Here is a 58654-nt window from a genome sequence, read left to right as displayed (position 1 = left end):
GACAGGGAATGGCCTGTGCTGCCTTTTTTGTCCCTTTACAGAAACAGCGAAACAAAAATCAGCAACTCGTTTGTAAAATCTAACTCAGGCAGCAAAAATCTAGATTTGTGACCGACATTACTGCTGAACTATTTACCCATCCTTTAATTTCTTGTTCTTTTCCTTTTGGGTTATGAGGCAGTCAGTGATACATTTTCAGGTTTTATAGTCATCAAGGCATTACAGCTTTGGTTTTTACTTTTGTGGTAGATTCACCACTGCACAGCTTGTGGTGATGAGAGGGGGGAGGTTGGCGATAGGCAGAGAAAGGTGGCAAAAGGCATGTTGTGGTAGATAGGTCACAGCTGCACACGAATGAGGTCACAGCTGCACACGATAGTCAAGTTCTTTATGAATTCTTTTGAGATCTACCACTTAGAAGTGTGTGGCTATCTAATAATTATCTTTGTGTTTTGAAGAAGGCATTCTTTTCACATACCAAGGAGCAACGTGACATTACTAGCAAATTATTTAAGTGTGAAAATGTCAGCAAGCTAAATGTTTATGTGGTGCATACCATGGGAGTCATTTTTTGGTTTGATTCAAATTTGTGCAAGGTGAATATCTTGTGCCTGCAGCATGGCCTACTCTACATTTGCTTGTTTTTACTCAATTTCTTCCTAGCAAAATTTTAGAATCTCAATAGGAAGAATGGAAATACCTCCCAGTAAATTGTAAATTACATAAATCATTGTAAATTACAGCACATGAGGGGTAATCTGTATTGCTGCTACTCATCCTGGGTATGCCACAGAAATAGCAGCTTTCTCTTACTAGCATTAAACAAATATGTAAACAGTCTTAGCGGCAGTTGTGCAGTAGACCAGTAGAACACCATAAAACAGGGAGAATTAAACAGCGGAATGCAACAGTATAGGTAGAGGCTGTTTCTCATTTTATTGAAACTCGTACTGGATAAAGATCATCCTTCCTCCAGTTCTAAGTTCCTCCAGTTCTAAGCAAAAAATACACTCCTGACCAGGATTATCTTGAAACTGCAGTGGGAGTACATGAAGACGGAGTGACCAGCCCAGGTCTACTGTTGTGTTACAGTTATCATCTCCCCACGTAGTCACACTTATATGTTAGCAGCTCGTATCGTTCAAACAGAACAGAGAGTTTGAACAATAATATTTGTTTGAATATCTAGCATTAATTTATAGACACACAGAAGTAATTTAAAGGTGTGATGCTAAACTTAGGCATTAAGGATGGCAGGTCTACAGGCAACATAGTGTAACAGTAACCTCCAGCTTCTTACCTTTTTTTACCACAAGTTTATCCAGTGTGGTTTTCTGCTTTTTTTTTTTTTTTTTTTTCCCAGAGAGGAAGATGGTGATTTCCTGAGCGTTACCCATTTGGGGTTAAGCATGGTATGCAAAAGTAAAAATGATGGTCTAAAATTAGGTAATGTATCTGAGGGATCTTGCTCTCTACAGTTATGAATCTGTGACATGATTTTTAACAAATCAAGCATATGTCAGTCTCCAGATTCTTAAACCAGAAAATAATAAAAAAAATCCTACAATCGGCTGAGCATCCAAACTCAGAGCTCTCTTATCTCAGTAATACAATAGGCAAAGTATGTTCTTTATGCAGATACGTTAATTGTATTGGTAGCTTCCTATAATCTTTTTTTTCCTGGAAGTTTCAAACATGAGATGCTGAAGTTTAAGTGGTTTCATTCAACAATTCAACCCCTACCCCTCAAAAGAATTCCCTCAGATCTTGTTTTCACAAGATATTTTCCCGTTTTCAACTATTATTGCAACTTTTTGCATCTGTGAATAATACCAGGTAGGTAATTACCTTATTCGTACACCAGGAAATAATTATATTTGTTGAAAAATATGAAGTCAGAAATTTTTGTAGCTCTAAACTTGGAGAGAAAAGGTTATCAGAGTAGTTTTTTAGTATATCACTAACAATTCTGTCTCACATAATAAGTATCTGGGGCTGTCAGTCTGTTGCAATGAAAAGAAGCAAGTTCACATTCAGCAAATTGCCTCTGCTATGAAAACTGAGTATTTCAATTGAATTACCACTTCGAAAATATTTTTTTCCATTTCTTTTAAGCTTTCAGGTGGGTCTTACAGGGCTTGGTACTTACAGTGCTTCATGGGCATTTATTTCATAACAAGTTCTTTGCTATTACTCTTCTGGAGACCGCTTACACTTTTCTGGCTGTTGGATTATTAGGCAATCTTGAGTTCTTCCGATTTGCTTTATAGTTAAAATACATTCAACTTTAAATTGGGAAGTATTGTTCCTACCACCATTCTTTGAGCCAAAATGCTGCACTGAGATGACCTGTGTTCTACCCTTTATTTTTTTCTGTAGAACTCTAAGTTCTCTCCAGGTAAGTTATTAGCATCCCTTTTCTTCCTAGAATCATTTTTTTTCCTCATGTGGAAGAAAGAATGGGATGGATAAGTTCAAGCTTTCAGGTGCCTGTAAATAGTAAAAATGATGTTCCTGGGAAAAAAAAAAAAAACAAGACCAGACTCACTGTATGCTATTTGACTATGGTTTGTAACAGAGATGTACTCTGCAACCAGAAATGTAAGTAGCTGCCACTATTAACCTCAGATTGGATACTATGGTCCTTCCAGTACTGATTTTTCCTACAGCTGGTAAAATACAAAGTCTTTTAAATAGATTATTTAATCTTTTCCTCAACTGTTTCATTTTGACTCAAACCATATGAAGCACGCACATAAAGAACTCTACAGGGAGATAACTACACTAGTTCCCAGTGACAAGGTTTATCTGTATTTTAACAGTTAAACCCAATACGTTAATAAAAATTTCTGAACAATAATGCTGCTCAGTTTCAGTATTTTCCCCATTCCTTGTATTTCAGAAGACTGCGAGTAGCTGAGAATTACGAAGTACAGTACTGTCTTTAACAAAGTAGACAATCCAAATGCTGGTTTATGCTGCCTGAAATGAATGGGAGATGCAGTTGCAAGCAGCTACTGCAGTTGTTTCTCTACAACTTTTAATTCATTTCCTGAAAAACACTAGCTTCTCATGCCCGAAGGTGTCTAATGTTTACTTGCAATGAGAAACATTCTACCCCCCTCCATTGCTGGAGAGTAGGACGGGCAGATTTTGCTGAGGTGTGCCCTCACATTGTGGCCTCGGTTCTGCTCTGCCTCCCTGCAAGACTCAGCAACAGGCTGCCTATTTCTGCATAGGAAAGGAGGAAAGATATGATTGGTACTTTTATCATCTGTCATTACTGGGGCTGGATGTGGAGCACCATTTATTTTTTTTTTCCATCTTCACAAGAAATACTGAAAACAATTTAAGTGTTCTGTTACTGACTGAAAATGTGTGTTCAGACAAGCAGCATTAAACTATACAAACAGATATGTATTTCCATCGTACTTATCAAAGTGTTGAATTGTAAACAAGATGCCTGTAAACAGGACAAACAAGTTGCCTCAGAAACCCAGCTGCTCCTACATGTTGATGTAATTTTAGTTTGCCAGGTCAGAAGGTGTTTGTCTACTACTGTCGGAACGGTCACTTCTGAAGTCCCAAGACAACATTATGCAACTACAAAATCCTCATCCCACAAAGTTGTCTGCAAGATTTCTGCTACACGAGGGATTTGGAGATAAACCACTAAGAATGAGAACAGACCACCATTACTTCATTTTCCTAGTCAAAACTCAACTATATTAAATATGAAGCAATGTTCTAGGTAAGACTTTTTAAAGGAATTTGTTCTACAAAGTTTAGATTATATTTCTGTACCAAACATTTAATTCAACAAAGGATTGATTACATCAAAGCTGATCAAATTTGAACAGAAAGTAAACAAAAATGCATATTCAAGATAGTTTAATATGTATTTTCTGAATTAGAAATATCACTTTCTTAAATGAATGAGAAGTTCTAGTGTAATGATCCATTACTCCCCTCCCCCACCACTGAATTACATTATTTGTACATATAATACAGAGCTGATTGCAGTTGGAAACAACAATATTAAAATAAAGGTTTAATAGATACAAAGGATCTTTTCTCCACAACATAGTTTTCCTGGTGTTTGGACACCAGATTTAAAGTAATTTTCTATTAGCATTAAACTATTTAAGTGCAAAACAATTTTGTTTTAAAAATCTAAGATTGCAGCATCCATCTTCCTGAATAACATTTTGAAGCCAGAAAGTAATGACTTTCATTTTCTACGAGTGCATTCCAGGCTGTCTTCTAGCCATCTCTGGTTAAAAAAAATCAGTGCAAAATAAACAATGGTGAAGTACTAATTTAACCATTGAACTTACTTGGATTTAAGAAACATACTTTATTTTACACTATATATATATATCTTTTATTTATATATTTATATATATAGATTAAATTACACTGGACTTTAAAAGTATAAAGAAAACCAAAAATGTTACTATTTTTTTCTGCAGCACCAAAGGAAGCTTTTTTTTTGTTTTGTTTTTAAGTGAAAACTCTTCCTTGGGTGAGCAGCTAGCAGTAGTAGCTGTAATAAGAACTCATTACATTATTCCTTTGCAAATTACTATGTGATTCACATAATTCCATGTTTACACTCTGCCACATTATAATTTGTGATGCTCTTTGCCTGAAGAACAGCTCCTGGTTCCATTGTCATTACTTCTTGTCCTGTGTTCAGAGATTTGCTAGCAGTAGTGTGATGGCTATACTACAGTTCCACTTGGAGAATTGGCCTGGTTTTGGGATGACAATAAACCCTGCAAACAAAGCAGTTTACATTAATCCAGCAAGAGAACCTGACAATAATTTTATAAAATTATTAGCCTGAAGCTAAAGTACAATTTATTTTTACCACCACTTGCTTACTGTAAGTATCAGCACCTCCCCTCCTACGAGAATCTAAGCCACTGTTGTATCAGTCAAGCAGCACACACCAAAGCGTTCAGTAAGGCAGAAAGTGCGTGTGTTCCTGACACACGGTGAATCTGATGCGAGCACTCGATTTCAGTCTACCTTGCACTTTGAGTCATTGTGAGCTGTGCAACTTTAAAAATCATACACCAAAAAAGTGATCATCATTTTATTAGGGTAGCAACAAACAAACCTATTTCAATATCAACAAGTTTGACAACTAACCTGATACAGGGAAATGCTCAATCTCTTATATGCCACTGAATATTACAAGCTTTAAATAGAAAAATAGATTATCTAACCAAATACTTAGTTTGGTAATTGTAAAGGAGAATGAAACACGAAGTAGGAGTTCAGTAGAAGTTTCCCATTACAATTTAAGCTTGCATTCAGGATTTTTTTCTTTAAACTGCATTACCGTTCCAATAAATGGAGATTGACTTTATTTCAAGCATAATGCTGCTACTGTGCGGCACCCCGAGCTAGACGGGTTGCGGTTCCATATTAAGGCAACTATACTGTAGGCGACAGATCCCAGTTTTGATTTATGTATAGTAGCCCGTTTTTAGTTATTCGCATAAAAAATGTATGCCAGACTTATATAGGAAAAGCTTAATATCAAAATGCAATTTCATCTTCTTGCAATGTCATTGTTATAACAACTGCCAGCAGACTTGCACCACCACGGCAGCTAAGCTGGAAGCTTATGAGTATCACCAATGAGTATCACGGAGCAACTCTTACTATGCAGGCATGGCAAATGCACTTTTAGCAATTCCGCTAAATAGCTACCAGCTTAATTTCTTACCTCAAAATTAAGATCCTGTGACTCAGATCCATCAAACCAGACAAGTTCAGGCAGCAACTAACACACAATGCAGAATGCACACAGCTTCGGAATCTACAGGAGCTCTTTCTCGCTTGGATCCCAGAACTGAAAAGTCACTACTGATGGAAGAAAACCCTGACCACAGACAAAGAGGTGGAAGGAGGTCTGGATTGGCTGGATTCAAGTCACCACATTTTGACTAAAATCAAAACTTTTTTTTTTTTTTTTAATTAAAAAAGAAAACCCCACATCTATTCCACCAATTCCGACACACAAATCCAGATACATTTGTAGGATTTATAGCAAAGTGTGTGGGCACGTGTGTATGTATACACTTTTATATACATTTATATATAATAAATGTATGTGGCACTTATGAATATCTTGTGAATATCTGGTTCAAACACTGTTGAGGTAGACTGAAATGGGTTGGTCTTTAAACCTGTGTGTCATTCAGGCTTTGTAAAGATACTGCATACGTAACAAGAAGAAAAGACAGTTTTATTATTAGTTAAGGAGTAGCAAAAAGGCAGAATTTTAGAGAAAACAAGCTACTGAAGCATTTCTGAAAATGTTTATCAAGAAAGCTTTGTTTAAAAGAGATGAAGACAAAACAGAACTCCATAGTTCGCTTATCAAAGCATTCCTCAGAAGTCTATTAAATCCAGCAACAACTGGAAGGTCTTTCTCACAAGAAGACTATGTCCACTAAGCAAGTTTCACACACCCTCGAAAAAGATGTCCCAAAAGTCTTATTTTCAGTCTTTAATAAATCAATAATCCAAACTGTTCATATGTAAACATTCTTTATAAGCACCCACAAAAAAGTACTAGGGATGGTGTAATATGAAGCCTTTTTCAGCAGGATCATAGCCATGCTACATAAGCAGAAGAAATAAGCACTATTCTACCACCACATTTACACTGTAATGCAGCTGATTGTTGGCTAACAAAATCAAGCCACTCATCTTACAGCTGCTCTAGAAACAGGTAGCACATACTGACACGTAGTGTGAAGCCTGATTCCCCAAAAACTACTAGCAACTCTGGAATTTAAGTTCCAAGACTAGGAACAAGGATTTGCTCAGTCCTGGTTGCATCTCCCACCCCATGAATGCCTCCTGGTTTAGAAAGACAAAGCACCGTGTGGGTGGCTCTGAGAGATGCTAGGAAATCAGATTTCAAGCCTTGTTCTAAATGAATTCTGCAAATCTGGGCAGGCAGGGGAGAGGGTCAGTAAAGTGGAAACAATCTCAGGATCAACACATCTGCTACTGCAGGCAGACATTTCAAAAACTTCCATAAACTTAGGAAGCAGCACCTTAAAACTTGGTCAAGCTACAATGAGGAGATGGCCATCCCAGAGGTTTGCTTGTGTGACAGAGGTCAGAAATGCTGCAAGTTCTTCCAAGTACTCAACTTCATAAGATGACATCTGAGACCTCAGATGTTCATATAAGGAAAGCAAGAATAAAAATTTGGCATTTAGGCATAAAAGTTTTACAGAATTGGGTTAAGAGTTCTGGGTGGGTCCTGAGTAACAAGAAAGATCGCATGGAGCTTTGCCATTATGAAGAAGTTAGTTAAGTACAACGTAGGAAGCTCTGGAAAGCCAGTTTTAGAAAAGCATGTGACAGCTGGAAAAAAAGCTAAGTTTTCATACAAAAATTACCATATAAGAGTCTGGTCTGTAATCTGGGTGTGGGCCTAGAACACTTGTAATGACATTCTCTGGGAATAATACAACGAGTAAGGTTATAAAAAAAAAAAAAAGTCTAGAAAGTTCCTGCATGGATACATAAGATAAAGAAGTTAGCCCACGGTGCTTTCTGTGGCTAAACCACGCAGGTGGTGAAGGATGGAACAAAAGCTGCAGTAACTCAGAGCAAAGCTGCACAGTTTAATAGCAGTGACAGAAAACATGAAGGATTAAAACATGAGGAATTGCGATATGACAGCTCCGGATCTGCTGTGCTGTACATTGCATCAGCTTGAAGTTGAAGAACAAACATCACACTGAGCATGCAGCAGAGACACATTAAGAGACTGTTCAAAAACAGTTTTGAAAACAAACATAGCCTTTTATTAGCAATTTTATTTTGGGTCTAGCAGGGGTTGGAAATGGAGCCAAGCCAGGAATTTGATAAGGCAACCTTCATCACAACCTCAGCAAGAGTCCTACAAGTAGGTGTTGCATCATCTGCCATCTCAACAGCATACTCTGCTGTTCGAATTCTGTTCGAACACACTTCTCTGGTGGAGGACTGTCGTTTGCCTTATGACAATTAGCAATGTAAGAGCATTAAACACCCTGTTTCAGCAGTGCTGCTAGGGCAAGCTACTGCACCACATTAATCAATGCATTCTCTCTGACTTCCCAAAACTCACAGGACTTTGCATATTTAGTAAAAACCTTAAGACATATTGGTAGGCAGAAAAAGCCTTAACAAATACGATAGGTAAGATTGCTCCCATCCGAGTTTCAGAGCAGTCACACCCGTGGTCTGTTCAGAAAGACCTGCAGCAGCGTTAGGACCAGCCCTCCTCACAATGCACAAGATTGCAGGGGTTTGTTTTTCAAGAAGTTCCACATATGCACAAAGTTTGTTTGTTTGTTTCCCCAGGCAATAATATGAAACACAAAGTTTCCCAACAGAAACTAAGTGTGTGAGAGATCAGGACACAACTGCTGCATTTAAAAAACGAGCCAGGAAGACACTGCTACTTAGAATAAATGCCATCAGTAACTACAGAGTTCGTATTTTCTTCGTGTAAATTAGAACAGAACTGATTGGAGCCAAAGATTTCACTAGTCCAGATATTAAACTGCAAGTTCGGACACGTGGGCAGGTTACTGTAAAGTTACTGCTTATGTGCTAATTCACAGCTCTCTTGGCACGCACTCGGTGCTCGCCCTGGACAGTAAAACAGAGCAGCTGCCTCAGTAACATGCGGGATGTCAGAACCCTGCCTGTCTTTCCTGCTGTTTTGAAATTGGAAAGTAGAAAGAAAAGCAAACAGTCCGCTGTAACAAATACAACAGGTATTAAAAAAGCCTTTTAGGCAGATACAGGCTAAAAGGTCTCACAGTACACTTCACTAATGCAATTAAACCAGCAACAGCTGACCTAACGAATGCCCATGCAAACATGGCATTGACTTGTTAAGCTATTACTGCTATTCAGATAATAATTGCATTTACTGTTAAGAGTATTCCACATGTAGTTTATTCTTGTTCAAAACAGTGATATTCTTGGAGTCACTTGAAAAAAGGTATCTGGACTGAGACCTTCACTGGACAAAAGAACCCACAGTCCAACACAGAATCTGAGCAATAATATGCTCAAACAGAATGAAACTGTTCACATTTGAAATCCTGCAGTCGAATCAGCTTAATTGGATTAAGATTTGTATGAACAAAATGTCCACATTTCTTACGCAGACAAGTCAGCATTTATTAGCTTAAGTCTTAGAACTACTTACATTGATTAAATCAGATAGTAAATCAGTGAAACTGAGTCAAAATTGAGACCATTCAAGGAAGTGCCTGCTGAACGTTAACAAAACATACTATAGAGGAATATGTATGGATTCAGGGGGAAAGAGCCAAGCCAATACCTATCTCTGCATGGCCTATCCGTTCACTTTATGTAGGTTTAAATGCATTATTTGTCTTTGGTTGGCTTTATTATTTTTAGTAGAGTTACAGAAGTAAATTCTTAAACCATATGACATACCAGATCTTGTAAAAGCACTAGTAGCAACAGGGAGACTGCTCGTGCAACTTCACTTCTGTATACGTAAGGAATTTTTCTTCTAAGAGAGGTGTATCACCTCTCAACAAATCACCCTTTTTGTTGCTCATGGTCAACAGAAAGAAAGTCAAGGCTGCTAGAAAACTAGCAGCCTAGTAAAAAAAAAAAATCTTAACCTATAGTGATAGCAGATAAGATTACTTCAAGACTAGTTTTTCCTTGGCAGTGGAAGATAAGCATCTTCAAGAGGAGAAAAAAATAAGATGCAACTAAGTGCACACTGGGAAAAGCACAAAAAGACTTTACCAACAGAAGCTGGATTTGACTCAGATGATAGGAACTTAAGCTTCATTTAGGTAGTACAGGCTCCAATGGTTAGGAACAGTTTCTCTAGCCTCTTTAAACTATGGTAAGGTTTAAACTTTTCAGATTAGGAAATAATGAAATTGAAATGAACCAGGAGAAGAATTGGGGAAGAAGCAGATGACTTAAGGCAATCCCATTTTGGGTAGTTGTAAAGTAAGCATGATCACAGAATGAGAAGTGATCAAAAATGAATTTAGTAAGTTGATCGGCACCTACCTAAAATCCAACTTGAAATACAAGGTTAATTGTATGTAAGAAAATAAGGTTATCAAACAAGTTATTTCCTTGATAAGTTTGTGCAACATTATAAAACAAAAGCAATAAAAGCAAGAAGACACTTCCATCTTCCGAGAAATCTTTTGTCATCTTCTGTGACTACAGAAGGTGTGGAAGATGGTTAAATTTCATGCTCACACTGACTGTTGAGAAACTGGTTTGTACAAGCAATTCTTGCATCATTTGATGTAATCAGCTGTTCACACAAGCTTTCAGGACAGATTTTATTTTGTTCATCCATCGACTCCTGTATATTCTTAAATATACATATATTACATGTAGACCATCGTAGTGGTCAGTCAGTACCTCCTGAAGTACCAAATATTCTCAAGTTCTTACAAGATAGATAGCTTATTTCCTCAGCTTTAGACTACAGAGGATTTTTTTCCTAAGAGACGAAGAGTCCTACCTCAGTTAGGAAGGACTCAAAGTAACTTTTTCACTGAAATTTCTCAGAAGTGCCTTTGAAACACTGAGGTGTCACTTTTTTGGTTCCTTCAGCACACAGTGCTGCTGCTGCAAGGGCAAAGTTTGCTCAGATACAAATGCACCTTCTTTTTCTTTGCCTAAATTGGTCTCAAGAAGTTTTGTAGCCAAAGGTTTAGACTGGTTTAGTTCTAGTTCAGATGAGTGAAGTTCTAGACTAGCCAAAGCTTTTCTAGACTGAAAACACTTGAATCATCCAAGCGAGCCATATCCTCAGGGCTGTAAATTCAGCATTCTTTAGGTAAATGGCAATGTCTAAAGCTGGAATAAACAACATACCCTGCACCAGAGTCCACAGAGGAAAGAGCTCCTGTAGAGTCCTAGAAGGAAGAGAAAACACTCAGCCCCAGCTCGTATCTGATGGCTAGGCCGAGTGAATCTAGACACATACATGTCTGTGTTTTACTGAATCTGAGTTTAAACAAATTTGATTTTTTTATAAATATTCTATTTCATATTACTCTAAGTCCTAGAAAAATATCAGAAGACATGACCTTATCAGCAAGATTTAAACATCAAAAATGTATGTATTATCTTGAGTTGAAGTGAAACATTTACTCAGAGCAGGTTACAGGATGCAATCAACTTCTTACTTCAAAATATGGCAAGTTAACAGTTTTCATTGTGGCCATTTGTTCAGCACAGTATGATAGCAAAAGACCACCTAAGGACTGCAAGATAAATTAAAACTCAATGTGGAAAAGGACTATTGAAAGTTATCTACATTTACAGTTCAATCACACATTTTTATTTAACATCAGTATACAGAGGACAACCCCAGCAAGTTATTTTGTAATGTCAAGTATTTAGTAAAGTTCTTCAGCTGTAACAGTGACAATAGAACAGCTAAAAATAAGCAGTATGAAACAAACATGATTTTCTTAAAATTATAAATATACCAACAATACTTCTTAAAGCTTAATTATTGCAACAGTTAAATTAACAATAGTTCATGTTAGAAAGGCTCTATGAAATTTATTCAAGTTGTCAAGAAATTAGATGGAAGTGTAAAAAGGAAATACATATGAATTTTACTTTTGATTTTCACTAAAGGTAGTCAATACAATTTTGTACAGTATCACCTAACATGTCAATCTTTAACAAACTCCAGTATACAGAATTCATAAAATGCAGAAAAAAATTGTTTAATTTTTACATGTAAATTGACAGTAAATTAACTGACACAAAATTTATTATCGTAACATAAGCAGGCCAGCATTTTAAATATTAATTTAGAAGCTTTATATTGTTAAAGGGGCAGACATATACAGTCATTCCAAGTACATAACCAAATTGTAAGAGGTGATAATTCAGAACATGGGTTTTCTAAAAAGTGTTTAGTAAAAGTCATGTTATTTCCTAATCCAGACATCCTCATCATAAAGCCTTTACAGGGTTATGATCTTTCCTGGCTTTACTGGAGCCACTAGTCACACCTCCTCACACACGCACACGCGCAAACACACATACCTTGCTATAAATATCACACCAGTGTACTAGGTTTAAATTCACCCTGATAATGCGGGTATGCTATGTGCAACTTTGCTATTATGCACATTACAGAAAGCTTCAAATTTCAGCATGGTAACCTGAAGTCATATAGCTGTGTTTCAGTTTTACTATAATCATCCCTGAAGTTTATACAGATACCGTATCACGTTGAAAGAAATCTATTTGATAGTACTTAAATACCAGCAATTGAACTTCAATTGTAATGATGAAATGCTCCTTTCCATTGAGGAAGAATTAGTATGTATAGCTGCTCATCTCACTCAAATATAGTACATGAATGTTTAAGTACTTTTACTAAAACAGAAATCATACTAAAACATGATACTGTACTACAATTGTAGTTAACTAGAAAATTCAAGGATGTTATAATTTAAGTCTAAATTTTCCTGTACAATAAGTCAAATAAATAAATTCCATGTGCATTTGTTTTACAAAATGGTAACATGTTTGTCTTGCTAGGTTATACACTGCCATTTCACCTGTTCATAGCTCTGTCCAATCTTACCTTGAGCTTTCTGACAAAGGAAGCAACTAATCAGCAGCTTTCATTTAGATAAAATGGAGTCACTGTACAAGATGAAAAATTAATCCCTAAATCAGACACAGTAATCATATAGATTGTTTCTCTGACCATTACGTTCAGAGAAAACCTTCTTTGCATATGCAGGTACCACTTTTTTCTTTCAGTAGTGTTTCTGCTTCTGCAGTTCTTATAATTCAGTTTGAAGTAGCTATAAAGGTAACACATGAAATTTACCTTGGTTCCTTTAAGATGTTTTTCTCTTACATTTTAGGATTAATACAACATTTGTACAATCCTATTTACACTTTCTATTGGGGCTGGGCAAGAAGGGGAAAAGGAGACAGCTAACGGTCACCATGTTGATTAGGAAGTCCATGTTCTTGTTAAGGCAACCTACTTCTCTCACTACCCTGAACCTTCTATCTTACAAACAGGCTAACAAAATGAGAATAATAATAAAAAAAAAAAATAAGGTATTCTAAGCCTCATTCAACTTGGTTCTTACTGAATTTTTCCATTCACTTGGCCTCACTCTGATCAGGAGTTAGTACAACAGTTCTGGAAGTGCAATGTAAGGATAGCATATCCAGTGAGGAAGCTCAAGGTATGATTATGTATACGCTCCAAGTAATAATTGGTAAAGTTTGTAAACAAACTGGCAGGACACTCTGTAAGCACAGTACAGCCTATCAACTATCATAAGGATCTTGGCTGAAGAGACATTTCTGGATTTTTTTCCACTAAGGACAGCACCAGTCCAACCAGAAAAATTCAGAGACCTTGTCATGCACTGTCCAATTATCCGGCATGTCTTTTGATGGCTATTAAAAATGAGGGAAAAGTAGCACTGGCTCAAAGGAAATTACTTTAAACACTGCAAATCTGCTTCAGTTTTCCATCCAATTCTTTCTTTAGGCTGGCAGTGCCGTGAATTTAATGAAGGCCTTTTGAGGCAGCGATGGAAGAAGCAGCAAGATTTAGAGGCTTTCACTCTAGAGTTGGCAGACAAAAAAGTGACGGAGTTTCAAGATCACTTGGGGACCCAATATTTCAAAAGGAAGACTAGAAATAGCAGCTTTAAACCCTAGAGCAATGGGATGGCCTAGGATATAACAGTTGGCAAAACGGAAATGAATGGTATATAACCCAGTAAGAAAGACATTACCATGAGTGTTTTATACTTTGACAATTCTCATTAAATAAAGTTAAGTGCTTTCCTATAAACAAAAAGAATGCTCATAATGTCCTTCTGGCACAAATATTTTCCTATCAAACCCCTGTAAACATGCCATCAAAATTTAGTTTTTACCAGCAGAGTGAGCTCACTAGAAATGCAAGTGATATCAGAAAAACAAATTCATTTGAAAATTTCTAAGTAAATACTTCCTAAACAATATGGCATTTACATCAGTGTGCAATATATTAATTTTGAAAGTGATAACTTTAGCATGAAAGTTACTTACCTGTCATTAAAGTTTTCCATATTGGCCAATACATAAATCCTGATTTTTGGTACTGCATACTTTATCTCTGAAATATTTGAAATGTCATATTCCAAATCAAAGTCAATACACCAAAAAAAGTGTTTAAGTTATAACCAGTCTAACCAAACCCACCTCAGCCACTGAAAATAAATTTAACAGTGTTGCATTTAGTAATACACAGAGGAGTTTTAAAGCAAAAAAGAAAATATAGGTCACAATAGAAATCTGAGGCACTGCTGTACATGTATAAAGTTAATTCTTAAGACTTATGAATTGCACTGAGTCACGGATAACTGCTTTAGTATTTTCATTGAGGACAAACATTAAGTAGTTAAGTTTGGGTTGTTTTTTCTTTTTTCTTTTTTTTTTTTTTTTAAATTAATGCTGGAGCTGTAGTCCTTAGGCAAAAACTATGTTTTTTTTCCTAGGTATTACCTTCTACCCTTCTCCCCAGAAAAGGGTTTACATTTTTTTTTAGCTTTAGATTCAACCTTTAAAAAACATCAAAACGAAGAGTAGATGTAGCTCTGAGTAAGTAAGTTGTGTCAAGTTTGAGAACATCTCAAAGAAACTTACATTATACAAACTTTTAAGGAAAAAAATCTTGACTTTTACTTAGTTTTATAGCAATGAAGATGTGGTGTTTAACTATTTACAGTACCTCCACTTCAAAAGTGAGATTTATGAACCAAATATTTAAAACGTAACAAACGTCAGATGTTCATTTATGCTGCCTACTGTGGCAATACTCAGATATTACCAGATTTATTTTTTTTTTCTTGAAATGATAATCTACATGCCACAAAAACTTGAAAAGTTTTCACAAAAATAATGGTATTTTTTGGTGGACCAAATCCGGTAATGTTTTCATAGCTGTATTCCTTTAAAACATTGCAGGCAAACAAAGCTATTGTAGCACAAAGTACTTTTTAACAAAATATTCACCACTTTTAGCTTCATTCAAAATTTAGCTTGCTATACATTGAACAGAAGAAAAGTTTCATCTGTGTTTAAGTGCATTAACAACAGAAGTTAAAACTAATATTTTAATGAAGGTTCAACTGATAGAACAGGTGCTATCAAAAAGCACAAGCTTGTCAATGACCAAATTTGACTAACAAAAGTGACAGTGACATAAAACTGAAGCTGCTCAGAGAAAGCTTGCACAATTTTCCCTAGCTTGACAAAGAATACATAAGTCAAGACCCAGCTAAAATTAGAGTTCCTTGATAGTACTGATTCACAACTTCAAGAGCATAAACTACAGTCAGTAAAGGGCTCACAAATCTGCTCATAAAATGGCTGACACTTTAATAAGAAGTGGTTTTACATTAATGGCAGACCACCACAGAAAAGTATGGAGGAATAAAACACTTTGGTTTAAATTTTTCAGAGGCTCACATTTCTCGTTAGACTTAGAAGCAGCAGCTTTTATAAGCTACTTTTATTGGGAGTGCAGTATTTTGTAAAAAACATTTGAAAGATTATAATTATTTTAGTGATTGACATGTTTTTACTTCCATTTTTACATAAATAGCTTTCACCATATTGTGGTTATGCTTAAGTATAAGAACACTGATCAATAGTTTAGATGCACAGTATTTATTTCTTCTGCTGGAAGGCAACTATACTTAATTGTATCCAAGACACTTCAAATCATTCAGAAATATGGCATGCAGTATCCAAAAGTATGGCTCTGAGGATTTTTTTTTTTACATTAAGCATAAAGAAATTTTATATTCAACATTCATTTATATCTCAAGAAAACTACCTATTCAGAGTTCTAGTTCTTTGATGCAGCATTAAGGATTAAAACTTACCACTTTACCAGGCCTTGCCCATGTGCAAATAAATCCCTCCTGACAAGCAGTGACTATACAGTCTTCAAGAAAAATTAACACAGTCAGTCTTTCATGTGCTATCTTTTTACAGATAAGAGGCTCTAACAAGGGAACATCTTCCATTCTGGGACAGAGAGGTGTTCCCAAAGTTTTAGCTGGGTCCGTTTTGGTTTTAGTAACTAGGTTCAGTTTGTCACTGCTCTTGCTAGATATATGTCCCATGCTATGGTTTCTCTTGTGATCTTTTTCATGGTGTCTTTCCTTCCGATCATGTAGCGATAAGGTTGCAAATTTACTAACACCAGAAGCAATGGCACCATCCATGACACTGCTTTTACTGCCAGCATTTGAGACTGCAGAATGTGGAAGGCTGTTTGACCGTGGAAGAGGAGGGGGTACAGAGTTTCCAGGTGTTGTGATACTGTTTCCATTACTTCCTGGGTTAGTTCCACCACTTCCAGCGGGTGGACTTGTGGCATTCATGACATTTGTATGTGTCCTTGCTCTTGAGAGAGGTTGGTGGGGGAAGAGGATATCTTCTGTAAGATCCCATAAACAGAGCTGCGTGTCCTGGCCTACCGAACCAAATCTATACGTAACACTTACTGGACGACTGTCTGTAGAGTTCCTTTTGGATAGCCTAGATTGCGTACTATTTGCTCGATCTCTGCCAAAATGAAGGTCTTGGAAATCCTCATCACTGCCGCTAAATTCCATCGGGTCACTCTCTTCTACGCTAGTGGTATACGGATCGAATGCAACAACACTGACCCACGATTTATGTCCATGGCCTCTCGCTATTACTCGACAGTCCACAAAAGACCAAACTGTTACCAAGTCATCCTCTCCACCTGTCACTATGTATTTCCCGTCAGGACTCCAACACACACACAGCAGTCCTCCAAAGTAGCTTTTCATTGTACCATGCAATTCCACCGAATCAAAGTTAAACACACGAAGAAAACCATCCTGGCTCACACAGGCCAAGAACTTCCCATCTGGGGAAAAGGCAAATTCATTCAGGGCACCCTCACCTACTGTCCATTTAAGCAGAGGGTTTCTTGTGGATTTACTCTTGCAAGTGTGAACTGCAAAACTTTCTCCTTGTTTAAGTAGCTGGTAGTGCGGGGCTGTGGTACCACAAGTGTGCTCCACGTTATATAAGTACATATTGCCACTGGAATGAGCTACTAGGAAAAGGCTTTCCGAACCTGGTACCCATTTTACACAGGTTACTCTGGACTTGTCTATTAGTCTCTGTGAAAAACAAAGAAGATACACATCAGAAAGTCTGAAAATTAAAGTTTTAATGATTAACTGTAAATCTGAGCTTTTGGGGGAGAAGGGGAACAAAGCTTAAGCAAAGTGAATTCAACTGTCTGGAAAGGAGCTATGTTACTATTTGCAAACACTCATAATCTCATAAGGCATTTAACAGGAAATTATATTCAGAGAAAGTGCTATCAAAGGTCATTATGGTCCAGTCACATTATCAAGAACATACTTTGATCAAGACGATCTGTTGCTATGAATCTCAACGCAATGCTCTTAAGTTTACATTCTGCTGAGGACGTTAAAGTATGAAAAAAATAATCAAGGCGCACAAACTGAACTAAAGGGAAAAAAGGATGTTACTCATCTGCGTGACAAGTTATAAATCAGCAACAGTTACATTTAAACTGGTTTTATCTGAAATGGCTATAAAAATCAGCATCTGAAGGAAAAAGAGACATCTTAGGAGCCTTTACCAGCTCACTGATTCAGGCAGCAAACGTTATGCTTTGCCCCTGTTAACATGTGAATGGACAGTTAATAGCTAAATACATGTAAATCAGCAAATTTGGAAGGCACCACATCCTCTTCACCTTGGAAACCCCACCCTGCAATTACTTTTCATTCATTACTCTCAGTTACCATCTGATTAAGAAGTTTCCTTTAAATAAAAACAATTTAATGGAGTCCATCATTACCAAACAATGAACACACTTTAAACAAACATCCCTAGTTAAAATGTCTTCAGTACTGTAAAAACTGAGAAGTAGAGATAAAGTCCATGAACTCAAGGGGTCAACTGTTCTTCTGGTGGATTTCTAAATCTACCAACTCAGCCATGGCATCACTCAACTGCAACTTAGAGACAAAAAATTCTTTAAATGCAAATTCAAGATTTGTATTTGGCACAGATTGATTACAGGCTGAAAGTAGAGCTGGGCTATACAAAATGCAAGAATGCAAATACAGCGAGCCTCAGGAAATACCAGAACAAGTTACAGAAGCACATAGAAAAAGCAAAGAAAAAATGCTTTGCTATGCTGTTTTTCACAAAGAAAAAAAAATAGCTGATGGATAACACTGACTCTTACCCATTCTGGGCCTGTAACTATCAAAAGCAGCACCTGGTCATTACTCTTGAACGTATTTTTGCTACTGTGAAATTCAGTATAAGGACCAGGAAACCTCTCTTGTGTAACTTCTTATTTTCAATTTGAGAGTGAACTTTTCCTCTAACAAGGTAGCTTTACAAATAGCATCTTAGCTTCTGTTGTGGCATTTTAAATATTTTGTCACACGTTCATTAATATGTATCATTCATATCTGGTAGAAATGATACCAGAAACGTTAGTCAGAAAGTTACTTCGTACATACCAAGAGAAAAATATAGAGAAGGTCAGACTACCTTTCTTGCTAGAGGCAATGTTCTTGTTACGAAGCCATCACTAATACAGCACAAAGTGAGATTTCTTGCTCTACTGTACCAGAGCAGCTCAACCTGACAAACAACATATTCACAGAAGCAGTAACTCAACTTTTATACTGCCTTTCAAGTCCCTATTCTCTTCTACATCAGAGTTTTAAAAAGTAACAAGTTAAAATGCAATAGCCTTAATTTAGTCAAGCTTCGACACAACCTGTGTCATAAGATGAAGCCATTTCACGTATCACATACAATTAAGTGCTATCCTTATTGCTTTATCACAGGTGATAATCAAAACACACCTTTGGGCTACCTAAATCACTAAATTACTAACAGGACAAGTGGTGAACCCTACCATCTCTACTATTCTAGCACCAGTGCTAAATCTGTCAAAAGATGTAAACACTTATTTAGCCCACCTTTTGCTTATGAAAGTATGTCTATTCTCAAATACTTTCTAAAAATCTAAATATATCCAAAAAACATTTTCTTGAAGCAAATGTACCAACTCATACATCCATAATTACTAATGTTTCTCTTAAATGGGCTTCAGATACAAGCTAATATTTCTAAACATGCCCAGAGTCAATTTCACTATTGTAACTGACAGGCCAAAACCACAGCAGTTTCAGAATTGGTTATAACTGCAGATAAGATCTGTGTAGGAAACAGGGATTTTGTCTTTTAACTTTACCCTACATGTGGGTAAGTTCTGGTAACACCACACAAAGCCATATGCTAGCTTTGTATAAAAGAGCTCATCTCATTTCAATTCCACCAAACAGGAAGAAGATGCATCTCCATCGTAATGAGGCAATACTGGTGGCAAGAGAGGAAAGAGTATTTTTCAATGTCAAGTCGCCTCAGTGCTTCCATCACTTGTGGAATACCACAAGAACTATTCTGCCTGCAATGCAGCTTTATGCTGTAGAAGCTAGACAGTAAACATCATGACACGTAAATAGGCATCGGACCTTTGCGTGAAGTATTTTAGCACAAGTTTTTCTCAAGGCAACTACAGGTCAGCTACCAGAGTGGGAACTGCTCTGCAATAGGAAGTTCTAGCTATTCATAGCTTCCCGCTGCCATTTTTAATACTTATGCTACTACCATACAAGATTAAATCTTGTTTACATGAGTAACTTGTCACATCTGGATTAGCACTCCCAGTGGTGCACCAATGCCAAAATTTGGTTTTCTGGGAAGTTTTTTAATGGATGATGCTAGAAGGAAAATTTTAACTACATATACAGTGGTTTCTACCAAAAAGAGTATTCCATGCAGCATTAGGAGGCTCTCCAGCACTGTTTCCCATTCAACACAAGCAGGGAGACAGAACAGGTGGGAAAAGGCTGGTAACAAAGAAGAACGCCCCTCTTCTGATCTGGTTGTAGCTACTTTTAGAAAGCTGAGGAGGAGTCAGTTCTAATTATAAAACATCCCCATTGAGAACAATACTTCAATACTCTTTGCACAAAGACAGAGCAAGAAAACACATGTCCCTGAGGTGGGAAAGATATGCTTGCTTAGTTTGAAAGCTGAGCAAGGCTTAACTTCATCTGCAAAGCTCTTGTCCAGATTTCAAGTCTTAAAAAAAACCCACAAAACTGCAGAGCTCTTTCTTACCTCATGATTTACCTGCAGTATTAAAACACAAAAAGCAGCAAAAACAAACAAAAAAAACAAGCCAAGTACCTCTGGCTTATCCTCTGCAGAAAATGCTGTCCAAGTTTTATCAGTTACCAGATCTCTTCCACTGTTAATATCCAAACACTTACCTTTCTAAGAATACCAGTATTACCAGATAACCAGAGCCAGTGGTTTTGTAACTTGGCATGAGTCCCCCTCATAGTACTCCCTCTATTTTTTACCTATTGCTTAAAGAGAGAATTCTTTTTCGGGAGTATCACATGGTCGATACTTTGTGAGCCTTTAGCTTTTCTCATGCAGCATTCAGCTTGAGATCCTAGTCTTCCCTGAAAAAGCTTTTAGGAATCCTTGATACAGACCGTTTCTGCTGTAACACCCCAACCATAAAAAAGTGATATTTTTACTGGAATTATTTAATATTTTGATCGTAATATATTAAATAGGGGCTCAAATATTTTCTTCCCTGTTTGGAACCAGAAGCCTCCAAAACAATTGACTGCAGAGAACATGCAGCAGCATTTTGATTTGTAGATGTTTTTTTCTATCTGTTAACTGTAGTTAGTTCTAGTTGCAGTACTACCCAAACTAAGAAGTCCTATTTTTTTTTTTTATTTTACCTTTAACCCCAAAAGCTTCCTTATGAATAAAATTTTTGTGTAAGTATTCTAAACCAATGAAGGAGCTGAAAACAAAAGGTAGTGACTGAACGATGAGCTGTATAGGCAAACAAAGCCATCTACGGAACTTTGAGGATTTTTAGTACCAGAAATACATTGCATGCAACAATGTTAAGATTTCTACTTACTTCCTCATTAAATAATTTGCTAGTTTCTTTTTTAATAGGGTCTATAAGTTGGACCTGGCCTGCTGAGAAGCCCACTAGAAGAGAAACACTTTCTGCTGTGGCTGTTAAGTGATTGAAGTCATGGCATGTAGGTTGTGTTCCTTTGTATATCCTTTTGTCTATTGGTTTACTCAAGTCCGCAGCCTGCAAAAAGAGCAAACAGAATTTAAAAAGTTTATCACAATGTATACACATACAAGTTTAGCTTGCAAAAGAGCTTACACTAAGCAACGATTTAAGCAGTCACAAAACCATACTTTAAAATACAGCTCTGTATTTATTGAAGACCTCAAATATGTCTTCAACAGGTTTAGCTTTTAATAAAACATCACACTTCCACATTTTCCAGTTTTGTTAAATGCTACACCTTTGCAACTACATCACGTGACAAACCAGTGACAACTGTTCAGTAACACAAAGGTTCCAGTAAGTTCTCAAGATCAACCTGTTTCCTGGGTTCTCCTGCCAGAAGCAGCATCCCATCACATTGACAAGACATCTTCCATTTCCCTAGCAGCAGTTTTCTCAAAATGAAGTACAACTAGTTTTGGCAGTGGACTAAAAATAGCGTATCTTGGTCCTTGTACTGTAAATGCATCATTTTATAACAGGCAAAAATGTGATACCATTATCAATATTAAAAAAATGATCAACTAGATCCAGAGAGATTTCTAGGAACACTGACTCAGAATGTTGATATTATGCTTATAAAATATTTTTAAGGCGATTAGGTTACAAAATAATTGTGCTTCTGACATTGATTTATTAAACATGAAAATACTTTGCACCATCTATAATCAAGGATGACTTCTATGGATCAATATATCATCTGAATTTACTGAACAATCCAAATACAGCTTAGACAAAGTAAGCGCTAGCAAAACAGAAGAACTTTTATATAAACAAATGAAGATCTGGCACTTAAGTGTCAGAAGAATCAAAAAAACAGAAAAGCAATTTAAAATGCTCTCTCAGTTGTGTAACCCATGTTTATCCCCGTATCACTTCTGAACAGACACCCTAATCTGTCATCATCCAGAGATTATAACCCACACATTTAACATGCGTGATCATACATCAGGTTCAACCTTTCTTTTTAACTCCCTATTTACTAGGTTCGGAGTCTGTAATTAGAAAGCTGCAGTTACTCAATAATATTACAGACTCAAGATGCAGCTGTGATTTGGGACTTGGATTCTAGTTTTGATATCTACTTTTACAGTATTTTTAGTCAAGGGAAATCAGGGCAGCAATATAGGAAATAAAACTTGTTTGAGGAAGTGGACAAGCTCCATATAAAAGAAAATTGCTCCAGTGTATTAAACCTGAGTACAACATTTGAAGAGCAGCAAATCCATAGCATGCATGGAGCTGTACTGTGGGAAACCAGACCTGCCTGTAAGTAGAGCAAAACCGTGACTAGCTACACAGTGATTCACATCAGGTGAGCCATTTCCAAGGCAAATTTAACTACGGGATACACGTGATAAGCATATGTATATGCAGCAGTACTGAAGTTACACTTTGCTTTGCAGCATATATTATAAACCAGTTTAGTCAGGTGTATGGCCTTCTGGTTGAAGGCTCCGAAAGGAGACAATGTATTCCAACCTCTAAAGTCAGCATATTAAAAAAGTTATTCTCCAGAGCCCAGAGAACCATTATAAGCTAAAAAAGAATATTAGTAATACCTCTTCAAGGAGAACTTAAATAGAATACTAGCTCTACTGGGATCATAGGATAAGGTGCATGTCTGCCAAGGGGCATCCACAGACACATGTAAATCTGTAACTTGAAGCTGGAATGATCACACCCTAGAGGCCATGTGGTTGGATCCCTTATATCGTGCAAGATTCCCCTGTCCTAAAATAATACAATATATGTGGTATCAAGAGGTAACTCCCTAAATGGAGAAAAATGTTTCCAATGGAAGACTGTTCTACAGCAACTATAGATGCATCCCTCCATACCTCAAAGAAACGCTCTCTCGTCTCACAAGGTATGGCCCCTGGACAAGAGTTTCAGCAGAACCAAGTGCCTCAGAAAGGAGATCCCTTTCAAAATAAACAGAGCTCAGCCTGAATCACGTTGAGGGATCAGAGAATGGTTGGCTCGTTCAGCAGTGGAAAACATGAGCATTCCCAGGGCTGTCATCTTTTGAATCCCTACTATACTTTTAAGTGGCACAGAAGGTCGAGAGGTAGCTATTTTCAGATTGAAATTACACTTTGCTCTTTTGTCTGGTCAAGATGGTTTTTTTTAGTTTTGTTTCAACATTCACTATATTTTTGGTAGTCTGAAAAACTTGCTGTGGCTGAAGTCTTCTGAAATTGTGTGATAACAGATCTAGCAAGACATGAAATTCTGATAAATGAAATCTAGGCACAAGACTTCACTGTGCTTGTTCTAGCTGCTCTCGGGGAACCAGATGGCATGGACAATCTGTCTGAACTTCAATGGAGTATAAGTAAATTAATTCAATTACCAGAATTACCAGAAGCTAGGCTTCTACTGAGAGGGATGCTCTGCCTTTTATTTACATGCAGCTAGTGTTTTCAGTTGTGATTACGATACAGTTGTCTCATGGAGATAAGTCAGACACAAAAACACTTTTTTGGTCTTGTTCTCACTTCACTGAAAGACAGGATAGAATCAATGATCATAAGAACCAAAAGCCATTTTCTCTATTTCTGCACATTTGAAAGTTGCTATTGGATTTTTGATAAGAACAAGAAAAGCCCTTACTCATAAAATTCAATAGGGCCTGTGACTCAGCATTTCATTAGCATACCATTAAGGCCATTTGCTGTAGCTGTACTGTGAAGGATCTGATTCTCAGAAAAGAGATTTTTCCATGAGATCTTAGGATCTGACACTATTTACTCAACAAGGCGATATGAACTGCCACTTTCAGAAAAATGCTGATGTACTTGGGAAGGGAACTGAAAGATGCTGGGATTAAGTGTTACTGAACACGCCAGCTACAAGCACGGGGTAAGGCACCCTCGGCTATGCCTGAGCTGCTAGCAAGTTATTTGCATGGTTTTGGTCCCAGTTCTTTTCAATTTTTCTTCTGAAAAAATACTTAACAGTATTCCAGCCTGTCCACTTTGAGGAACGTATTCCATGATGGATGATTCACGATGACAGCACCACTCTGTAATTAGAACTTACGTTTAGTCTTGACTGAAACAGGTTGGAGCACCTAATGCAAGGTTAAGAATCAATCCTCCCTTTGAATGAAATCACTCTGCAAGCCATCAAAGCGCATCTTCACTAATCAAGCCTCTGTAATAGCACTTGGGCCAACCAATACCTGCACTGGAAGCCTCTCCTTTTCAACATGCACTGGTATTTCAAGTACTCCTTGAGCAAAAGAACAAGGACTAATGGGTATCAGGCAACAAGAGCAAGACGAATTTCACTCAACAGTTGTCTGAAGTCAGTGATGCAGCTGAACAAAATTGGCATACCTGGGGCACCAACAGTTTGAGTCCTGTCCTTGAACAGATTCAAAGTCCCTAAAATCTTAGGCTTACAAGCAGAAGAAAAATTGACTAACACAGCCATTCAGTTCTTTGTGAGGAATTTCTTGTCTAGACATAAAACATGAATCACATAGCAGTTCTGGGGACTTGCCAGTCCCATTTAGTTAACTCACATCATGCGATTTTAGCCATGTTACCCTCACTCCGCTGGGGAGGGAAAAGGAAGGGGAAAAAATAAATATATAATAAAAGTGTGTGCATACATGTACATAATTTGCCCATTCACCCTGAATCAAGATTTCAGTAGGAAGGTGGTCAAGTGGAATATCTTAACCACAGCTTTAGATACCTAAATAATAGGAACAGAAAGAAAAAAAAAAAATCAGTTACCTCAACCTAAAGCAAATACTGAAAATTTCATATTCCAACATTTGAAATGTCTTATTAGGATGGGCATCAACAACCTTGGTTCCTTATCCTTATGTAATTCTAAGGTCAAAGACAGATTAATTTGTGTCCAAGATTTATTCTTTTGATGTACTATTGATCTAAGACTCAGCTTTCATACTACAATTTCACAAATAGTGAATCACATTATTTCAACTCAGCATTTAATCATGCTCCTTGACAGACGTGAGTTCTTCCTCTTTTTCTTTTCCTAACTTACATCTGCAGCTTTCTGCAAATTTTAGTTATTGAAATCTATAATAGATGCTACATTTCCTGCCAAGCTAAACAAACATCTCCCAGATCAGAAAGGGAAGGCGTTATTTATTAATTTCTCTCAGATAATTTCAACAGTAGCCATTAAAATGTTTCCTTTAGAGACTTAATAGTATTTAATATCAGATTTGCCAGGCTGGCTTTCAGTTGGTCATATGGGTAAGAGAGTTTGAGACAGAATATTAGGTCTTAAGCCTGGAAGTAAGAGCAAACATTTAATAAAAAATTCACTTCCAAAAAATCCTCTTAAGAGAATCCCCCCTAGTACAAAGAATTAACTCATCTTGAACTGCAGATTACAGGTTGGCTACGCATGCACAGCTACAGCACCAACACAAGACAACAAAATACTAAGAGTCACTTTTGAAAACAATTTTTCCAGCATTTCTGGAGCTTGGAATTCACAAAAGTACCTGCAGCTTTTATCTCTTCAACACCTTGCTGATCAGGGATTTCATGCTCCTTGCTCTATAACCATAATAACTGGAGAAAACTCTGCTTGTTAGAGTGCTATACAAGTAATTACAGAGATCAACCCTTACAACTGTTGCTAAGTGGACTTTGTTGAATTTCACAGATGCTCTTTAAAGTCCTAACCGAGAAATAGGCTTTGCTGCAGCACTGTGCCTTACAGGATCCCCTACAGTACATCCTTCCCCCATGCACGTGCTGCTCTCCCTCTCCTTCCTACAGGGAGAAAGGATAGCAAAAGCCATGCAACACAGCTGACCCACGGCAAGAAGGTGCTGTTATTTCAGGCACTTGTGTAGTTTCCTGGGGAACTCTGTCCCCTGCCTCTGTACACAAGGGTTTTTGCCAAAAATACTACCTTCGGGACTTCACGCTGGAATTCCCTCTAATTCCCTCAGTATCAAACGAGTAGATTTTTGAAATATGTTTCTGGAGCCCAGCACTGTTAATACCAACAACAGAATCATTTGTAGTTACTTCACCTTTGCTTCGAGCCAGTCGGATCTCATAGCTGATCTTACTTTGGGCTGGAGGTTAGACTAGAGACCCATCCAACCTGAAGGACCCTCGGACCCTATGCTTAGGACCAGCCAAAGCTGCAGCAACAGAGCCAGTCCCAGCTCACTTAACAGGCCTGGTTCACGTCTTAAAGGAACTTCAAGCAGGAAGAAAGCTATGGGAACAAGTCAGCTGACTTTCCCTGTAACAAATACTGATGTAGAGCAAAAGTTCCACTTAATGTACATGGCACGAACACCAAAGTCCAGGCAACACCCCCTCCATCTATAAAACCCCAATAAAACTCTCTTCGGTACAGTTGACAGCGTCATGGCCAATCAGTAATTAATTAGTTTCGACAAATACAGTCAGCAGTCTGTCAGCTTACACGCAGCTAATGACCTTAGCTTTCTGGTAGAAAGCTTAAAGTCTGGCGAGGTCTAACAGCAGGCCTAGGAGCACTGCAGATTCAGTGTGAATCCTTCGGGTAACACCTAAACACCAGGGGCACCTCAGAAACCCCCAGGAAAAAATAAGAACTAGACTGAAAGATTCTGGGAACACTACATAAACATATAGATATCTACACGTATGTTTTCATATATTTTTTGGTGTGTGTTTATATATAAAAAGCTCTTTAGGACTCTATAAAAAGCCAGCAGCCGATTATCATTTAAGTTGCCCTGTTTATACGCAGTTACAGTGGGTCTCTTCAACATAAGGACAGTTTCTCAAATAACTAAGAACAGTTGAGCTGCTTTTTCCATACTTAAGTGACTTACTTAACATTACTGCATAATGGGCACTTTGTGTGTAAATACAGACTAGTTTTAAGTGTCTCCTAATTTTTACAAAGACATTAATGCTAGTGAGAAGTTGGCCTTTATTTTGCAACATTGCATTCAGTGCATCTGCTTTATAGTAAAAGCACAGCCAAACTCAGGAAAACCATTCTTTCATTTTTAGTTTTGCTTTTAGTATTTGTCTCAGTACTAAAATTCACACAACTCTGAGAATTGGAGCACCGACAGCTTAATATCCAGAACAGCAAAACCAGTGCTGGACTGCATGCTCTCACCTGATAAAAGGGCAGGTACCAACTGTCACTAAGGATCAGCACACCTTCACTTTCTCTTTTTCTTCAAATTGAACATAACAGAACTTGAGTAAGCAAAGAAGATTACACTGGACAACATGAAGTTTGAAAATGGAAAATTAAGAAATTGGGACAAAAACCAATTAGCAAGTAGGAAAAAAAAATATTTTTTAATATGCAGTCTCAAAGACCTTCCATTAAGGTGCTTCTCTACAGATTCCTTTCTCTATGAAGTCGTCAGAAATTGTAGCTGGCAACCTGTGCCAGTTTTACCTTCAGAAACCTAAATATTCTGGTCTTCAAGACACGATCATTAGTTTGGCTTCATTGACAAGGGCAGATTTTCTGATGTATTTTTTTAATACGTTAATATTTTGAATGATCTGACTTGAAGTACAACATAATTTGCACTAGCTCTAGGCAAAAGCATGTTAAGATTTATTTGTACTTAACAGAAAGTTTCCTCTCCTTAATAGCACTGCTCCTCAATAAACAGGGTCCTGTATCTTTGCAGGTTTTTATAAGTTACCAAGCACTTGATTAAATGCTGAACAGGAACACTGAAGGCACGTGATGGAGTTTCTAGGATACTGTATAAGAACAGCTCTGTTAGTAAAACAGGGGCACCAAGTAATTTTATTTAACCTAATTTATTTTTAAAAGTGTTCCACACAACTTATCCATAACAAAGTCTTAAGGATCAATTTTGTACAAAGCTGCCTGAACATTTGGGAGGCTACTTGATATTCTTCTCCCTTCCAGATTTAACTTCCACTTGGGGGCCATACAAGACATAACATGAATTTGGAAAGTAGAAAAGCATTACTTAACAGGATTTCAGCCTGTATTCATACAGCAGACAACTGTGACCATATACATTAAAATAAGAGCTCTAGTCCAGACAACTGGACATAAATCCATATTCAGGCAAAAATCAATTTAGTTTTCTGGAGTATCCAATAAAATCATCAAATTCTGTTTCCAGAAGAAATTTCTCAGCACTCAGAGCAAGAGCACGCACACAACGGTTTGAAATAAATCTACGTGGTATTAACTGAACTGAACGGTGATATAATTGGCAAGATCAAGAAAGTAGACGTGAACACCATAAAGAACAGGCATAAAGGATTGATTTATAACTACCACAGCAGTGTTAACTTCATTTTATTAATGCTCTGAACAAAAACATTTCCGATTACAGTATACATCAGCACATCCTATTGGAAATATTTAAGGTGAAAGTACTTGTCTACCAATAATGCTTAAAAAAAGTCTTTTATTTAAAAAGAGTTTGAAAAAGAAGATAGAACAGCAGACACTCAAAAAAAGTAAGAATCCTTTTTTGTTTGCAAATCCCCATTCACTTTACATCTAGAATATACGTGTATACATAGAACACGTGTGCATACAGAAGCAACTCACCCTTTGGTTCCCTGTAAGACTGGGTAAAGGGTGTTAAAGTAGGACAGGAATGTTAACTCATTTGCACTATTGCAAGCCAGGGACGTTGAGAGAAATCGAAACGTTTTGAACCCCTCCACCACATAAAAAAATATTTGTATCTCCTGAGCAGAGAACGACTACTGCCCGTATCTGTGACAACCTGACAGAGGTCACTGCGATCATTCCTGTGGAAGTTTAAGGGCTTCTCAATTCACTGCATCAGTCACTTGCTAACATTTCCAGGCCGGCTGGCAGGGCTGCCTCGCAGCAGAAGACCAGAGGTACGTACACATCGCGCCAGCAGTGCCCACGGAGCCGGGTCAGGGGCCCAGGCACAGCTCTCCGGAGCGTGTCCCGTCCCGTCAGCCCCAAAGAGGTGGGTGAGCAGCGTGCAGCTTCTCCAGGGGAAAAATAACAGCCTGCTCCAGGAAGTAGGCTGGAAGCACTCCAAGTAACTTGAGCAATCTTCAGCGGCTCTACAATCAAAGCACTAAAACTTCAGGGAAGTGGCATGACGCTGGAACCTTGCTTTTCAAAAGGTGTTTGTTTCTATCTATTGGACGTTATTTTTTATTATTCCCACACAAGAAAAATCTGTCACTTTCCTCCCCAGAAGTGCTTCAGTCCTTTAAATCCCACTTTCCACATCATGGCTTTACGATGCAATGCAGAAAGAAGAAAACAGCTTTATAGTGTTTTCTGGAGCATCTAAACAATCACTCAACCCCACGCAGAAGAGCAGCTAATGAAAGAAGTATTTCACAGCCCTTATGCTCCTCTTACAAGGTTATCCTTACTGTGAGTGTCAGATCATGACATGATCAATTCAGATAAAAATTACAACTGACCTCAGTGTTATGCGCTTGGTCACACTGAAATCTGTAAACAGGCTAGTCAAACAACTCTGAATATAGGCACTGTATTGCACACTCCCAACAGGCATGAACTGAATTAGATGTTCTATTTTGGTTTAAGCAATTAGTTGCCTTTTTTTCCTGGATTTTTTTTTTTTTTAAGGGAAGAAGGGTAAAGAAGGCATGATACATCTCTTCCCAGCGGCTGGTCTACAGGATTTTGGCTCAATTGTCATTCAGCCAGCTGGATAAAACCCTCTCAGGCAGCAACCCAATTCCGAATCACGTATGTTTTGCATGCAGTGCAGATATCTTCCTCCTCTTCTCCCCCTACTCAGCTCTTTTTAAAGAGATGCAAGAAAGATCTCACTGTGCAGTTTTAGGTTCAAAACAATGATTTCTCAGGGCTATAATTAAACCATGGGTGAAGGGTCACATTTATATACTGGTCTCTCCCTTAGCAGCTTAAAAATTAAGATGCAGATTTAGGAAGTCATGGCACAGATGTACTTCATTATCATGGACTGCAGAACTGGACCACAACCCCCATTTCTTCGACACTGGCCAGAAACACGTCCCAGAAGTGAAATCAAGAAACTTGCTGCATTCATTTATCTCCCATCCTAGATTTCTTCTAGACAGACATTTAAATTGCGAACATGGAAGTTTAATAACACTTTACAGGATTTGTTTGTATTAGCTACTGCATAGAACAATGAATATTGCCAGGTTTTAACACCTACTTTCTGCTCGTTATTTGCTTAGATGACTGAAGCAACACTTTCCAATCAAGTTAAATATACAAAACAGTATCAGTTCTGAATTTTGTTCCCTCGGATTTCATTGAATGGCTTTTTGTTACTGGGAAGAGACAATAGATATTATTTCTTACATACAGCGCTTATATTGCTTATTAAAATAAACAGTCCCACCCTTTTCAGTATTTCCATGCAAGTTTTAAGATATCACAACTTTCACCACTTCTCTGAATCCTTGTTCTATTTCAGACATGTCCAAGCACTTATGCTTAGATCTATCATTTAATACAATGGAATACAATTTACTCAATTGTTATTTCTAAAGCTCTTCTCTGTGCCTTTTTTTTTTTTTTTAAACAATAAAGAAAAATTAGGTTTCAAGTACTGACCAGTGAAGGCTGAATCATCCCCAGCAATCCTGCTCCCTTTTTGCATAGTGGTACCAAAGTGACTCAACTTTATTACCCTCAGTGTGCCACCAAAAGATTAGTGGGAACAAGCACTCCTGCTCCCTCACCTAGCATAATGACATCTCCCAAGTTTCTTACAACTGCCTCTTGCTTTGACAGTTATGTAACTCAGTCCACCTGCGATTTCTGCTGCCTTTCTCCACCACCACTACCCTTTTTTTTTCCCCTTCCAGTTAAAATCTACTGTGCCTAATCAATGGCAACAGTTCATCACTTCCAGCAGCGGCCTCCAAGGTCTTACTTTCCTTTGAACTAAACCCTCCTATGATCTTCTAGATGTTTTCATCTGGAAAGACAATTTTTGTGTTAATTATGAAGCAATCCTTAAGTCCCTTTAAAAAAAGGTCAGCAAAAAGCACAAACTAACGTGTAATTCAATACAACAGCTCCTATTTGTAACCAGTCTGCAGATCAGCCTCTATTCTAAAACTCACCCGAGCTCCCAAACACCTTTTCAGCTTCAAACTAAACTGTTCCATCTCCCCTAACATTTCAGGTTCCACTAACACCACTTCCTAGCCACTACGACATCAAGCCTTTCTTCCCAAAATACCCTGTGCTATAAAAGCAAAGGCAAACTAATCATGATTTCTCAGGAATATCCTAACTTGTGTTCTCTCAACCTCCAAAAATCTGACAGGCACCAATCCTGTTTATGCAATGTATAAAGCGATGTGGGTAAGTCATATGTTTTAGTGTGCACAGCCTCGATGCCAAGCTATGACTCTAGCTTCAAACTTCAGGGATATATGGGGGGAGAGGTTGTTTGTTTTGGTTTTATAAAGTAGCATCTCTCTCTAGCCACAGGATGATTTCTCTGTGTAACACAGCTTCCCCTTTTGGTGAAGGGATTTTGGAAAAGATTCATGTAAATATACACACTAATTTGCATCGAGAAGTGTATGATTTAAATGCTGCCATACCTGTGGAAAATTTACAGCAAGCTATATGCAAAAATATCAGATTTCACCGCGTTATACTAACATAACTGACAACACAAAGTACTGTGTTTGTACACAGCCAGTGATTAAACAGGGAACCCAGCAAACAGAAAACTGTCCCAATTAAAACACCAATTTACAGATCTCCGTTACAGCTAGCAAGCCTGAAGACAAACTGTGGGAAAGTGAATTAAGTAATTCAAGAACTTTTACACACACAAACACACACATACATGATCTAACAACTATCCCAATCCCATCTGTTAGACATGACATGGCACAGTGAAAAATACATAAAGGTTGATTACTGTACTCGGTAATTTATCTGGCTCCAAGAGGCTATTCTATTCACTCAATGCCCTTACAGTTAGAGGACAAGTGAACAAAGAACGTCACTCTTCCCTGCTTGAGAATATTGCCTGCTTTGTGTAAAACTCAGGACTGGAAATTAAGCTTTGCTTGATAAAACGGATTTTAAATTATTATTCTTTGGAAAAGGGATCTGAAGTTATGAACAACTGCATTTATTCTCTGAAGTGACTATTTTGGTTTACAAGTTTTCTTCTGCGTATCTTAGTTTCCAAACTTTGGCGTGCATTTCCTACTGTGTTTGCCATGGTAACCAAGCAGGCTGAGCGTCTACTTGAAATTCTGCTTAACTGTTTAGTGCTGCATGTTAATCAAGATACATTAACACCCTAATGTACTCCAGTGAGCACAGTGAGCAATTCTCATACTGGAGAAATCACCTTCAGTATTACAAACCTTAAAGGATTTTTTTGTTGTTATTTAAGATTTAAGATAGTGGGGTAACTTCACAACAAAAATGTGCATAAATAGCTACCAAGTACACAGCATACACCCAAACACGAGGGACAAGGTATATTTAAGGAGCTAGAGTAGAACAGGCTCTATTTGACAGTGTTTTCTCTCCTGTGAATCAAGATTTTACACTCACGATGAAGGGAAATTTGTTCCAAGAGTACACTTCAGTAAGATAGCTTCCATATGCTAAAGCTTGTGACCTGGGAGAAAACAGTCCTGCTGCTCTGACGCGAGAGGAGCAAGGTAACAGACTAACTTACTTGAAGTCCTATGATTAACGTTAGCAGGGCCAAGCCAAACAACAGTTACTAGCTTCTCTCAGTTTCCATTTTGAAGGAAGATCTTTCTTCAAACATTCAGCTCAATTACAGGGTCACGAATACAAAAACATCTGTGTAAGCACGTGGGATCATTCCTAATTCCCAGAAAATGCATCAAATGTTTCAGTGCACTAGCATTTATATAAAGTAAGTAAAGAACAGACTAGCAAGTCTTAAAACAAGAGAGTTTACTGCTTGCTTGTTTAAGCCTCACTGCCCCCCAGAAAAACTACTGAGGGTTGGCTGCTCACCTCTTTTTATAATAAATCAATGGAGCCACTACTACATGATGTTAATATTCAGGAAAATCTCCCCCTTTACTCTGCTCACGTTAAAGATAACATTATATGGTTCTGAACTCCAACACCTGCTGTATAAATACAGGTTTAAAGTACAGCGAAACATCTCCAAGAAAATCTAAAAACCAAAACCCCCTGAAGCTTGCTTACAAAACTGCTGAGGTACTGTTAGCACAAAACATAGCATGTTCTTCCCACAATATCTGCAAAGTCAGCTGTACTTTCTTTCTTTCATTGGGCTTCAGTGTCTCCAGCTCCTATCTTGAATTTAATTTCCTTTTCTGGATCTAAAAGCCAGTAAGGTAGTCTCCCTGGGTGCCACAGATAGTTGGATTTGTATCACTATGAATACGTTTTCTTCACTCTTTTTTTTTTATCTGTCTGGGCTCACAGAAGTTTCTGGATGAAATGCTCTGCTTCTTCTCAAAAGCTATTCTGTACTTCCCATGGAGCCTGTAACCTATGACACCACAGTATTTTCATTATGCAGTCGTTCAACTATTAGCAACAGCTTACAGCAGGGCTGGTCAAAGAGCAGAATCCTTCTGAATTCATAGTTATTTTGTGTGGCTGCGATTTGTGGGATATCTGGCAGTGTCTCTCAGACACCTAGGGAGGGTTTTGTATTATTTATTCTCTCTTCTTCGTTTTACAACTTTAAGAAATAGTAATTGCTTTGCCAGGCTAATTAAAATCATACTCCTTTTTCTCCAGTTTTACATTAGATGCTATCTTCTCCTAATAGCAGCAGTTGAAACTTACCTTCATCAACAGAAGCAACCGCAATTTCATACAATATTAAAGACGTCTCTTCACTATCTAATATGACAGCACCAAAGACATTTCCCTATTTCTATCGGTAAACCTCATTTGAGGGATCTTCAAATTGCATCTGTTTCCTCCTGCCCTCAACAGCTGTAGCACAAGCTAGCTCAGCTTGATAACCACGCCATAATGTTTACATCTTCTCAAAGTTTTCAGGCTGAAGCAAAAATTCCCTAAACACATCTTTTTCCAATGAAGTTTCACCTCACTTACAGTTCTGCTATCAGCTTGTTGAACCTTATAAAGTACTCTATGAACAGTGATCCCTCCCAACTTAGGGGAATTTTGCCAACTTGCACTTGTTCTTACTTTTTTGTCCGTAGGCTACTAGAGTACCTCAGCTTGAAATTCTCTTCTCAACTACTGTTACAGTCCCTGGGATCAGTAAAAGATATAAAGAGAGATGAGTTTAGGTTCTAGAACTCCTTCAGTTAAAACAGAGTATACAAAACTAGAACTGCCAGTTCAGTCAAGGACACAGATTGAAGGGATGCTTGAGCAAAGTTATTCATGAAAATTAAACCACCTGAGATAGCAGCACAGATGAGACTTCAGTAGGCAGACAGTGCATTTTTAAACTAAACAATGATGGTTCCAGTTCTCTCTTACTACCAGTGCATTACACTGGGAAGGCAGAACACCTGAACTTCAAGGAAGCTTTCTTACATAATACATGTTACACATTAATGCTTTCTCTCAGCCTAGACTGCGGGGAAACAACATTTTACTTAGAATAAAAAAAAAACATAGTACAGAACTCTACCACCTCAGAATTTCAAAAGCTGAAAGTACCTGTAAGCAGATGACGATTCTTCTCAGCGTTGTGCCATTACAAACAAATACAGACACCACTACAAACAAATCCCTTTAATCCTTTTTCATTTGCTCATAACACTTTTTTCCCCTCCGCATAGCATTCTCGCATGTTTTAGTTCTACCTAAATATAATCAAGGATAAGCCTTAAGAAAATGCCTGCCTGTTATTCAAGTCAATGGGGCTTTAGCAGAAGTTTTCACTGTTAAGAATAGGGTGAATTAAAAAGCAACTAGTTTCAGAGTAGTAGGGACCATACTGAGTATTTGCAGGCACTAAATGAAGTTCACACTATAGTATTCCTTACGAAGTGTCACATACCGTGTAAAGAATCCACCACCTTCTGTAAAGCTTGGCACTGAAGCACATTTTTTAGTCTCTTCACTTTTGAGGAATTGAGAGAATGAAGTGTACTGTAACAATTGCACCTTTCCTTGACTACTTTATAATTAAGCTCTTCAAGGTTCTTTTAAGATGTATGTTTAGTTAGCCGTAATTCCTTTCTCAACAATTACAATCAAAGAGGTTGTAACAGATTCACAGCTCTGAAATTAAAAAGATAAGTTATCTTTCTGATCTCTTTCTTGTTTCTTATCCTCCAGTGAATCCTTTTATTTCCTCCTAATCCTAGTCTAGTCACACTGTTGCTTACACTTATAATCAGTCCTTTCTCACCTGTTTTTAATGCAGAATAAGGTACAATTCAGATCAACTGAACAAAGGTAAGACGTACTAGATGTAAGAAAAACTAAAATAAAGCAGCATGTAAATATTAAATGGATAAAACCACCCATTCAGATACAATTCAACTGTTACTCAATTCACTGGCTCAGCTGGGAAACTTACTAAACGCTTAGCAAGTTACTATCACTTGGAAATAGTTGAAATTGGCTCATCTCAGTAAGACTTGTTAGAGAATTGTAACTGTTAAAGGTGACACTCATTTCAATCGGAGCAGGCAGACTGCTTTTAGATGGCTCCCCAAACCATAGAACAAACTGGAAACACCCCAGGACCTGACAGCGTCATCTTTTGCCATGCTGTCTCCTCCCCATGCCCACACAAAGCTACCTGACCTGTCAGACTAGTGGGTTAGCCCAGCACACCTTCAAAGCCACCACTTGCACTTCAGCTTTGAACTTTAATTCTTTTTCTTCTCTAAAATAACTGTATGATATTCTTTTGCTATCAGAAAAACGCACTTTGACAATACACGAACATCTACGAACACTCATTTGAGGTTGACTGTTTATTGACACTGCTTTTGTACAACAAAGTATCCTCAAAATACATCACACAGAATTAAATTCCCTGTTAAATGACTAAGGCTGCATAGCTTCAAGACTGAAGCTGCTCAAATTTTATTTCTTCCAATTTTAAAGAGACCAAAACACAGCAAAGCCACCTGTGGAGCGTTACAAATGTGTTTTATGGCCAAAAATGCAGTCCCCTTATCTTCTCCAAATGCACCAGTGAAGCCTGAAGTTGAACACTCCTTTCTGTAGGTGCATTCACAAGTATAAAAAAAAACACAACACAAAATACACCGAGACCTCAAATATATACAGATAAACACAGCAAGAACCTGCCTGATTCCAGGAATCAATATCAACTGTTTAGTTCATTAGGACTAAGCTTTATTAACCAATTTACTTGAAATCTGCCAGCTACTAGAAGATCATTTTTAATCAAATTAAAGCAAGTTCAGCTTCAAGTAGACTTGTCAACAGAGAAATATAAATTCATACTGCTCTACAACACATGCATTACAGTTCTATTACACTAAACAACCTGCAGGCAAGCAGTATTAACTAGAGTTTCCACTGGTTCGCCACCCCGGTATTTATCTTTTAATGTTTCCCCCACCCCCTTTCAGCACATAAGAGAAAAAGTTATTTCTTTAGGATTAGGAAAAGAAAAAAAGGCAGCAGCAAAAGAGCTCAGGATTATCCGTTGCTATAACAAACCAGTGTTTTAGTCCAACAGTGTAAATTCACTGCTTGAAAGAAAAAATTATCTGTTATAGAAGAGCAGTCTGAATAATTGTAGCCTGCATTGCACTGTTGCTATAGAAACTTCTGTCACCGTAGCAGTTAATTGTTAATCAATTTATATTTTTTCATTACAAAGCTCAATAAGAGTCAAATACAACACAGAAATGTCTGTCCAGCAAGTCAGAATTGTGCCTTTTTCTGGCTACTGTTGGATTTTGCAAGCCCTACAGGAATGCCAGACATTTTTGATAGGGTAGTTTTATTAAGCCAGCAACTCCCTCGTGTTGCAGCGTATTAACAAAACATTACTAGAACAAAGCCTAGTTACTTCTGTACTAAAAATAAGATGTAGCTAGCTGTTATTCTAAGAGCCCCAAAAGACTTCTACAGAAGTTATATGAATAAGTTATCTACCAAATATATAATCTGTGCTTCAATACCACAGCGAGGCCCAGTGGTTTATACTTCTTGTGGTCATGTTTAGTAACAGACAGATGAAAGAACACATCTGCCTTAACTCTTGTCCTGAACTTGTTAATTTACACTAATGCATCTTCCTTCTGGGGCTGAAGGCATTTCATAACAACCCAGCCCAACACAGCAAAAAGCGTTACTGAACAAGAGCAAGAGACAGGCTAGAAAACATAGCAAGGGCCAAATCCCTAACGCATACACTGCGATGAACTCAGATTTTCCACTGTCCCATATGTGCAAGGTCTAGAATATTACCTAGCCTGCAAACCAGAACCCTATTTTGCGTGTTTTAGAGCAAAAGGCAGCAAGCTCCCAACTTTGGCACAAGTTTTCCCAGAAGCCTTATTTTAAAGTAAGCAAAGCACTACAGATACTTTAAGTAACACTAAGTGCTGACAACTTCACTGGCGCAGGTATTATGTGGAAAAAAAAAAGAGTTGCTTTGCCTATTAATCGATTTCAAAAGACCATTTAAAGGTCTGAAAGTGTTTAATTTACCACAATCATCCACCATTGTCTCTTCCTTCAGGCTGATTTTCGTGGGAGGGAGCGATCAGAGTACCTATTGTCACTTACTGACCTTCCTGCACACGGGTGTGCTGCCAAGTACCCACCTTCCAAGCCTTTTGCCAGAGGTGGTAGCAGAAGCCTGTATTAGAGCAGGGAGCTGAGCACACTTAGGGTACAAACAGAACACAGCCCAGCTATTAAGTCACCCCTCTCATTGCTACGGCATACGAATATTACACGTGCTTTGAAAGCAGGGATTTCTGCTTTCAAAAATAATCATACCTCATACCTTCAACCAGCACTGATCTCCCCAGACTGTCCAAATTAAGTTTTCCTCTACATCAGCTTGCACTGGAGGTGCCACAGCCACCACCACCAGAGATGAGACAAATGAAGGAGAGGGTCCCAAATGACTCCAGACAAAGCAGAGCAAAAGTATCTTCTAGCATCATAAGACACAACTTCTCTGAGCACTGATCTTATCAACATCCCTCGTCTTGTTCTTTTATGTACAAGTAAAGCCTGTATCAGTTTAGGAATAGCAAAAAACAGCATGGAGATCAAGCAGAGCAATGCTGATGAGGTACTTTTTTGCAAAAGGGGTTAATCCATCCATCCTGCTCCAGGGCAGAGGTAGAGCAGCTAAACAAGTTGCCTCTAGACTGCTGCAGCAATTTAATTGGCAACAAGAACTGTGCTGCTCTGGGAGGAGAAGTCTACATCATCTCCAGCATCACTAAAGGCAGCTTCATCTGGACTTCTATTTGAGTTGCTCAGAATAGTTATTTGCCCCATCTCTCTGATTATGAAGTGCTAACATGCTCACCCATGCTTTTAAACATCCCAGTTCAGAAACTGCATTTTGCTAACACAGAACTACACTGGCACAGTTAATTCTCAGTAGAGTTGTCCCACCAACTGTTAGAAGGTCAGAAACTTCGTCTAGAAGAACAGCATCTTAAAATTTTGCAGGTGTTTGCTACTTGTCCACGACACAGCCATACGTTATCCTGTACAAGAGAACAGTTTCACTGCTGAAGGTGAGAAAGGCAAGCCATGCCCATGTATTAAACTGATGTGAATATAACCAGTTTCCTTGAGAGCACCCTGTATTTCTGAAAGGCTTCTTTGGGGAAAAAAAAAAAAAAAAAAAACACATCCCCCTGGTTTAAAACAATCACACCAACCAGGCAACCTTTTTAATTCAAAAGGTCTCTAGTTATTTACAAACAATAATAATTGGAGCTGAGAAATGCTGACACATGCAAGATAGGCTATATTTAAAACACAGGTAAGAAACGCTGCATTCTGCACTACGCACAGCATCATATTTTGAAAGTGGCATTGCCTAATCAGGCAACTATTCCTGTCCTAATAAATTACTCTTTAAAGGTGCACTTCCTTGACGCCCTAGGTGTACACGGCTAGCTCTTCAAGGTTTCTGGCCCACTCTCCTATTAAAAAGGTTTTAGTAAAAAAGCGTTTGCTTTTTTAAAAAAAATGACATTTATGTTACTCAGATGTATTGTTATCCTTGTGACTGTGAAGGCTAAAGCGTCCACAGGGCACCATTCCAATAGTTTATTTTGTAAGACTTGTGGATTTGAACACAGTTTCAATATATATTGACATCCACTCAGTCTCCGGTTGTCACTGCTCCTCCTTCCCTTAATTGAGAGGGAGCTTTAAAACCATATACTTTTTTATACTTTTAATTTATTTAAAACCATAAACATGAGTCCTCTGCAGGTTTTACACAACATAATTTCCCTGACAAAGTGCACGTAAACTCCCAGCACAGACAATAAGAATTACATCTTGCATTCCTAGTAGACTGAGGATAATGAAATTTGCTCCTAACGTCCAGTGTTCGCACAGAGTTCTTCCTCCTTCCCCCAGGGCATTCTTAACCTAAAGTTCTTGCTGGGACTAGCATTGAGTCTAACTTCGCACTTCACATTCTCCAGGTGTACAAAGATTAGGCTCTATTAAACAAGGAATAGTACAACCACTTTCCAATCCCAGAGTCAACAACAGAAAAGTAGTGTTTTTTGACCATGACAGCCACCTGAGAATTCTGTGATTAACTCATTAAATTAGAGCCTGATTTAGAGTTGGTAAATCAAAACCAAAGTGCAGAAGACTCTTATCCCTTAGAGACTTGTAATTCCATTACGAACAGCTTTAGTGAACAATGCATAAGTAAAAATCCAACTCCAAGCTATGCCACTGTCACTGGAAAGAGTTTCACTGTAGTGCCTGGTGATCCTGCCCACACGAACTACAGGGCTACATTCAGCCTACTGACAGTCTGCTCAGGAGAAGCTGAGACAAGCAAAATCAGCTGCTTTATTTTCAGCTCCAGGGGGCAAGAAATTGAAGGAATGTAGATGCTGGAAGATGGACTGCATACACATTTGGACTTACAAAGTGGGGTGAGGTAATCAGGAAGAAATACTCAATTCAGGAGTACACAGCAAAGTATTATTTCACCTTACAGTATGACACATTTAATGCTGGTTAGTTTCCTTAAGCTTTCTGAGAGAGGAAAGGCATTATTAAGTTGAAGAGCTTTGGCCTTCCTTCCCTGGCCATTTTTAAACAGTAACTTGTCCAAGTGTGCCAACTCATAGTCAGGACAACAGGACAGCATGTGGCCTTTGGATACACATTATTCAAAACAAAGTATTTTGGAAATATTTATATTTCCCAGAGATCTGCACTAATACTTCAAAGTAGGGCATTAAATTTGATTTTACAATGTCAAACAAGACAACTATGGCTGAGACCCTCTCAGAGATGGGTCTAGGCAATGTTTAAATAGAGTCTGAAGCATCTTCAATGTATATTTTAACTATTAACTGTCAGATGTCAAAGCATAACCCAAACTCCTTGCAATCTAAGCACACACTACAACCCTTTTATAAATATTCTGACAAAGCCGGCTCACAGAACTCTTTAGCGTCACAACTGTTTGTAGTAGAAATGATCATTATTTACATCTGTGAGGTGTTATGACTAAAATTTTGTTGTCCTGCAAAGATTAAGCACCACAATTAATAGCTTTACACTAAATTCCTCCAACTTACTTCATGTACTACAAATACATTTTAATACAAAATAAAAATTTTACTCACAGTGGCAAAAAAAAAACCACCTCACTGCCTACAAAATCTTGCCTACCAATTGAGAGGTTTGGCCAGCGTGACTCGGTATTCACACTACAACATGCCAGCCAAGCAGGCAGCCAGAGATGAACTGTTACCTTGGAGAGCAACCCTTCAAAGGATGTCCCACAATAGCTTACTGAAGACACGCGGTTGTGATATAGGCTGGAAGCACAAACCAGAAAAGGTGAAAGTGCTACAGAGTACAGGCCTTACCTACTGTCCAGAAGTAACCCCAGAGAATAATCACACTGCAAGCTTCGTCAAGTGCAAATAAATGCTTCCACAGCAATAAATGCTTAACAGTGTCACTGTACAACAGCTATTTGTTCTTTACATTTCCTTTTACTCAAGGCAGTCCTAGGTGTTCTAAATAAGCCTCAAAACAGAGTTAGCCTCTTAAACCTACCTTTTACTCCTGTAACCCAACATTAACTCTTCACTATTTTCCTCAGAAGTGTCATTGAAAAAAAGGTATTTAAAAAAAAAAACAACAGAACAACCAAACCACCACCCTTCAGAAAACTCCACAGGAACAGTTTGTAACATGCCTTGGCTGTCCTTAGTACAGCCCAGCTAAAATTAAGGAAGAAAATATCTATCTGCATCATAAAACTTGGGCTGATAAGTATATCCATCAATGAAACGCTTGAACAATTTCCTAAAGTCTTTCAAACACTTCCGCAAGCACAGATCAGCAGGTAACTTATTACTGACCCAGCCACAATACCTCCATGGGACCGGTGAATCCAGCTGCAACATAACTCCTATCTACAAGACAGAGGAGAAAGACTCCTCAGCAAATTAAGGGATTTCCTGGAGGAAACAACAAACAGAAACTAAGCCACAAACAACCTTACAACACATTTCTGAAGAAGGACAAATTGGGTTAATAGTGCCACATCCAGAACACCTGAAGAGTTGTGGACTATGCAAATCCCTGTAGCACAAAAAAGGAACATTCTTCCAGCTGCAGGATGGCATCAGATACCTTTGAGGGAAGTTCTGATGTCTTTACTGTGGTAGCTCCATTAGCCAGCTGTGTTTGTCTTCCATTTGACTAGAAGAGTGATGTTAGAGTCCAGTATAAATAAATATTTCAATGCAGAACACTTTGTAGTAGAATTCAATAGTAATAAACCTTTCTTTTGGTATTAAAAATACCAAAGTAATGTCTGTAAGCATCTAGACAAAAGGGAGAAATCCCATACAAGGCAAATTTGATAAAAGCTGGCACCAAACCAATATAATTTTATTAAAAAAAAAAACAAAACAAACTGGTCTAGAAGAAAAGGTCAACTGCAACGCCTTGAAATTAGGAACACTTTTGGTAAGTCTCACGTGACACACCTACAAGCAAACTAAGCATCATGTTTTTTAAGATATTTTAAATGGACGAGAGTCCACATCAAAATGTGAACGACATCAAGATTGGAAGGATTATTTGCACTATGTAGCACAGAACTGGAAACAAAAAACACCCTTAAATAAAGCGACTAGGACAGAATTCAACAAGAATTCTATGTAGGATTTACAAATTAAGAAATCAAAGCACAGAGACAAGCAGCAATATGATAAGAAACAATCCAAGTGAGTCAACACTATGAAAAGAATTCAAAAATGTCAACATTGTTCAAAATGTTAGCAAGAATATCAGAAGACAGACACAGCAGGCAACTGTTCTCCCTTTCTCTGTATTGAAATCGCAGCAGAAGTACTATACCTATTTTCAGTACTGCAAATAAAAATAAGTGCTAGTTAGTTGAAGCCAATATAGAGAAGAGCAATCAAAGACTCAGAAGTCATGACCTGAGAAGATTAAAAGGACTAGATTTATTTTCCTTTGGAAAAATGAGAGGACAAACTAACAAGTTTTCAAACACGCAAAAGCCAAAGGCAACAGTCAACTGTTCTCTATGATCCTGGCAGAAAACAGCAATCAGCTTGTTTTTTGTCCCCCTCAAATAAAAATTTAGCTAGATATTAGGGGAAAAAATATGGAAACTAAGCCCCAAAACAATTATGAAGGCTGTAGAATTTGTGTTTAAGAACTGGTCACAAAGATGTAGGTATGCTCCATTCTGCTTCAGAGCAAGTGCATCTTCAAAGACTTTGACAAATCTCAACCTTCTAATACCTCATACACGCTACTAAAACATGCATCTTTTTGGGAGGCCTGATACATCTTAGTGATCTCTAAGAACACAACCTCACCTCCCCACCACAGAAAAGCTGGCTGTCGCTCTCTGCAGATTCCAGCTTCCAACCTAGCAGTGTCTCATGCTGCTCTTCCCAGAGCAACACACTAAGCAGGGTGACAAATGCCACCCATTATCGCTCTGTCACTGAGACAAGATCCTAGGTGACCAGTCTGTAGAATGCAAGTAATCATCAGCGATAACACTGCTGAACTGGACAACAGAGACTCCAATATCAAGCCAGACGTTAGAAAGGTAATTTAGAGAACTGTGAAAGAAAAAATCCAACGTGTGATCTGTATTTTTACTGATAATCAGGTATTACCAACATGCTAACTCTTAATAAAAGAGGTTGAGATGTGAGATTACCTCCATCTTACAATTATTTCTAAGCCCATTGCTCAATGTAGGGTTAAAAAGACAGTCAAAAGATTATGTCCTCCACGCCTTCCCCAACAGAAGCTTATCACCTACACGTTTCTACCACAATACCATTACAACACACTACAATGTCATATAGTTATTGACAGACTGCTGCTTTAGGTAGCTGCAGGAAAAAGAAAAAAAAAAAAAAAAAAAGTAGAACTGAAGATAAAGCTTCTTTTAGTGAGAAGTTCAAAAAAAAAAAAAGAAAAGAAACAACCACAGCCTGCCAGATGTTAGCAGAGTTGGTCATCAGAATTCCCTTACGATGCAAAAAGCTGAGTCTAACATAATAAGCTGAGCTACACATCCAAATTCCACAACACCCCAATACGGGAGGTAGAAGCCAAGGCAGCGTACTTCCATATGACTGTAGCGCAGTCCTAGTTACAGATTAACTTGCCCAGAGGCCTTTACAATAAACAGAGAATACACCAATTATCATAAACACAGTTTAAAGGAAAATGCACTAGCTTCCAAGTAGGAAGGGAAACAGATTTGATAGTTCATGTCAGCAGCGATCGTTTTGTCAGTCATTCCTAAGGCAAGGAAGATGAGATAGCACGCTCCTTTCCAAGCCTAATGAATCAACTAATAAATCATTTCTCAAAGCCTGCCACAAGCCAGCTAAGTGCTCCAAGCCTGTCTTACAAGCAAGACTCCAGTAATGGCCTTCACTCCTGATCTGGGGCTTCAGAAAAAGGCAACCCATCCAAAACATCCACGCATCATAGTTTGATCAATCTTTTTTTAACGCTTACCTTATACTTTTACTCCATGAAGCAGCAACAGAAAAAGGTCTCTTGTAACACCTATAGCTCTCAGTCGAGATTAAGCCAGCAATCCCTAAAGAACAGATCATTCCCAATCTGACTTAAGGCTGAAGTAAAGGCTTTGTTCAGGTGAGACCTCGTAAGGCAACAGATCCCATCTGATAGCACAGGCCTCTTCAGGGGAAAGCTTTGTTCCTTTCCCCCACAGCCTTTTCTTTGCTGCCACTGTGCTGGCTAATACCTGACCCCAGGAAGAGACAGTTAACTTGCCAAATCTACCCAGAAAAAGAGCAGGTATGTAGCTGCTGGTTGAGCAAGCTGAACTAGCTCAACCTGAGGCTGAGCGCTGCCAAGGCCAGCAAGGAGAAAGGAGCACGCTGTCAGGAAGATAGCTCACTGCTAGGCCAGCATTTCCAGCCGTCGCTACACCAGTTCAGTTCGTGAACATCCACCCATTCAATTCAACAAGAGATCATTGAACACATCAGTTCTTAATGTCAAAGTTCAGGAGTACCGAAAGGGAAAGCCCACTGACACTCAGTGCAGTTGAAAATAATTACATACTTATGTAAATAAAGCAACCACATCTCATTAAATCAGAGTTTAATTTCTCCTCGCTAACCTATAGGATCACTTCCTTTTTCAGTGGATCCGAATCAAAAAGCAGCAGTTTTTGGTAAGCCTGCACTGCCTTATTAATGGAAGGAGAGCTGCATCAGTTCCATTACAAAAAACAATACAACGCTGGCTTATAACTGATGGGCTTTTGTTGATGACTTCACGGTCATGGAATACATGGAAACACGGTAACATTTCACGGTAATGTTTCATGGTAACATGGAAGAATAAAATAATAAGAACTCAGCTTCCTTTTTCAGGGAGCAAAGAACAAATTTGTGTGGAAATGCATTTTTGCTCAAAAAATATATTTATCTAAACACAGCTTGAAATGCTGCCCAAAATTCTCCTCTGCCTCTCCACTAAATTACCACCATTATTTGTTGGTACTCCAATCTCCACACTACAGTCCTGGTCAGTGGATGTAATTTTTCAATTGAGCTTCTTGAAGAAAAAAAAAAAAGGTTAAAAAAACATCTTGAAAAGTGATTTTTTTTCTTTATATAAGTTAAATATCCTAAAAAACACAGATGTTAGCAGTCTACTTTAAAAGATGACTTACAAACTAGACTTAGCAGATGCAACATATTTAGGATTTAATGGAAACTAAGAAAAAAGCTTAGCATCATTGATTTCAAGAAACATCCTTTCAAGTGGTACCTTTACTCAATATTAGCATTATTTACTCTTAAGCACCACGCATGGCTCAAGTGTGACTCTTACTTGATGTGCCCTGATCTGCAATAGATTATCAATACAAAGATTATAGCAGTATCTCAGACACAGCTCCTTGAAATAAAGTCCTGGTGGTTCTTTCGCTCATTTTCATAACAGCATAACATTTCCATAGCAAGAACAGAAGCAGACCTTAAAAAAAAAGACCAAATCATAGCTGCTTGATACATACACAGCACAGCTTCACTAACTTCAACCTGTACTCATTTTCGTGACTTCACCAAAATGAAGAGAAGATTACAGTCTGGAAGTCATTAGGGAAATTTTTACAGGGTACTTAGATAATTATGCAATAACAGCTAAATTATTAGCATTTGTATTAGGCAGAGGATCACAAATAGGTTGGCCTTCAACCAATAAAGTCCTTCTTGCCCTCCCATTGCCGAGGTGATGTCTCACAAAGTGGTAGTTTGTCCACTTAAGATAGATTTACATACTACCAATTCAGGTAACATCAGCTCTCTCCTCTTATGGTAGCCACAAGAAAAAAAAAAATCTAACTTTTGATACTAACAAACCCAATAATCAGTTGAAAGCCTGTCAACCTGTTCTTATGCTGACTTTATGTACAAAATAAAGTGACTTTCAATTGAATAGTTTCAAAATAAATTCCAAAGAAACAAGTATTACAAGTTTCAGACAGTGCATCTTCCCCCTTCTCAGTTAAAGTACCTTCCCTAACCTATTTCAACTGGTTCTCTAGATTCATTGAAGTTTTACACACATAAAATATGAAATATATTTTTTGTTGACATTTTAAGAGCTCACTGAAACAAACTATTCTGAACAAAGTGTATGTTTTACATTATTTTGACAAAAAATTATGTAATACTCTAACAGGTACATCTCAAAGCTCACAAGTTACCAATCTGACAAACTAAAATTTTCTGTTACTGCGCACCATCAAAAGCAGCTTTTACCATCTAGACAAAAAATATTACAACGCTAAAACTCAAAGCCATTTTATGATTTGAAAAAGTTACTCAGGTCCCTACTTTTAATGCAGTTCAGAGCTTTAGATTTTATTTTTATTTATTTTAAGTGTGACAAGAGATGACTACGATAACTTGCAAGAACCACACATAACATTGGACTACATAAAGGCCTGCTCTGTTATATGCAAGACAACTCTGCAGTTGCTTGGTACAGAAAAGCAAACTTATATATCAGAACCCAGACATGGTAATAGTTTAAGTGACAGATTTACAGAGATATTGACAGAATATCTTGTAAATTGTAGAGACAGCAATTGCTTATAAATAGCAATTACTGCCTGATACAAAACACTCATCATACGCTTAAAGAAGCTGTTGTCTAAGTATTATTTAAAACAACTAAATTATGAAAATTCATTAAAGTGTGAAACTAAAATCCATACACACTTTTCCACATAATTATATGTGACATACTCGATCTGTCAAATCACAGTCAACAGATAACAAGGTAGACTTTTATTCTCCAGTTGCTGCTTATGTTTTATACAGAGGAGCAGAGATTTGGGCATTAGCTTAGGGGGCCGTAGATCCAGGTACATCTCCTTGCTCGCCCACAAGCTTTCTGCATGGCTTTAGGGACATCTCTAGCTCTCTGTGCCTTCATCCCCTGTTGCACGGTGGACTAAGAGCAGGAAGATTTCAAAGCGCTCACCTTACAGCAGGTGAATGCCAAGTATGTAAGACAACAAACACCCATTTTTTGGAACATAACCCAGAAACCTAGCAGTTGTTATGCCTGTGTTTACATCCACTGAGCGACACCCATTCACTTGGCATGACAAATTCTGAATTCTTCCCTAAATGCCATCAAAATCAAGGACCTGAAGACACACCATGCAGAGAGGGTTTGTCCATAAATACGGTGACCTCAGACACCAAACGCACACGCTGTTAGCCCCGCACCAACTGCTAACTGTTAAGGGCTCTATCTCAAACTGCATCAACGGTTCTTTCCCATAAAAACAACTTTCTCTGCATCCATTATCTGACATTTAAACCTCATCTCGTCGCATTTAGGAACAACCCCCAGACCACTCCACGCTCCAAACTGATCGGAAAGGCCCCAAACACCCACCGGAGCTCCCCAACCAGCGCGACCAAGCCACCCTCCGCCCACCGGCCTAACCGCAGGGCTCTGACACCACCACAATCACGCCGGGCATTCCCTCCCGGCCCCCCTGGGCCCCCAAGCAGCAGGTGAAGGAGGCCGGGAGCCGCCTTATTACCCTCAAACCCCCTCATTCCTACACGAATGTCACTGGCAGCGAGGCCCAGCGCGGGCACACCCCTCCGTACACCCCCTGCTCCCACTCCCACCGCTGCCGGCACCGAGGCTGCCATCCCCACCCCCCCCCGGCCCCAACCCCCCGCCCTGACCCCACAGCACCGGGGGGAGCAGCCCCACAGCTGCCGGCCCCGGAGCTCCCCGGGGGCCCGCAGCAGCGGCGCCCGCTGCCCCCACAGCCCCCGCCACAACCCCCACAGCCCCCGGGGACCCCCGCAGCCCCCCGTCAGCCTCCCCCGGAGCCTCCCGGTACCTTGCGGACCCCCTTGTAGATGTAGAAGTAGAGCTCCCGGCCCACATTGAAGCAGAGCCGGTCGCCGTTGCCGCTCTGGTCGTTGACGTTGACGAAGGAAACGCGCACCGGGTTGGAGCCCTGCGAGTTGAAGGGCACCCGGTTGGGCCGGCTGTACTCCGAGTGGCTCAGCAGCTTGTACAGCCCCTCCCGGGTGGTGAACTGGGTCTTAATCTCGTTCATCTCCTTCCCTCCTCCCTCCGCCGCCATCTTGGAAAGGAGCATTCATCCTGCCCCGGCGCCCGGATGTGGCCACACTGCGCAACCGCCGCCGCCGCCGGCGCTCGCGCGGCCCTGCGCGGAGGCGGCCACGCAAACGGCGTAAGGGGGAGGAGCCGCCGCCCCTGTTTACCGCGCCGCTGCGCATGCGCCGCCCCCGCCCGCCCGGGGGAGGGACCGCAAAGGAGGGGGCGGGGCCGGCGGGGAGCGGGGCGGGGATCGTGAGGGGGGTGCACAAGATGGCGGAGGCGGGCTGGGGGTGGAGGGCTTGAGGTTGGGGTTGGTGGTGGGGTTCCTGACCCCTGCACGAGGATGAGACTGTGAAAAGAGAATAAATGCAAATGTGGATTGAGGCGTTAAGCCTGTGGTCCCCCGAAATTTTCACTAGGGAGGCAAGTGTCCTCTGAGTTTAATTATATCCTCACGGTTGGCTTAGGCTAATTAGAGACTGCTCTCCAGCTGTAAAAAAAACAAAAGGTGACATCTCCTCATCACCAAAAAAAAAAAAAAAAAAAAAAAGGTGACATCTCCTCAGACATCAAAACGAGTTGGACTTCATGATCCTTATGGGTCCCTTCCAACTCAGGATCTCAGGATATTCTATGAGTCTATGAACACAACATCTCCTCTGTCTTCAGGTTTCCACTGCCTCCCTTGCATCAGTTCCAGTAGTCATGCAACAAAAGGGTGAGTCAGAGCAGCTTGAAAGCTAATGCCACCAGAGAAATGGCAGGCTCTCAGTCAGGTAAGCAAACTGTCGGTCAGCAGCAAAGCTGGTCCAATTCAACAGAGAACTGCTAGAGACAAAATAAGGAAGGACTTGGGAATGTGCAGCTAGGGGAAGATCAGCACATTGTTAGACCGCCTTCTAACAATGCACTTTCAAAGTGTGGTTTCACATTGTATCAGAGTTGCTCTAATGTGGCTGGCAATAAAGGGATTTTCCTGCTCTCTTTTTCCTTCACTGACTGTCTGCTGCTACTTCCTTCACCAGTAGTGTTGCTCATCTGACCTTATGACAAACTGCTTATAAAAGATCCTGGGGCAGAGAATTAACCCCTCTGCAAATATGAAATGAGTCGGGTTAGATGAAAAACACAGACTGGGTAAGGGAGGGGATGGGAGTGCAGAGCAGGAGGGATGCAGAACCTCCCATTCTTTCCACTAGATCATCTCAATCACAGAAGCCCACCCAGACTCCAGGGGGCTAAAGGGCTTTATTTTCAAATCAGTTTAGTTCAAAGGGATTTAGTTTGAAGCGAAATACTACCTTATTGCCAATCATCAAAATATTGGTACAAGGTAGCTGAGAGACCTGAAACAGCTGAAGACCTCCAGGTTAACTCGTGCAGAATAGAGTATGTAAATTAGTGAATATCTGAACAAGTACAGATAATCGAACTGTAATGAGGCCAGGTATTGAAGCCTTGCTTGAAATTCTTAAGATAGAGCCAATCAATAATGACCAATAGATCTTTCCGGTTTATCAACCAGCTGCTATATAGTATTGATGTCCTCCTAGAAGTACATGAAGTAGGTGAGCAGACCTGCAATTATTCTAAGAGTCTTTATCTAGAGAGTGGTTCTTTCATGCAGAAATTTCATGAATTGAGTTCCACAAAGAAGTTCAGAACGTTTTCAGTCATTAAAAAAAAAAAAAAAAAAAGAGCAGGAAATGGGAAATGCAAGGATCTCTTAATGTCTTAATGACAATAATATTCAAAACAAAGATCTAACCCAAACAAGTGTTGCTTCAAGCTGACATACTGAATGTCTTACTCATTACACACTGACAACGTTGGGTAGATCACTTCGAGCGACAAAGCAGGCAACTTTGGTAGAGGGATCGTGAGGAATGCAAACTGTAGTGAAACCACAGCAGGCCATCTATCACTGATGGAATGAGCGTGATCCAAAGAATAAACAAAGTTAACATGTACCTGGTTATCAGCAGTACATGATGGTGCAGAAAGTCAAAGAATTGATGTAGTGTTTAACATTTACCAAGAAACATCAATAAAAGCTGCTGAGAGATTCCACAGAGAATCCAAGACAAATATTCATTTGAAAAACACAGCTGCAAGTCACAAGAACGCTATTGTACAGCCCCATCAACAATCCTCACCAAATACTTGGTTAAAGAATGGGAAAAAGAGATTACAATGATAAGCCTTCTGAAAAAGTTCTCTGTACTACTTGTAAATTCTTCTGTTTCAAGCTAACCAAAGATTATAGTTCTGAAATGATCCCATCAGGACGCCCATAGATGTTTTGTTTTGTATGTACAATCAATGAATGGAAGTCAGGCAGAATCACTGCTTTATTGTGCCTGGACTTCTCACTAGTGTTAGGGTAAGCTGGAAGGCAGACATGAGCAAAATTCACTAACATTAATAAAATAGTGCGGTTCTTAGAGATTGATTTATGCACAGCATGAATTGGTCCTGCAGCATTTCAGGCTGCAGTATTATTAGTGCTTTTGCTGACCGTGAGGAAACTGGAGCCTTAAAACTTAGGTGATACAAGTACAGTTATTAACAAAACTTTTCTATGCTTGAATTGAATGCCATCTGTTACTTGTCTAAAAGTGCAACAACTGAGATCAGTGATGCTTTTATCAGCTCTTCTGAGAAAAAAAAGAAAAAAAAGTATTGTGACTACACTCTACTTCATCATGCTAAAAGTATCTATTCAAGCATGCACTGCCTGCAGATTATGAGGTGGGAATCAAGAGACCATGTCTGCAGTTTCTGTCAACTGTAGGCTGTCTGTCACATCTTGCTTGGATTACTGATGTCAAAAAAAATTTAGGTATTTAGTGGCTTCAGAGTATCAAAAGCTTTGCAATGTGTAAGTTCTTACCAAATTGTGAATGCATGAGAATTACCATCTGACACAGGTGTACACAGGTATACACAACACATTTGAGCTAGTCAGATTCATGTTGGAAAGGAGAGTGGCATGCAAGTTCCATTTAATATTAGGAAAAGAACAATTGTGATGTTGGAAATACATTTCCAATGGCTTACGTGGATTTAAAGTACTTCTAATTTACTTTCATCATGAGAAAATATTGTTTATGGCATAGTTTTAAACATTTTCAGTTCATAGCTCCCTGTTTGCATTAAGAATTTCTTCTTAACCACTACATATAATTAACACTAAAGACATATGATAATGGATTGTTTTATGCATTACAAAACAAAAGGATGTTAGGGGAGCAAGTAAGTCTCTTCTAATCTAGAATACTTTGTGAGTTTTTGTGCTTTTGTCCCTCCTCAGGAACAAAAGTGCGTGGAAAAGAATTGTTACCATAGTTTTGAGGATTCATTTCTTAAAAATAAATGGGTATTTTTAAAAACAAACATTTGTTTTAAAGAAGGCAAGGTAAAAGAAATCTGATTTATGGTTGGGATTGGATGACAATGAACTCTGTTGTGTCTTTGAAGGAATTTATTTTGCTGTTTGCAGTCAGCTCTCTGAAAGTTGTCTCCTGAACAGAGTAGCTTACCGCCATAGTGAAGACTGTTATTCTTCTCAAAAACAGTTCTTATCTAGAAGCTTTAGCTATCCTGGAAATTATGTTTTCTGAAGATAAAACTGAGATTATGAAGTTAATTTAAATTCTATGGGAAGCCAGAGAGATTGGTTTGATATGCCTGCAAATAGCTTGTGTTTCTGAGATGTGCTCCAGCATTATGTACTTCTCAAAACTCCCTAGACATGGAAGACATATTATCCATCCATACAGTAGTGCTGTAATCCAGCTGAGGAATGACAGAGCTGTGAATAAGTAATGTCTGATTGTTGTCCAGCAGCAATAATTTAGTTCCTTACAAAACTGGAATTTCTAGACAGTGATGCTTATCAGTGCTGCAGTGTGAGAATTTAATGCCATCAAGAAGGCCAAGAACATGCCTAAGTTGCAGTCTGCAATAGCCACTCGTGTGTTTGTAACTTAAGCAGCAAAATACTTAGTGTGTAAGTGTTTCAAAATTATTTTCTCTGCTCATCACAGCCAGCTATTTCATTCAGCTGGTTTTCACTGGGCAGGTCATGTTGGTGATCGCGTTGTGATCATACATGGTTATTGATAGGTTTTGCAGGTCAGCCAAGCAACGTGTAGTTGGTGTGAGCAACAGTTAGCTAACAGTTACTCATCCATGCAAATTAACACGAAAAGAGGTTGTCATTGTGTGCTTGAAGTCTCCCTTAAGCAGAACAGGAAATAAGGAAAGCTGAGAAAAGTGTCCTTGGAAAGAACAGCTAAGGAGAGGGAAGCATTACCAGCCTAAAACAAAGAATAAGTTCTTTGTTTGCCTAAAAAGTGGACAGAATCGAATGGCTCTGAACATTTTGCACTTTAAAGAGATCTGTAGATGTCTTACATTTATCCTAGGCTCACCAGTCTCCCCCAGGCCATCTACTGAAATGATGAGCTCTCGTTAATAGCGATTATATATCAATCATGGCTTAGTTTTGCATAGCTGTGTACATATTCAGTAAAGTTTGCTTGTTAATGGATGGGTTGTGTGTCCTGACTACTCCACTGCCTAGTGCCCAGATTTACCACTTTGGCAAGAACGAAGTTGTCGTCCTTCTGCATACTGTTTGCTGGCACTCAAGCTTGTTTTCTGAAAAAGACTGGAGAGAGGATTAATCTAGAAATGCACAAGCTAAGACCATCTCAATGAAGTTATTTTTCCATTGCTTTGGTATATTTCTCAAGGAGGGACTGAAAGCATGTTCTGCATTCCCTCATCACCATTCTCACATGAGACAATATTATCTCGAAATAAACATGCTGCAGAGAGCTTCGGGGTAAGAATGACTATATCTGCTTTCTGTTGAGCCTTAGAAGGAGATTCTTCATCAGTGTCACAAGTGTAATTTAAATTCCATGGCCTGAATGACTGACTCCAAATTGTTTTAGATGAAGCATTGAAGTTTTAGGTAGATGATCTTCTATTGGAACTTTTTATGAGCTTTTCTGTGAGCTCACTGAAGCATAGAAGCTTTGGAAGCTGTATAGCACAGGCTGTTCATTCAGTGCTAGTTGAATCATTGCACGTTTACAGAAGGGAGAGCTCATTTCTCTGAACTGAGTGCTGGCTTCATTATGGTCATTATTATGGTCATGCTCATGACTTTCATTTGCAAGGCAAGAAGGGCGTAAGTTATATTCACATGTCTTAGACATCCATCTGGTGTCCACAACTTACTCGTATCTGGGAACTAGAAGATCGGTGAGCGGAATCGTGTAACTGTTTAGACAGAACTTCCCAATACAGTTTTTTCATCAAAGGGGGTTTACTTATTTGTTTAATTATTTATTTGTGATCTACAAGGCAAGGAGAATAGGGCTTGGCTGAGGAGAATGGGAATTTATTGCTAGAACATATATTCTTATTATCATATATACCTTATAATTTCATTACAAAAAGTTTAATTCGTAATAAATTATCAGCACTGAAGCATTCAAAACTGTAAGTGCCTGTCTAGCTGGAAGTCTGACTTGCTCCATGCTCGATGAAACTTGTTCAGTTTCTCTCTTACTCTCTTTCTCCTACTGCAAGTGATGGGATTGTTAAAGAAAGGAGTAGTTTGAAGGTTACCTATGTAGAGCAGGCTCTTGGGTCCCTGCTTTTCTTGTTTACCTGAAACTACCATCCTTATCCAGCTCATACAACATTATATTCTTAGCTAATGTATACTTATCAGTAATCATTAGTGTGACATTCTTTGTCTTCTGCCTCCATCTGTGACCAAGCACTAGGTATAATACGATTTGTCATTTGCCAATAATATTTGTTCAATGGGTTAAATGCTATCTGATGTATACTATATTCACTGTTATTTTTATTTACATAAATAGGTATAACATGATAAAATCAAATATGAGGTTGATAAATACTAAATTTTAACATATTTTCATTCCCAGTGATGGCAAAAATGATAGAATCAATTATTAAAGACATGTCAGAATATAGAGAACGTCAATCTGACACTTTTCACAGATAATTACTTTCAGTTTTTGGTACTAAGTTTCCGATTCAATGATTTGACATAGATAAGGGCATCTGAGAGATGCAGTGCATGCAGGGATTTTTTTTTTTTTTAAATGAATTAGCTAAAACTTCACTGTCATGTCTAAATATGTTCAGAGTATCTACATGAAACAAAACCTGGGAGATGGATGTAGGAAACAAGATCAGTCATGTACCATGTCAAAAAGGAAAGTCATATGTGTTTATAAGCATAGACTGATTTTTTCAACTTGTATTTGTATTTTTATTTAAAGGCAGAAAAAAAGCATCATATCTAGGATCCAAAGACAACATATATCCTTCCATTTCTGTATTTGTGGCTTTATAGTTGTTTAGAGATTTAAAAAAATATTTGAAATAAGAAACCTACAGCTACTGGTTTGAGGAGTGGTGGTGGTTAATGGTTGAATAGTTAAACATATAATTTATATAAGACTATCAAAATAAATTATCTATTTTAAATAATGAATTAATTGAGAGGGTTAACCACAATAAACAAACAAACAACAACAACAACAAAAAACAGCCATAGCCTTTCAGAGTTATAACTCCTGTGCCATATATACAAGTATATATTGTTCTCCCTACCTATCTATCTACATTTCTTCAGTATGACTTCTATAGAGAATATTTATATTTGCTGTATTAGCCCCATCTGGTGAATTCTAACTGCATTGCAAACTAGACAGACTTGTGCTCATCTCACGTGTCCCACATGGATGGCAGGGCATACGCAGAGACCCATATTCCTCCCTTTGTCACTGTAGTCACAATAGTGCAAGCACCAAGAAGGAATCCTTATTGGTACTAACATAGTTCATAAGCTTTTCTTCCATTTTAGTAGATTCATCTCACGAGTTAGGGTGCTGCTATTTTCAGTTGCATTCACAAATACGAACAGTCTATAATGCACTTTTGCCATTCACAAGGTTATTTATCTTCCTTTTTCTGTTTTAGTGCTCCTTGAGCTGAGGTCATGTGTGACAGGGCAAAATCAGTTTATCTGTGTCCACTGCTCCAGTAGAGAGTTTGCTTTTAATATTCTTTCTGGGAGACAGCTCTGATCCACTTCTTGTAATTGCAAAGCGATGTCACCCATCAGTTCCTGTCAGAAGAGCTGTTGGTCGACATAGGCTTCGGGCAACCTGCTCTAGGTGACCCTAGGTTGGATGAGGTGACCTCCAACGTGGTGACCTCCAACGTGGTCCCCTCCATCCTCAACTATTCTGTGATTCTGTAAGGTTACCTTTTACATAATCACATATATTTGTGCAATATAAGTAAGTAAACATTATTTTGAGTAGGTAGCATTTTACTTACCTTGCGTAGGCATAAGTGATTAGAAATTTCTTTTGAAGTGCAGGATTGGGATCTTAGTTTCTAGATAACAAATGAGGAGGCTGCTTGCCTCTAATATATGGGTTAGCAAACCCAGTCAGCCTTTGATATGCGATATGTGAAAATAATGCACCCTAAGTGCCTGTCTGACTGGAAGTCTGACTTGCTCCATGCCTAAATTTGTTCAGTTTCTCTTTACTCTCCCTCTCCCACTGCGTGTCTAAAGCAAGTGATGGGCTTATAAAAAAAAAAAAGAAAAAAAAAGTGTGGTTTGAAGGTTACCTACAGAAAGATGAGTGATGACAGTGATCTTTTACTGACAGACTTAGATGATGAAGATTAGTTGCTCTCCTAAAGTAAGTTTAAATGTGGCAACAGTATGTTTCTGTCCATCAATTCCCTTGGAAAATTCAAATATACTCTTGTCATAATCTTCTAAATCATTCTAGTCAGTCTAAGTCATAATGTTTTCTTTTTTATGTCTTTCTTTCCCACAGCTGTACCAAGAGACAACTGTGGACAGAACAACACCAGCTGTTAGTGAGGCACAAGGTTCTCATGGCCTTTGTTCAAAACGGGTGAATAAAGGGGACTTAAATAAAGGGAACTTAACATACCTTGAATAGGAACATTAAATAAGAACATAGCTTAAATAGGAACTCTACACATTTAGGTGGTTTCAGATTTTATTACCTTTAAATTAACAAGAGGGACTTTACAACGTAACATGAGCCTTAAGTAAAATGTGTTTCCTTGCAGTCTTATTCTGACTTGAATGGAATATTCATAATTATACCACCTAAGTCAGTATCTCTCATTCTCCCCCAAAATTTCACTTACATTCTTTAAACAATTATGTCAGGATGTTCCTATACAGGTAGTGTTTCAGTTAAAGGAGACGGAGAAGAATACCCAGTGTCTGTTATTGTCATAACAGTAAAATGTAAACTCTGGGATGTCCAAGAATGTAAATGGGAAATTAATTATTGGTAGTAAATGAAATTTTGTGATGACTTTTTGTGCTTTATACCACAATCTAACATGCTTATATTAAAAAGCTTACTAAATTGTCTTGATTAAACAATTATCCATCCTATGCTGTCTTCAGCTTAAGCAAGAAATTATAAATCCAAGACTGCAAGTCCAAAATATACAATTAAATATTAGTATTGCAACTGCAGCAATTATATTTCTCTGTCTTTTACTCTCACAACATAAATCCAAAATTATTTGTATCTTTCTACTCAGTTTAAAAAGCCATATGTCACAGTCAAGTTTCTGTGTATGTATAAACATAGACATGCAATGAGCTTTCAGCCCCATTCACCATTATTGACATTGAACCTGTGCAAACTCAAGATCAGCCAACAGGTGAAAAGGGAAAAAACATTTGCCTAACAGGCTAAAATAGTTGCTCATCAACACTTTCTACTCCAGCAAGGAAACCTTGTTGAAGGAGCCATTTTGTAATTCTTTGGATGCACGTAGTCTTGACATCAGTATGACTCAGCAAGTAAAATACTGCTAAGTTCCTAAGTATAGCCTGAGAATGCTTAAGCCTTCTGATTTTGTTGTGATCTCTGAACAAAATCAGATTTCAGGCCTAGACTGAGCCAAACAAGCTGGATCCTGGGAATGCCTGACCCAATGAACATAATTGTACTCCAGCTGTAAGGTACAGGATGACTAAAGCTGCCTCCATTACTACTGTGAGGTCAGGCACCAAAACTTTCACAGAACCATTGTTTGTGCTGATATCTCCTGAATCGGGCTCACAAAGCAAAAAGGCAGTATGTGTATCACCTTCAGTGCAAGGCTCTCTTGTTGTCAGTGTTAATAATGATGTTGTGAATGGAATTTGCTGTTCTCTGTCTCATAAGTGAATAATGTCAAGTGAACACATTGTAGAACAGCAGTGCAAGCACAGGTGCACAATCTGATATAACAATGGTTCTAACTTTAGCAGCAAATTTGCCCTGGCTGGGTGATAATCATTGACCAAACTTTGTTTAGCAAGAGAATGAAGATGCTATCACACAAAACAACACCAGTACTGCATTTCATGTTTAAAGAAACATTTCAAAAAAATATAACATTAAAAAAAGGTCAATCTTAATGAACTTCTGCCACATAAACTCCCTCTTGCAGTTCATGTGTTGCTGTGTACTGCTATGCTTTATCAGGATTCTGAAAGTCGAGGGAAATACAAATCAAAATGGTTTCATTTCTGTAGTTGTTTTATTTGTTGGAGCACAAAATACATGCAAAGCACGAGTTCATTGTTCTCAGGTAGTCAATGACAGTTAATGTATTTGTAGTAAGAGAATCTTAATCCTTAATTTCAGGAAAAGCTTGCTTTTTGGCCTTGTGCTCCACTTAAACTCTCAGATTTCATTAAAGGGAAACTCCTGAGCTGAACAAAGATTATCCTAGATCCTAAGGAAGACCAAAGAGATTATTTGGAAGAAAGGCAAATCAAAAAAAAATGTGAAAGAGCATTCTCAATTCATCAGCTATCCAATTACACTCTTTGTAAGTGCCTTGTTTGAGATGCTAATAGTACATGCT

The 58654-nt window shown here is 38.5% G+C and overlaps 1 protein-coding gene across 3 annotated transcripts; it reads right to left on the bottom strand.

Moving 5' to 3' along the window:
* Positions 1 to 3542: 3542 nt before the first annotated feature.
* Positions 3543 to 48770, bottom strand: WDR20 (WD repeat domain 20). 3 transcript variants are annotated; one of them, XM_084287768.1, is made up of 4 exons: positions 48444 to 48770; positions 21155 to 21337; positions 15984 to 17261; positions 3543 to 4778 (listed from the first exon to the last, which is right to left on the bottom strand). In XM_084287768.1, the coding sequence occupies exons 1-4, from the start codon at positions 48705 to 48707 to the stop codon at positions 4725 to 4727; spliced, it is 1779 nt and encodes a 592-aa protein (XP_084143894.1). In that variant the 5' UTR covers positions 48708 to 48770; the 3' UTR covers positions 3543 to 4724. The 3 variants fall into 3 exon arrangements, with proteins under 3 accessions (XP_084143894.1, XP_084143896.1, XP_084143895.1); XM_084287769.1 differs by lacking the exon at positions 3543 to 4778 and adding an exon at positions 11370 to 14209; XM_084287770.1 differs by lacking the exon at positions 15984 to 17261.
* Positions 48771 to 58654: the final 9884 nt, after the last annotated feature.

The sequence above is a fragment of the Netta rufina genome, assembly GCF_964035555.1.
Source record: "Netta rufina genome assembly, chromosome: 5".
NCBI lineage: Eukaryota > Metazoa > Chordata > Aves > Anseriformes > Anatidae > Netta > Netta rufina.
The sequence above is the reverse complement of the archived record's forward strand: the minus strand, read 5'-3'. Positions and strand labels throughout refer to the sequence as shown.

Excerpts from the sequence above, each read along its gene's own strand:
- WDR20 (XM_084287768.1), bottom strand. The coding sequence starts at position 48,707 with ATGCTCCTTTCCAAGATGGCGGCGGAGGGAGGAGGGAAGGAGATGAAC. Across the intron at positions 17,262-21,154 it reads GCAAATTATTTAATGAGGAA|AGACTAATAGACAAGTCCAG; the intron begins GTAAGTAGAAAT and ends TGTTTTTCACAG. Across the intron at positions 4,779-15,983 it reads GGGCAAGGCCTGGTAAAGTG|GGTTTATTGTCATCCCAAAA; the intron begins GTAAGTTTTAAT and ends CTTTGTTTGCAG.